Source organism: Tachyglossus aculeatus, unplaced genomic scaffold (assembly GCF_015852505.1).
Source record: "Tachyglossus aculeatus isolate mTacAcu1 unplaced genomic scaffold, mTacAcu1.pri scaffold_282_arrow_ctg1, whole genome shotgun sequence".
NCBI classification, from domain to species: Eukaryota; Metazoa; Chordata; class Mammalia; order Monotremata; family Tachyglossidae; genus Tachyglossus; species Tachyglossus aculeatus.
This window is the reverse complement of record NW_024044997.1, coordinates 1-54877: the sequence shown is the minus strand read 5'-3', so window position 1 is coordinate 54877 and position 54877 is coordinate 1. Positions and strand designations below refer to the sequence as shown.

General features: G+C 47.5%; 1 protein-coding gene across 1 annotated transcript; it reads right to left on the bottom strand.

Annotated features, from left to right (window-relative positions):
• Nucleotides 1–16304: 16304 nt before the first annotated feature.
• LOC119923825 (serine/threonine-protein kinase Nek9-like) lies at nt 16305–50360 on the bottom strand (the record flags this gene model as incomplete). The annotated part of the gene is given in 21 exon segments (XM_038743045.1): nt 16305–16637; nt 17485–17694; nt 19531–19695; nt 20412–20611; nt 24048–24107; nt 24732–24902; nt 26524–26596; nt 26598–26686; nt 29219–29327; nt 30396–30551; nt 33406–33452; nt 33840–34040; nt 38447–38591; nt 40657–40849; nt 41853–41903; nt 42555–42619; nt 43662–43772; nt 44457–44588; nt 45939–46044; nt 48203–48273; nt 50305–50360. Coding segments are annotated over 21 exon segments (2534 nt in total), but the record flags the coding sequence as incomplete, so codon positions are not given.
• Between the last annotated feature and the right edge of the window lie 4517 nt (nt 50361–54877).

Sequence of the window (54877 nt, the reverse complement as noted above, 5' to 3'; positions counted from 1 at the left end):
TTTAAACTTCACAATGTCGATCCTTTCCTTTCCACTCATTCTTCAGTGTCATTATTTTACTCAAATTCACCCTTCATCTGTACTTCTCATTTTAGGGAGGTGGAATTTAGGGAAAATGGGGGAATTTTATGGTTCTTTTAAAGGCACGTCTCCTCCGAGAGGCCTTCCCTGATTAAATGCTCCTCAAACCTGGGGAAATGGAGGAATTTTATGGCTCATTTAAGGCACATCTTCTCCATAAGGCCTTCTTTGAGTGAGCCCCCATGTCCTTATCTTCCACTTCCTTCTGCGTTGCTCTGACTTGCTCCCTTTATTCACTCCCTTCCTCAGCCCCACAGCACTTTTGTCAAGCAGGATGGCTCCATGGAAAGAGCACGGGACTGGGAGTCAGAGGTCATGGGTTCTAATCCTGACTTCGCCACTTGTCAGCTGTGTGATTTAGGGCAAGTCACTTAACTTCTCTGAGCCTCATTTACCTCATCTGTAAAATGGGGGTTAAGACTGGGAGCCCCACGTAGGACAACCTGATCACCTTGTATCCCCCCAGTTCTTAAAACAGTGCTTTGCACACAGTAAGTGTTTAACAAGTGCCATCATCATCATTATTATATCTGTAATTTTTTTATATTAACGTTGGGCTCACCCTCTAGACTGGAAGCTCGATTTGGGAAGGGAATGTGTCTGCCAATTCTGCTGTATTGTACTATCCCAATGGATTAGTACAGTGCTCTGCATATAGTAGTCACTAAATAAATACCACTGATTGATTGGCTCTTAAATTGAAAGCCTGGAGCCTAGACAAAGTCCCATGATGCTTTCTCATGCTGCCACCAAACACCTCAGTGGTGGGGAACAGTTTCTGGACCCCAAGTGGGACAGAAACTTTGGTGAGGTGATTGTCTTCTGATCTAAAACCTTCATATATTAGAGGTCACCCCATTTATCTCATGCCTCATCAGGTTCACGAATGTTTGCAATTTGTGGTTAGGTTGCTATCACTCTGAGGTGGCTTAACTAATTCCACAGAAAGTAGTTTTTTTCAGCTGGGAGAATCTGGTCAACGAGCCAAGCTGAAAAATTGCCAAGGGCTCTTGGCACTAAGCTGAACCCAATCTGGAAATTGCAAAACTAATAATTGACCTTTGAAATGTCAGTCCCAGCTCAAGTCCATGATTATGACTCGCTTGTCACTCATCAGTCTATCAGTCAATGGTATTTACTGAGCCCTTACTATATGCAGAGCAGTGTACTAAGTATTTGGGAGACAACTATAGTTCAGAGCTGGTAATTCACTCAAATTGATCAATCAATGGTATTTATTGAGTGCTTACTGTGGGCAGAGAACTGTACTAAGTGTTTGGGAGAGGACAATAGAACAGAGTTGCTAGTCACATTCCCTGGCCACAAGGAGTTTACAGTGTAGAGGGGGAGACAAGGCATTAATATGTAAATGAATTCCGGATACATGCATAAGTGCTGTGGGACTGAGGGAGGGGTCAATAAAGGGTGCAAATCCAAGAGCAAGTGTGAAGCAGAAGGAAATCTTCTGCCTTGGTGCAGTTTTTAGGTGCAAAGAAAGTGCTTAATGAATACCATCATTATTATACATACCTTGCTTCTGCTGCAGGCACATTGGACAGTTGTGGGGAGTGGGAATAAACACAAAAACAAACACACACACACACACACACACACACACACACATGCGCGCTTCTGCCCCTCTTACCCTGTAGCTCATCCTTAAACTCCATTTCTTCCCTCTGCTATAAGGTATTGTAGTGTACATCTCTCTAACTTGATTTTAATCTCAGAAGGTATTGTGTCTTAATGTTTCAGTAATCATTGCTTCCGCCTTGTGCTCTTAGATTGTGAGTCCCCCAAGTTTAATTCTCACTTGTGTCTTCTCTCCCCTCAATTGGTATAGTGTTCTGCACCCAATAAGAACGTAATACCATTACAAAAAGTGTTATTGCTACTCTGGCACTACTGTTTCTGGCCCTTAGATAGACAAACAAAAGCAAGAGATGGTTTGCAGGAAGGAAACGTGTACCTTTTGGACACAGATAGTCTCTTTTTGGGTCAAGAAGACCTTTGGTAGAGAAATCAAAGGGGAAGGTGGCTTACATGAAGCAAATGTCTCCTTTTCAACCTCAAATACCCTCTTTTCAGGTCTCAAAGACATTAGGTAGAGAAATAAGAGTATGAGATTGTTTGCATGGAGCAAATTTCTCCTCTTCCACCGCAAATATTCTCTTTTCAGGTCTTAGGGAGATAAATGAAAGCAGGAACTGGTTTTCATGACACAAATTTCACCTTTTAGGCCTTAAATACTTTCTTTTGAGGCCTTGAAGACCTGAGGTAGAGAAATAAAAGGAGGAGATTGTTTGCATGAAGCAAATTTCTCCTCTTCCACCTCAGATATTTTCTTTTCAGGGCTTTGTGTTCCTAAATGAAAGCAAAAGACTGCTTAACCTGGCCGGCATGGTTAAGGCTCCTGGTTTCGTTGGTGCAGGGATGGGCTGGATGTGAGTCTCCTCCTTCCTCCTGTGGTGCTTTCTCCTCATCTCCAGGAGCCTTGGGGTGAAACGGGCACTTGAAATTTCTGAAAGAGAGGCCAAACTTTTGTTTGAACACAAAGTGACAACAGGGCTTTCCTAAGGAACAGAAGGAATTCCTTTTTGAAAGTCAGTATCCATTCTAAACGACTTACCTGTGTCTTGTAGCAGGCTGAATGAATACTGACTTTCAAAAAGGAATGCCCGCTGTTCCCTAGGAAAGCCCTGTTGTCGCTCTGTGCTCAAACCGAGGTTTGGCCTCCCTTTCGGAAATTTCAAGTGCTCACTTCACCCCAAGGCTCTAGGAGATGAGGAGAAAGCACCAGAGGAGGAAGGAGGAGACTCGAGTGTCCCGCCCACCCCTGCACCAACCAAACAGGCAGCCTTCACCATGCCGGCCAGGGAGATGAGGGCTGCAGCCAGGACAGGCCAAATGGTAGGAGAAATCCTTCCTTCTCTGTAGGGGCAATGATTATATACGGCCTCTCAGGGAGGCAGAAGGCATGGTATGTTTTGGGTGGGGGGGATTGCCTGTCTACTTGGGTATCTGGGAAATCTGATGGACTAAGCAGATATTCAGATTTTACTTTTTCTGGGAGAAGAAATTAAGAAAGAATTGGAATATCGGTAAGGAATCCCAAACGAAAGCGAGAAGCCTTTGCCCATTATGGCTCGTACTCTTCCGTGACATCGAGTTGCCTTTCCGGTACCTCAGATACCAGATACCTTTCAGGACCGAGAGCTGCTCCCAAGGGGACGAGGACAGGGGAGGAGTGATTGGGGATCCCAGCCAACATGTGGAGACCAGGACTCCCGGAGAGAGGATGGGAGTCATCCTGTCCACCCGGGGGAAAAAAAACAACAAGTATCTCCTCATATCCTAACCAACACAAGCTTGGAAACATGTACTGTTCATATCAAATGACCTGAACTCAGAGAAGCCTCTCTCACTTTTTTATATTCAAGATGAAAAAGTATTTGGACTTTTCCTCACAGAATATCTCCTCAATGCATTTTCAGGGGAAAGAACTCTGCTGGCTAGGATGTTGCTTTTGCTCCTTAAAATTCAGTCAGAGGATGGCTAGGAGAGACTGGGAGCCTTTACTTAGGAAGAAATCATAAGGAAAATAAAAGAGAGATTAAATACATAGTACTGTTAGGCTACTTAAAAGTAGGTGCAAAAACTGAACCATACTGTAAATTTCCATGGGAAATTTACCTCACGTCTCCTTAAAAAGAAAGAATAAAATGTCTTAGGATAAGGCTTCCTGATTTACAGAAGTTCACTCTCCTGACTACCGTGATTGGGTTTATAGTCCATATGAGGTTTGGCTTTAGTTGAAGAAGAGAGACAAGAAAATTCTTGTACATCCTCGAGCAGTGTGATTCTGAAGGAGATCTGGAAAAGAACTGCTGCTGCACCTTGTGAAAACAATGGAGTAGTCTGTGCTCATGGGCTCAAATCCAGGTTGATATTTTTCAGAGACTTAACCTGCTTACTTCTGGGAGCACCCCATCCGGCAAGCATCCAGCCGGCAGCGTTGCAGTCTCAGACATCAGCAGAAGCCGAGTCGACGGGAGGGTGAGGAGGGCAGCATGGCTCAGTGGAAAGGGCCCGGGCTTGGGAGTCAGAGGTCAAGTGTTCTAGTCCTGGCTCTGCCACTTGTCAGCTGTGTGACTTTGGGCAAGTCACTTCACTTCTCTGAGCCTCAGTTACCTCATCTGTAAAATGGGGGTTAAGACTGTGAGCCCTACGTGGGCCAACCTGATCACCTTGTATCCCCCACAGCACTTAGAACAGTGCATCACACATAGGAAGTGCTTAACAAATGCCATCATTATTATTTTCTAGACTGTGAGACCGTAGTTGGGTACGGACCGTCTCTACGTGTTGCCGACCTGTACTTCCCAAGTGCTTAGTACAGTGCTCTGCACACAGTAAGTGCTCAATAAATACGAGTGAATGAATGAATGAATGAATGAGTGAGTGAATGAATGAAAAGATGCTGGCAGCAGCAAAGTTGGAAACGAGAAGAGTGAAGGGTTTGGGGGTGGGCTGACTGAGGTCTAGAGCAATTTCGAGGCCTGCCAAAGGGAAAAGCAATCTCAGCAACTGTCTGAAGTGAGAAGGGGAATGCTCACAATCACACGCCGCAGGTTGGAATCCTTGCCTGTGGAGCAGCATTTTATTTCTGGGCTCGCTAATCCAGAAAAATGAAAGGCCAGAAAGTCTAATGTGCCCCACCCATTCAGGGCAGTGAGAGATTCCTTGACTCGCCTTGGGGAATATTTGACAAAGAATGCCAGCCTACTTGTGGATCGCTCTACCTCTACAGAAAACACTAATGGAGGGATTTTCTTTCTCCACCAAAGGACTGCAGCCTGGATTTGAAACCTCCAATTGGCTCGGCTTCTCCCAGAATATCAGAGGAGTGAAGACAGCAGTGAGAGAAGACCTTTGCTCCAGCTCATGCGGCAAGGGATGGATAAAGGCAAAACCCTTTAAGGCTCTGAACTGATCCCCAGCACTGTAAGCTAAGTCTTTGTGGCCAGGAAGACAGAGGTAAAACGCAAATAGTTTTCATTATGCAAACAATCTCCTGCTTGGATTTATCTTCCCAAGGTCTTCAGGCCTGAAAAGATACTATAGGGTTAAAAAAGGAGGATTTTGCTCTATGCATAACCTCTCCTGCTTATTTGTTTATGTAAGGATTTAAAGGCCTTCAAAGAAAATAGATGAAGAGGGAAAGGAGAGATTTGCTGGATGCCAAGACACCTCCTGTGCCTGAGCCCTCACCTCGTGTCTCCGAGGCCTTGTATTGCAGAACAGACAGAGAGTAGTTGAGGTGCCAGAGGAGAAATATGCTTCATGCCAAAATTCTCCAGATTTCATTTCCCTACCAAATATGGTCTTCAAGACTTCATGATGATGTTTGAGTGGAAAGGGAGAAATTGGCTTCATGCAAACAGCCTCCAGGTTTAATTTCTCTAACGAATGTCTTCTATGCTTGAAGGGAGAACATAAGCTGTTCCAAAGGAGAAATTTATTTCAAGGAAATGATCTCCAGTTTTATTTCTCTAAGGTCTTCAAGGCCACCAAAGAGAATACTGGAGGTGAAAAAGAGGAACTTTGCTTTATACAAAAAGTCTCCTACCTCATTTTCTCTTCCTAAAGTCTTTCAAAGCCTGAGAAGGCAATATGTGGGTTGAAAATGAGGAGAATTTTGCTTCATGCAAAACCTCTCCTGCTTATTTGAGGTCTGCAAGGCTTCAAAAGAGAACACTTGAAGGTCCTAAAGGAGAAATTAGCTTCTTGCAGATACATCGCTGGTTCATAACTCCACCTCAAGCCTCCAAGGCCTTTGAACTGAGCATGAATGAGGGAACGTTTGAGGTGTAAAAGGGGAAATTTGCTTCATGCAAACATTTCCAGCTTGGATTTCTCTACCTAAGGTCTTCAAGGCAAGAAAAGAGAATACTTAAGGTCAAAAAGGAGAAAATTGCTTCTGGAAACCATCTCCAGCTTTTCCTTCTCTACCTAAGGTCTTGGAGGCCTCAAAAGAGGGTACTTGAGGTGAAAAAAGAGGAAGTTAGTTTCCTGGACGCAACCTCCAGTTTAGGTTTCTCTGAGGTCTTCAAGGCCTCCAAGGAGACTGTTTCAAGTGAAAAAGGAGAAATTTGGTTTATGCAAACCATTTCCTGCGTTCAGTTTCCTAACTAAGAGCCTTCAAGGCCTGAAAATATATGGCATCTGAAAAGGAGAATTTTGCTTCCTGCCCAAACCGCCCAGCTTATTTGTCCACCTTAAGGCTACAAGGCCTTCAGAGGTAACCATGGAGGTGAAAAATGATCAGTCGGCTTCATGCCACCCATTATCCAGCTTTTATTTCTGGAAGGTCTTCAAGGCCTTGCAAGAGAATGATTTAGATGAAAAGGGAGAAATTTGCTTCACGGCCTAGGTACATCTCCCGTTCGTTTCTCCACTTGAGGCCCTCAAGACTTTTGAACGGAGAATGAATAGAGAATAGTTGAGGGTCATAAGGAGAAATTTGCTTCATGCAAACCATCTTCAACTTGTATTTCTCTGGCTATGGTCTTCAAGGCCACAAAAGAGAACATCTCTGCCCCTGCTCTCTCTCCCTCTCTTCAGGCTCGGGTCTTCTCCTGCCTTCAGGACATCTCCATTTGGATGTCTGCCCGCCATCTAAAACTCAATATGTCCAAGACTGAACTCCTTATCTTCCCTCCCAAACCCTGACCTCTCCCTGACTTTCCTGTCACTGTTGACGGCACTACCATCCTTCCCGTCTCACAAGCCCGCAACCTTGGTGTCATCCTTTACTCCGCTCTCTCGTTCACCCCTCACATCCAGTCCGTCACCAAAACCTGCCAGTCTCACCTCCGCAACATCGCCAAGATCTGCCCTTTCCTCTCCATCCAAACCGCTAACCTGCTGGTTCAATCTCTCATCCTATCCCGACTGGATTACTGCATCAGCCTCCTCTCTGATCTCCCATCCTCCTGTCTCTCCCCACTTCAATCTATACTTCATGCTGCTGCCTGGATCATCTTTGTGCATAAATGCTCTGGGCATGTTACTCCCCTCCTCAAAAATCTCCAGTGGCTAACAAGCAACCTACGCATCAGGCAAAAACTCCTCACCCTGGGCTTCAAGGTTCTCCATCACCTCGCCCCCTCCTACCTCACCTCCCTTCTCTCCTTCTACAGCCCAGCCAGCACCCTCCGCTCCTCCCTGGCTAATCTCCTCACCGTGCCTCTTTCTCGCCTGTCCCACCGTCGACCTCCGGCCCACGTCATCCCCCTGGCCTGGAATGCCTCCCTCCACACATCCGCCAAGCTAGCTCTCTTCCTCCCTTCAAAGCCCTACTGAGAGCTCACCTCCTTCAGGAGGTCTTCCCAGATTGAGCCCCCTTTTTCCTCTCCTCCTCCCCTTCCCCTTTGCCCTACCTCCTTACCCTCCCCACAGCACCTATATACGTTTGCACAGATTTATTACTCTATTTTACTTGTACATATTTACTGTTCTATTTATTTTGTTAATGATGTGCATCTAGCTTTATTTCTATTTATTCTGATGACTTGACACCTGTCCACATACTTTGTTTTGTTGTTTGTCTCCCCCTTCTAGACTGTGAGCCCGCTGTTGGGTAGGGACCATCTCTATATGTTGCCAACTTGTATTTCCCAAACGCTTAGTACAGTGCTCTGCACACAGTAAGTGCTCAATAAATACGATTGAATGAACGAATGAATGACAGGGACTGTGTCCCACCCAATTTGCTTATATCCACCCCAGCAGTTAGTACAGTGCCTGGCACATAGTAAGCGCTTAATAAATATAATCGAGATGCTTATTATTATTATTTATAATCATCCCCCTTTTCCAGATGAGGTAACAAAGGCCTAGGGAACTTCAGTGACTTGCCTAAGGTCACACAGGAGATACATGGCAGAGTCGGAATTAGAACTCAGGTCCTCTGATTCCCAGGCCCGTGCTTTTTCCACTCAGCTCCAGTTCATTCTTCACTCTGCTGCCTGGATCATTTTTCTGAAGAGGGTTCAGTCCATGTTTCCCCACTCATCGATCATTTCCAGCCGTCGCCCTTCCATCGTCACATCAAACAGCGACTCTTTAGCGTCCGCTTTAAGGCACTCAGTCAGCTTGCCTTTTCCTACCTCAATTATCTCCTACTGCCATCCAGCCCCACAAACTTCACGAGTCCAATCTTCGGTTCATGGTATGAAGCCAGCTTCTCTTTGATCAGGACAAATACTTTCATTCCTTCATATTTATTGAGCGCTTACTGTGTGCAGAACACTGTACTAAGCGCTTGGGAAGGACAAGTTGGCAACATATAGAGACGGTCCCTACCCAACAGCGGGCTCACAGTCTAGAAGGGGGAGACAGACAACAAAACGAAACATACTAACCAAATAAAATAAATAGAATAAATATGTACAAATTAAATAGAGTAATAAATACGGACAAACATATATACAGGTGCTGTGGGGAGGGGAAGGAGGTAAGGCGGGGGGGATGGGGAGGGGGAGGGGGGGAGAGGAAGGAGGGGGCTCAGTCTGGGAAGGCCTCCTGAATTCATTCATGTGTATTTATTGAGCACTTACTGTGTGCAGAGCACTTCACTAAGCGCTTGGGAAGTACAAGTTGGCAACACACAGAGACGGTCCCTACCCAACAGTGGGCTCACAGTCTAGAAGGGGGAGACAGACAACGAAACAAAACATACTAACCAAATAAAATAGAATAAATATGTACAAATAAATAAATAGAGTAATAAATACGGACAAACATATATACAGGTGCTGTGGGGAGGGGAAGAAGTAAGGCGGGGGGATGGGGAGGAGGGGGCTCAGTCTGGGAAGGCCTCCTAAGCACTCCTCTGTCGGGCGCTTACGGTGGTGCTCAATAAATAGAGTCAGATTCATTCGATCGTATTTGTTGAGCGCTTACTGAGGGGAGAGCACTGGACAAAGCGGTTGGAGGGGCGGGTCGGGGGGCAGTTTGTTGCCCAGCAGCCGGGCCGCCCCCTTACCTTGCCCCGCCCTGGTACTTTTCGTTACTCTCCCCAGGAGCTGGGCCCTGAGGACCCAAATGGGAAGACTCAGATCTAGTGTTCATAGTTTGAAGCCAGTCTCCCCTTTTGCTGGCACCCATACTTTTGCTGGGTAATTTTCTTCCCGGCACATGGGCTATGAAGACCCAGATAGGAAGATTAAAATCTGAGGTTCATGGCATGAAGCCAGCCCTGTTTCAGCCAGTACCTATATTATCATCTCTCCCCCTGGCACCTGGGCCATGAAGACCCAAATGGGAAGACTCAAATCTGAGGTTCATGACACGAAGACTGTCTCCATTTGCCAGCACCCGTGTTATTCTTCTTCTTCCCGGCACCCGAGCCAGGAAGATCCAAATGGGAAGACTCAAATCTGGGATTCATGGGTTGAACCCAGCTCCTCTATTTTTAACTCTGTCCTTGATACCTGAGCCAGAAAGCCCTAAAAGCAAACTCAAATCTGCAGTTCCTGGCATGAAGTCAGTCCCCCTTTTGCCGGAACCCATATTTTTCTCTCTCCCTAGTACTTGGGCCCTGAAGACCCTAATGGGGAGTCAGGGCTGGAGATCATGGCATGAAGCCAGGCCCCCTTTTGCCAGCCCGCACACTTGGATTGTTCTTCTTGGCACCTGGGCCTTGAAAACCTAAATGGGAAGACTCAAATCGAGGGCTCATGGCACAAAACCAGGCGCGCTTTCCCCATCACCCAGGTTATTGTTCTTCTTCTCGGTGTGTAAGCCATGAAGAGCCAAGTGGGAAGACTCCAATCTGGGGTTCATGGCACGAAGCCAGGCCCCCTTTTGCCAGCACCCATGTTTCTTTCACTCCCTCGGCTGGTACCTGGGCCAGGAAGACCCAAAAGGAGAGTCAAATCTAGTATTCATAGCTTGAAGCCATTCTCCCATTTTGCTGGCACCTATACGTTTAGTGTTGTTCCTGGCACCTGGGCCATGAAGACCCAAATAGGAAGACTCCTATCTGGGATTCAGGACACGAAGCCAGTTAGTCCCCTTTTGCCAACATTCACTCAAAAGGAGTTTTTCTTCTTTCTGGCATCTGAGCAGTGAAGACCCAAATGGGAAGACTCAAATCTTTGGTTCCTAACATGGAGCCAGCAACCCTTTTGACAGAATAAATATTTTTCATGCACTCCTCAGGGCCTGGCCGATGAAGACCCAAATGGGAAGATTAAATCTGGAGCTCTTGGCATGAATCCATCCCTCCTTTTGCCCACACCTATCCTTTTATTTTTCTTCCTGGTGCCTGGGCCATGAAGATCTCAATGGGAAGATTCAAATTTGGGGTTTATGGCATGAAGCCGGTCTCTCCTTTTGAAGCACCCATGCTTTTATGGTTCTTCCCAGTGCCAGGGCCAAGAGTATCCAAAAAGGAAGACTCAGATTTGGGGTTCATGGCATGAAGCAGCATGGCCTGGTGGCCTGGGAGTCAGAAGGGCTTGAGATCTAATCCTGGCTCCACCCCTTGACTTGCCCAAGGTCACACAGCAGACATTTAACTTCTCTTTGCTTCAGTCACCTCATCTGTAAAATGGGGATTAAGACCGTGAGCCCCATAGGAGACAGGGACTTTCTTTGTCCAAACTGATTAGGTTGTATCCATCTACCTCAGTACTTAGAACAGTGGTTGGCACATAGGAAGTGCTTAACAAGTGCCATCATGATTATTGTATGCAGAGCTCTATACTAAGCACTTGGGTGTGGACAATACAACAGAATTGGTAGAGATGTTCCCGGCCCCAGGATCCCATGGCTCGAGGGGTCCCTCTCCCCTAGGGCATCCCACCATTCAAGGTAACTGGGACTCTGAGCAACCACTGCTGTGTGGGGAACAGCTTCCGCCCTTTATGCTCTTCCTTCTCCGCTCCTTGCTCCAGATCAAAAGCCTCAGTCTCAGGGCGACCGGAATTATGACTCTCCTCCTCTGCCTGCAAGAATTGACATGCCTTCTAGTCACTGGCACTCCCTGGCTCCCATGTGTCCCCACACTCTGCCTTTCCATCCCCTACTGATGGGGGCGAGGGAAGAGGACATTTTCCTTGGGTGGAGGTGGGGGGGAGGATGAAGCTGATCCTCTCATTTCTGCGCAAGGCTTAGAGAGAGCTGGAGGAGGCAGCACGGCCTAGCGGGTAGAGCTTGGGCCTGGAAGTTGGAAAAACTGGGATTCTAATCCCGACTTGGCCACATAAGGGACCTTGGGCAAGTCACAAAACGACAACAAAAAAACCCCTCAACTGCTGTGTGGCCTTGGGCAATTCTCTTAACTTCTTTGTGCCTTGGTTAGTTACCTCACTTGTAAAATGGGGATGAAGACTGTGTCCCCTTTGTGGGGCATGGATTGAGTCCAACTTGATTGTCTTGTATCTACCCCAGCACTTAGTATAGTGCCTAGCTCATATCACACACTTAATGAATACCATCAGAAAAAAGAGACCATTTTCCCAATTGGTTTCAGTCCCTTGGAATTCCACTCCTCTTCCAAAGGATCAGTGATTTCACCCTATTTAGTACCATCTAAAAATTGGATGAGCATTCTCTTGAATCCTTAAAGTGAACAATAAAAATCAATGAATAAATTTGGTTCCAGGATTGATTCCTGTGGAAAAAACAGAAAATCACTCAACATCTATTCCCTATTCTGTTACTGAAGATTGGTTTCTACTAACGGTAGTCTGCCACTTTGCTGTGTGACCTTGGGCAAGCCACTTAACTTCTCTGTGCCTCAGTTGCCTCATCTGTAAAATGGGGAGTAGGACTCTGAGCCTCACGTGGGACAACTTGATTACCTTGTATTTACCCCCAGTGCTTAGAACAGTGCTCGGCACATAGTAAGCGCTTAACAAATACCATAATTACTAGTAGTAGTAGTATGATCAAGACTGTATTTTCTCCATGTCTTTAAAAGGATGTTACACAAGATGGAATTAAGAGACTACTAAAGTCCCTAAGGAATATATCTAACCTTGCCAAACAGCTGATAGCTACAATGGGCTATTTCTGGCATGATTTGATCTACACAAGTCACGTTCATGGCTTCCTACAATCTTAATGTTCTCCTGGGTGGTTGCAAATTAATGATTTGATCATTGATCATTAATGATTTTGATCATACTATCTTTCAAAGTACCGATGCAAAAATGACTTATTGGTAATTACGAGATCTCCCCTTTTCCCCTTTATGAAGAAGGACACAATGCTGACTTTGTTCGATTCTTATGGACTTTGCCTGGCTCCCCTGTTCAAAAAAAAAAATATAAGTCAACAACTCTGCAGAAACACCTGCCAATACCAGATGTAGGACACAGGACATCAGGCTCTGTTGAATTAAATACGTTCAGCCACCTCTTCCTAGTTTGGCTTTCCCAGCTTCCATGCTAAGTGAAATTTATCCTGGACAGCTGTTCCCTTTTGATCTTTTTTTTAAATAAGGACAGAAGTGAGCAGGAAAAAAAAAGTCTCTACTTCAGACATTTTTATCAGCTTTCCCTTCTTGTCTACTGGGGGGAGGGTTGGTATTTCCTGTTCCCTTATGCCTAACAGTGCTTAGCACACAGTAAGCACTTAGCAAATACCATAATTATTATTGTCACTTTTTTAATTCTCTTGAATGACTTGTGCAATTTGCACTTCCTTTCCAGACTTTGCTTTTCTAGCCATGTTCTCACACACCCAGTTTTTTTTTGTAGACTTTTCAAGTAATCTGGTGAAGATTCCATGTTGTAAGCTTCCTGTGTCAAGGACCTGTGAGAGTTACCAGTTTAACTAACTTGACATCTTGGTACCTTTCTTGTCCTCTTGTTGCCTTGCTGTAGTTTTTGATTTGGCAGAATTTTCTTAAGTCAACTTTCCCAAACACATGCTGAGGGCCCTAAAAGAGACTATGTGTCTAGATGATGTGGCTAGCGATGCCCATTCCTGCCAGTAACAGTACTTTGTGCTTCCACTTAACTTCATTTTGCACGTAACCCTGTGAGAACACTTTCCAATGGCACTCACTGTTTCTTACAGCTCCCTAAGCCAAGGTAGAGATGAGGCACAAATGAAGTTTTACCTCTCTCGCTTTAATTTCTACAATTCCAATAAGTCTAACGATCAGCACGTTTTTCTGATGAAAGAGCCCCAAGGCATCTCTGACTTTCCTTTCATTCATTCATTCAATTAATCGTATTTATTGAGTGTTGTGTGCGGAGCACTGTACTAAGTGCTTGGGAGAGTATGATACAACAACAGACACAATCCCTGCCCACAACGAGCTTACAGACATTAATATAAATACATTACATATGTACATTACATATAGATATGAACATAAGTGCTTTGGGGTTGAGAGGGGGGATGAATAAAAGAAGCAAGTCAGGGTGACGCAGAAGGGAGTGGAAGAAGAGGAAAGAAGGGCCTAGTCAGGGAAGGCTTCTTGGAGGAGGCCTTTGAAAGGAGGGAGAGTAATTGTCTGGTGGATATGAGGGAGGGCGTTGCAAGGGATGCGAGAGGTCGGCAGCGAGACAGAGGAGATCGAAGTACAGTGAGAAGGTTGGTATTAGAGGAGCGAAGTGTGCAGGCTGGGTTGTAGTAGGAGAGTAGTGAAGTGAGGTAGGAGGGGGTGAGGTGATTGAGTGCTTCCGTAGATTACAGTGCAAATGTTGGGTCAAGAAAAGCTGACCCTCATTCAGCCCTGCTTTCCCTGAGGTCACTGAGCTCTTCGGAAGAAATAAGTTCTACATAAATCCAAGGCATTATTCCCTGGGATACACTATTAAGACCAGGAGTGTGGGTACAGGAAACATCCCTTTTTCTCTGTAAAAGGGTGGCAAAATAAGAAGCTGCAAGAATGATTATGCCGACAGACTTAAGAGGGAGAAAAGATCCCTGTTCTCACACTGTGTACACGCTGAGGAACAATACCGACCAGGAGTTTAAATGTTTATTTAACAGAAACGCCAAACCACTCCACCCAGACCCTTCAAACAAAGGAACAAACAAGAAGTATACTGCCAATTCTTTAGCAAAAGTGTCAAAGCAGAGGTTTACTTATCATTCCAAAGCAATCCTACTGGGAGAATTACAAATACACTACTAGCACTGGAGGCAGGAGAGGAGGGGGAAATAAAAAGAAGGACAAAATAATAATGGGATTGGCTGCAAAAGACCATCCAAAGGCACTTCTGCCTGTTCACACTTTGCTCTTCATCCAGCACTTGGCTGCCAAGTTTGAACAGATTTTGGTTTGCATAGCAGGCTGATGCTCAAGTCATCAGCTTCTCCCAGGCACGATTTGGGTAAGTACAAACTCTTTTAAGGCATACATCAGGCAGGGAAGCACAGGACATCCTCTTCCTGTTGCATCCAAGGGCTTGCGTGCTCAGCCAGATGCAAAGGACTGGCTTCTCCACCAAGCAGGCAGCCTGCTGGACGAGAACGACCATCGTGATGGCTGCCAAGAAAACCGTTTCGGGACCCAACGTGACTCCTAAACTCTTCCACGTTCACTTCTCAGTCTCAGCAACGTGACCAATTCCTTCATTCCCGTGGAGGGTGCAATGCTCACGTTTCCTGCCGACGTGGTCCCGACGTCCCGGGCCCACCCATGCGGTGCCTAGGAGAGCGACAGGGATGGGGGCAGGCAAATCAGCCCCCAAATCAAAGCTGCACTGAGGCAGCTGGCCAAATCCCGCCGAGGGCAGCATCATCACCAGAACCGTTCCAAGCAGCGACCACGCACCCAACTCACCCTAAACAAACCCCTCGGGCTATTTGGGGAGATGTGAGGCGAGAGCCCCCTTGGCATCTCCCTCTCACCCACCGCTCTTTAAGGAGAACCGGTCACCTCCTTTAACATAGCTTCTGGGTTCGGGCTGCCTTCAAGTTTCTGGGTGCAAAAATTGAGACGACGTGGGCCGTCATCAGGACTGGCAGCCCGGACCCAAAGCCAGCTGAACAGCGGGATAGGGGAAGGCTTTTCTGGGTCCCAGGCAGTCGCTGGTTCATCTCCTTCCACTTGGCAAGCTTCACTCAGCCTGGGTCGCACTCCTGGTGCCTCAGGAAGTGGCAGATTTGGCGTTGGACAGGGAAGGAAAGCTGCAGACTCGCTAGGTGGGACTTGGCTTTGTAAAAGCCCAAAGGAAAAGAAAATACTGACAAGACACACTGAGGCAGAGTGTCAGGCCCGGAACAGAAGCAGCCATGGTGGCAGACCCCGGGAAGGGCCTCCCTTTAGGAGCAAGTCTGGGGAGGATCCAGGCACCCTCAAAAAAGCCCCAATCTTGGACAGCCAGGACAATTCGCATACCCAAATGCCACCTTATCTTGGGGGTGCTACAGGGACCACCTCAGTCTTGAGGCCTTCCTCCCCAGCCATCCCGGCTCAGCTCCTGAAACGGGAGACATCGCCTCAGAGAGCTCGGCCATCTTCTGATACTGTAAAAGTCCCTTCCATGCCAACTGATGCCTGAAACTGGCCAAATTCATTCATTCATTCATTCATTCAATCATATTTATTGAGTGCTTACTGTGTGCAGAGCACTGTACTAAGCGTGCCCCAGGGGTGCAACTGCCAATCAAGGAGGAACCTGTCCTCCCACTCCGACTCCACCAGAGGTGCCTCAACTGAATTCCAGAGGAACAGCGCTCTAAGTCCCTTTTCTTCCCCTTCCCGTCCAGCACTCAGGGTGCCCGGGGGATTTTGGGCTTCAGACAATAACCCCTAGGGTGGCTCTCGAGAATCGTTTCCCAAGTCTCAGTGCTCCTGTCAACGGCCACAATGCCTGGAGATGGAAGAGTATCCTTCCCTGCTCTTTGGTCGGCCAGGGGAGGCCTGGAGCCCAGCCCCGGCCCCACCCCCAGTTCCTGACAAGTTACTTCAGGCTTTTCACTTTCCCCTCCCCTACCAAGAGGTACAAGTGACTGCCGTGAAGTTCCCAAGGGCAGCTCCCAGGGAGCAGCAAAAACAAGCCGCGCGGTACGTTCGCCTCTTCGACGGCGGGATCGACAGTTGAGCTGCGGAGCCGCTGTTGCCAAGGGGAAGGGGACACTGGAGAAAAAGCCTGGACCTCACAGTCGTTCCCCTCTCAAAACGACCGTGAGAAGAAAAAAAAATACAAGACGAGAAACGATGCCCCCTCCCCGCCCCCACCCCCCAACAAGTAAACCCGCCAAAACCAACACCCACTCCTAATCCTTCTCCGAAAGGAGTCGTTTCCCTCCAAACGTTCCCGGAGGCCTTTGGGAGCCTCCTGCCTTGCTCCCTTTCTGCCGGTGAACAGAAGCAACAAAGCCGCTCTCTGCGTTCAGTTAGCGTGCTGTGAAGTAGTATGGATCCCGAGTTATTGGAAGTGCACAAGCTCAAGAGACTAGAGGCCGGATCGAAAGGAGTCTGTTCCCAGGAGGCACCAGGAATCTGAATCCAAGTCGGGCTTTGTATCTGTTTCCATCTCTTCCTTTGCCGTCTGGGTTCCTCTGGAATGAGTCTCCAGCTGTCCAAACAAAAAAGAATTCACACACGCATGCATGCACACTCCTGATTGTAATGGGCATGACTTAGAGGCTTCGAAAACTCAATCCCCCCAGTAAAGACTAGCTGCTTCCATGCTGGGAAGGTATTAGAGGGTAGCAGCAGGGGCTGGACGTCCAGACTCTGGGAATTCCCAACACTCCCTCCCTGCTGTCTCAGTTTTACGAGCTGCGCCACAGCCCCCTTACGATGGCTTCACCACAACCCTTCAAAAATACTGCCAAGTGAGGACGGAGACCCCAGCCCAATCCAACTGTCTTTACCCAGTTTCTGGGGGAGCCATTGCAGAGACTGCCCCACTCAGACTGCCTTTCGGGTAAGCCAATGAGAGGGCACATGACGAGAGCTATCAGCTGGCCCAGCATCCAGAGAAACAGCATAGCCTAGTGGATAGAGCAAGGGCCTGGGTTCTAATCCTGGCTCTGCCACTTTGCTGCATGAGCTTGGGCAAGTCACCTCACTCCTCTGGGCTTCAGTTACCTCATCAGTAAAATGGGGATTAAGACTGTGAGCCCCATACGGAACAGGGACTGTGTCCACCCTGAATAGCTTGTCTCTACCCCAGCGCTTAAAACAGTACTCGACCCATAGTATTCGCTTAACAAATACCATTAGTATTGTTATTATTCTTTCTCCTGCTGTGGTTGAAGTAACCAGTGCATGTGTCAGTCAGGGCCCTTTCCTCGCCAGAAAGGACGAAACCTGAGCCGCCGATCCACCCACAGAGCAATCTGAGGGTGCCGCGGGTCCCTTGAAAAGTTGTGTTTCTTAACGGGGGGCGGGGGGGGGGGGGGGGGGGGAGGTTCCACCTGCTGCATTCCTTCCATCCCCTTTTGGAGCCTCTGGAGCTGGGAGCAGATTCGAAGGTTTTCCTCCTGCAGCAGCTGCTGTTCGGCCAGGCATTTCAACACCAGTCCCCTTAGCCGCTCCACTTCCACTTGCAGAGAGCTGCACAGGCAGGCTGCAGCCGGAGGCGCTCCTTTCCCTACACACCCCGGAGCTGGGGGCAGCCGGGGGGGCTGCAGACACAAGAAACCCAGAAGCCAACACGTTAAGGAAGCGGCTCCCTGCCACGCCCACTGCGACACCCCCATCTATTCGTTAAATCATATTTATTGAGCACTTGAGAATGTGTCTCCCTACTCTGTTGTATTGCACTCTCCCAAGCTTAGTACAGTGCTCTGCACACAATAAGCGCTCAATAAATACCACTGACTGACTGACAGCTACCCTCCCAGGCCCTATGAAGGGAACCTAATCGTTCCAGGTAACCCGTCAGACTCACCACTCTCACCAAAAGAAGGGCAGCAGGCAGGCAATGGGGCACTGTGGCTTGCAAATGGCACAGGTGACTAGGAGCAGGACAGAGAATCACTGGGACATCTGGGCAAAGGCTGGGCACTGACTCCCTCCAACTGCTAGCGCTTCAGGTCCTTGATGGCAAAGGGGGAAGCAGGGCTATTGAGCTGAGGATATTACCCTGTCCGCTCGGGGGCTTTGCGGGGCTCCATTAAGGTTTTAAAAGAGCATTGAGGGCAATTGGAGGGGACACTCCTTTCGATCTAGCAAGTCAGGACAGATCCTTTTAGTCATGCGCTGATGCACGGCTTCTGGAGCCCAAATGGCTGCTGTCCAAGGAGCAGGATGTCATGGAGTTCAGCATGCCAATGTGCCCAGCAGAAGGGCTGCCAAGTCAATCGGGCACCAAAACACCCTTTATAACATTATAAATGGAAACTTGGGGGGTCACTTGATAAAGATCAATATTAATATCAATTATCAATAACACTCACAGCCTAGTGGATAGAGCATGGACCTGGGAGTTCAGAAGGACCTGGGTTCTAATCCCGGCTCCAGCACATGTCTGCTATATGATAGAGAAACAGCATGGCTCAGTGGAAAGAGCACGGGCTTTGGAGTCAGTGGTTCATGGGTTCAAATCCCGGGTCCCCCAAGTGTCAGCTGTGTGACTTTGGGCAAGTCACTTAACTTTTCTGTGCCTCAGTTACCTCATCTGTAAAATGGGGATTGACTGTGAGCCCCCCGTGGGACAACCTGATCACCTTGTAGCCTCCCCAGCGCTTAGAACAGTACTTTGCACATAGTAAGCGCTTAATGAATACCATCGTTATTATTATTATTATTAGGCAAGTCATTTCACTTCTCTGTGCCTTAGTTACTTCATCTATAGAATGGGGATTAAGACTGGGAGGCCCACAGGGGTCAGGGACTGTGTCCAACCCGATTTGCTTGTTCCACACCAGCACTTAGTATAGTGTCTGGCACATAGTAGGCGCTTAACAAGTACTAATTACTATTAGTAATTGATGATGACAAAGAGACTCATTTAGACACCATTAAGTAAGTAAAGGAAGCAGCAAGACCTGCTGGATGGAGAACGGGCCTTGCCTGCTGGGCAACTCTGGGCAGGTAAGTCATTTTAACTTCACTGTGCCTTGGTTTCCTCACCTGAAAAAATGTGGATTTGATACCTGTGCCCCCTCCTCAGACTGTGAGCCCCGTGTGGGGCAGAGACTGAGGCCGACCTGATACATCTGAACCTACCCCAGCGCCTAGAACAGTCCTTGACACATAGTAAAGCACTTAACAAGTACCATAATCGTCACCAGCATCGTATCCGATCAGTCCCTACACCACCTGGCTCATCACGCAAGTCTAAATGCACTATTCCCCACTGGCCCTGAAAACTAGCCAAAGGCTCCGTAGAAGCAGCTGAACACCTGCCAGTAATGTTACAAGCGTCAGAGAAGTCACAGCCCCAGCGGGATGTGTGGAGATGTTGCCGTTGCTTGCCACTGAACTTAGAAACTTAAACCCCAGAACCTAAACGTTACCCAGGCTTCTGTGGTGGGCTTGTTGCATTCTGCAGGAGCTTCTGAGGCAACTTTGAGCCCTTGTAACTCCTCGTAAGGGAGGGTCTCTTTCTCAGGCTCGGAAAAAGCTGCACTCAGGGGAGAAGGACTGTCAGGCATGGGGATGAACTCGGCATTTTCCAGCTCCTGGAGACAAAGAAAAACAGCAGCGTGTAACATCATCTCTTCACAGCGTATTCCCCTCCTGGCTATGGCCAACCCCACTGGCAACATGACAGTACCCTCTGGCAGTAGCTGTGGTTAATGGCTTTCTTCTACCTCCCGTCCTTCTATCCTCAAAGCGGGTGGAAAATAGGTTCAAAATTGAAAGCACTCTTGCAGGAAGGTTGCCGGGGCTGTTCTTTCCTACACGGGATCTCTGAGTACGAGTGACACCTCACAACTTGATCATGGGGCCGTAGAAAGGCAAGCTGCCTGGAGGACAGTCCTCTAGACTGTTCGCTCCTTCTGGGCAGGGAACATATCCGCCAATTCTCCCAAGTGTTTAGTGCAGTGCTCTGCACACAGTAGGTGCTCAACAGATACCACTGACTGATGGAGGACGCGGGATGAGTCGGCAGGTGTATGTAGCTCCTGCTTCCTCCTTTCGCTTCAGAGAGCACTTAAGATTAGATTTCAGGGCAGGATAACTGTGGACACCGGCTGGTGAGGGAAATGGGAGGAGGAAAAAATCTCTTTGATGGCAATTGAATCGGAAACCGGGGTTGTGGCCGAAAGGTCAACTGGCCGTGCCCAAGTTTGGAACAGCTGGCTGAAGATGTTCCGACGTATCTGCCTTTCATTTTGCAGCAGGGGATTTTGACCTCAACCCGAGGAGCTCACCCTTCTCCCAGAGCCATTACCTTCCGCAGCCAGCCCGGGCAGGAGCTGCTACCCACGCTGCTGACCCCCATGGCCTCAGGGGGGCTCATCAAGCCCCCAATGCCCCGGTCCGCCTCCATGGTTCCCCGGAAACCACCACTTGGGTCAGGGGTCTCGGATGCCCGTTGGGTTTCCTCCTCTTCGCCACCACCGTTGCCACCTTGAGTGGAGCTCTGTGCCCCTGACACATACAAGAAGAGAAGTACAGTGTTTCAACTGGCCATAAGAACTGCCATGCCGGGGGACACATTTTCCCCTGCAAAATAAGTGGCAAGATGTCTGGGGCACACTGCTGTGGAAAGGGCAAGAACTGGCCCGGACCTATGGCAGAGTACGCATTTTGTCCGATGCTAACCTTTAAATGAGGTTCTAACACTCACGATCCACGTAATGCTTATTCTCCTCCCCTCTCTTGACTTCCAAACCTACCTCACTGGCTTAATCTAATGAGCTGTAATTGACGCTTGGCTTTGGCAATCTACCTGACAACAGTTCATCCAACTCAACCCCATATGACTGCTCATCTAACTCATCTTAACAGCTCCAGAGAGCTAAGTTTTTCTGCTCTGCCAAACCTGCTCACATCCATAAGAAGTCCAAACTCTATCAAGAGCCAGCCACCCTACTGATGTCCACTATCCTCCTGTTGCTCCAAAAAGCAGCCCTGCTTCTTTCATGAGTTGCAGGGTTCCCATCACACTTCATGTCTCTCGGGGGCTTAAAATCCCAATGACCGCTTCATCTCCCCAACATCCGTCCAAGTCCTGACCCTTTCCCGACGTATGCTTGTTTGCCTAGCTATCAGAAAAAACCTCTCCTACTTCAATAAATTCTTTGATCTTCAAGTCCCTCTGAAACTTTAATTCTCCCTCCTTTCCAGTAAGCATCCTGTTACTACTCAGCGCTTAGAACAGTGCTTGACACACAGTAAGCACTTAACAAAGACCATTATTATTATTATCACTAACATGCAGAGAAACCCTTCCTGTCAGACCCTTGAGAAGCAGCATGGCCTCGTGGAAAGGCATAGGTGTCAGAGGACCTGGGTTCTGATCTTGACTCTGCCACCTGTCTGCTGTGTGATCTTCGGCAACTCAGTTAATGTGTGCCTCAGGAATCTCATCCATAAAATGGGTTTTAAGACTGTGAGCCCCCAAAATCTCCAGTGGCTACCAATCAACCTACGCATCAGGCAAAAACTCCTCACTCTCGGCTTTGGGGCTCTCCATCACCTCGCCCCCTCCTACCTCACCTCCCTTTCCTTCTCCAGCCCAGCCCACACCCTCCGCTCCTCTGCCACTAATCTCTTCACTGTGCCACGTTCTCACCTGTCCCGCCGTCGACCCCCGGCCCACGTCCTCCCCCTGGCCTGGAATGCCCTCCGTCCACACATCCGCCAAGCTAGCTCTCTTCCTCCCTTCAAAGCCCTACTGACAGCGCAACTCCTCCTCCTCCAGGAGGTCTTCCCAGACTGAGCCCCCTCCTTCCTCTCCCCTTCCCCATCACCCCCCCACCTCCTTCCCCTCCTCACAGCACCTGTATATATGTTTGTACAGACTTATTACTCCATTTATTTTACTTGTACATATTTACTATTCTATTTATTTTATTTTGTTAATATGCTTGGTTTTGTTCTCTGTCTCCCCCTTCTAGACTGTGAGCCCGCTGTTGGGTAGGGACTGCCTCTATATGTTGCCAACTTGTACTCCCCAAGCACTTAGTATAGTGCTCTGCACACAGTAAGCACTCAATAAATATGATTGAATGAATGAATGAATGAATGAATGACCACAGCTTTTCACCTTGAGCCTAGAACCTGCTTCAGCTATCAAAACTTCGCCAATATCCAGCTTTTCCATTCCACAAGTTTCCCATCTCTGAGTATGAGGACAAGTGTGCGTGTATCCTGCAGACGGGGGGCTAGGGGTGGTGATACAGGGTTTGCTGTTTTGGGGGTTACTCTAGCTGGGAGGGGGGTGCAAAGCCGGCACCTGCCCCGTTTTAGGGGGAGGGAAGTGGCCCGATGCCTGTCTACTTGTTTTATTGTGTTGTTTTGTTGTCTGTCTCCCCCCTTATATTCATTCATTCAATCGTATTTATTGAGCGCTTACTGTGTGCAAAGCACTGTACTAAGCGCTTGACTTCTAGACCGTGAGTCCATTGTTGGGTAGGGATTGTCTCTATTGCCGAATTTTATTCTCCAAGCGCTTAGTACAGTGCCTCTGCACACAGTAAGTGCTCACTAAATACGACTGATTGAATGAATGAATATTCAATAGAGAAGCACCATGGCTCAGTGGAAAGAGCCCGGGCTTGGGAGTCAGAGGTCATGGGTTCCAATCCCGGCTCCACCCCTTGTCAGCCTTATGTGACTTTGGGCCAGTCACTTCACTTCTCTGGGCCTCAGTTCCCTCATCTGGAAAATGGGGGATGAAGACTGTGAGCCCCACGTGGAACAATCTGATTACCTTGTATCCCCCCTCCAGTGCTTAGAACAGTGCTTGGCACATAGTAAGCACTTAACAAATGCCATTATTATTATTATTATAAAACAAGCTGGTGACAGAGCAAGTGACCTAGGCAGAAAGGGAAATTTGGTCAGCAGTGCAAGACACACCTGAGGGCTCCATTAACATGGAGTCACAGATGCCTTTAGCAACCAGCAGAATATCAACAAATCCAAAGTAAGATCTCTGCTGCTTCCTTACCTGAGGCCTAAACTGTAAACACAATTTTTGTTCTTGTCGAGTCTGTCCCGTCCACTAAGATATGACAGACCTCTAGGTCTGGTTACCACATCTCAAGGGGCTTCACCTGGAGGAACCAACCTAGATCCTTTTTCCTCAGTGGATACTAAGAAGTGATGGATACTAAGAAGTGACGACTGGAAGATGAAGCAGAATAGATAACTGGATGACTTGGGCCTGATTCTCTCAGGGACCTTTAATGCTGGGCTGCCTTTTCATTAGATATTTTGATTTTTGTTTTTTCCCCTAAGGACCTGCCCTTGCAGAATGAACTTTCCAGGATGTGCCCGTGTGGAGGGAGAGAAGATAGGTACGGAAGGAGAGCCTGCAGCACTGGGGGGCAGGAGAGTAGACTGAGTCATGACTCTCATTTCTCCGCATCTTCAAAGCCCTCCTAAAATCACACCTCATCCATGACACCTTCCCCGACTAAGCCATCCCTTCTGAATCACCTATGGACTTGGTTCCGTACCCTTTAAGCACTTGATATTAACCCCACAGCACTTATGATCTTCCATTACCCCTATCTGTAATTTATTTTGATGTCTGTCTCCTCCTGTACACTGAAAGTTCCTTATGGGCAGGCACCCTGTCCACTAACTCTTTTGAACTGTACTTTTCCAACCCTTGAGTATAAAGCTCTGTACCCACTAAACACTCAATAAATACCAGGGACTGATTACGGCTAGGAGGCTCTTAACTTGGCTATGAGAACCACTTGAACGACCTATGACTCTCTCTCTCCTAAAGACGGACATTTCCCATTTTCTTTTAGTATACCTGAGTCTGCCCCTCTTATTACACCTCCCCATAAGAGGTGTACCACCACCTCTACAAGAACCACTGGCTGCCTAAAATTTGGTTACTCACCAGTTCCAATGGACAAGCCACTGCTGTTGGAACGGATAGTCTTAGAGTTCAACACCTTCTCTGAGGAAAGAACAATTCTGTATTAGGGACGTGTGTGGGGTAGGAGGGGGGGAAAGACAGAGATGTCCCCTTCACCCAGAAACACTTCATTGTGCTTCATGAGGAGTCGTGCACAAGAACCCAGTTCCTAGCCCCCCTATAACTTTAGGAAGGGCCTGGTGGGCCCCAAACTGGTCCATGTAGTGTCTAAAGAGTTTTCCATACTCTTGAGATAAAGTGAGAGAGAGTGTGTGTGAGCGCGTGCGTGCGTGCGTGCCCGTGTGTGTGTAAACAGGCAGAATGCTTAGTGGTGACCTAGTTCTCTTAGGACAAGAGGAGAAAGGCTCATAAACAACACCAAAACCTTCACTGATCATGAGAAAGGCAGAAAAAACAGAGCTAAATTCCACAAATGGAATCTGCCCAAGACTGCCAGCAACAGAAGCCCTTGGAGTGTAAAATTACCACTCAGAAACAAAACTATGGGACTAAGTATGCCCCAACGATTCTCCCTCTCCCCTGGGACATCCCTGAACTGGGGACATGTGGCATTAGCACCTTGAGGGCTGATTTCTCCCACTCCCACCCACGGCCACCCCCATTTCAGTCACACAGTCACCAACGTTATGCGCCTGCTCCATTTACCAACAATGAGAATGGTGTGCCAGCCCCGGCAAGACAGATCCGGGACATGATGCAGGGATCCAAAAATGGGCCGAGGCCACGAGGTACAGATATCAGAACCGTGAGGTTTCTCCGTAGGGGTCATTGCGAGGCGGCCGTTCCCTCCGTTTCCCCAAGCAAAAATGTGATTATCTGGGAAAAGAGTGGAGGAACCAAAAGTTGGACACCCTGCTGTCCTCTTCCTTCTAATCAAGCTTCCCAGACCTCGCTCCACTAGCAACTATGGTCTCCCGGTTTGAGCTAGTTATGGGACAGTCTCTTTTCCAGACAGTGCCTTGTACACAATAGAGATTTCGTAGAAACTCTGCAATCTCCAAGGAGGCCAATCAAACAGAAGCATCCAGATTTCCATTTCCTCTACTGACCTCCGGTAACCCAAAGGATACGATCTGATCCGAAAAGACCAGATCAGGAACAAGGAAGCATTACTGAGTAGCTTTCGCCCACTTTGGGCTTTCCGTTGCTCTTGAGACTTTATCCCTCTCAGCACAGCTGTAGAAAATTTTCCCTCCCACTTTTGCTGTCACTTCCCTGTGAACAGTATGGGCGAGGAACAGCAGAGATGGGGAATCGCCACTGGTACCTCAAACTCAATATACCTAAATCTAACTGCCCCTCTTCCTCCATAAACCCACTCTTCCTCCTCCCTGTCCCATGTACATTGACAGGACGGCATCACCAACTTCCTCATCCCAGAAGTCTACAACCTCAGTGTTTCCCGGGACTTTTTGTTACCTTTCAATTCTCATGTTCAATCTAGTGACAAATCCACCCATTTTGTCTTGCACAGTGCCTGAAATGCCCCTTCTTCTTCAATGTGACAATGACCACTTGGTCCAAGGTCTTGTCATCTGGCAGCTAGACTCTCACATCAGCCTCCATGCTGGTCTCCCTGCCTCGAGCCTCTTCCCTCTCCCATTTGGACTACTATATGCTGCTGTGTGAACACCTCCTTGGGGAGTCGCTCAGCACTCATCTCCCCCTTGGCTTCCTGTGGCCCTCCGAATTCCTCACTCTCAGATGCAAAGTTCTCAATCAACTAGCCCCATCTCACATTTCTGCGCACTTCATCCACTACTCTCCCGCTGGCTCTCTTTGCTCCTCTCAACCTCTCGCCTTTTCCCTAAGCTATTCCTCTGGTCTGGAATTCCCTCCCCCAGCAAATCCAACAGATCGTAGCACTCCCCACAGCACCCTCCTAAAACAAAACTTCCCTGACTAGTTCACAACACCCTAAGTGCTGCAATCTCCAGTACTTATTTATTCCCATCCTGAACACTTTTGCACATATGCTATTCAACTGAACAGTTATTTCCTTTGATTACAGTGCTTGTAAACACGTCCACTGCTGTCATCCCCATTAGCGTGTAAGCTCCCTGTGGGTGGGGAATACGTCATTTTCTTGTTTTGAACTTCCGGAGGGCTTAGTACAGCACCCCACACTCAGTGGGTGCTCGATATATGTTAATACTCCCTCTACACTCCTTCTGAGTGCAAGGGCTTATTACGCAAAGGTTTCTCAGGCGATCCCCTGCGCTTATTCCTCACATCTGTCAAACCCTTCCTTCTTGGGACCTGCTCACATTTACCAACAATGTTACAAAATCTTCTACTCAAGGAGGCATTACTGCCTCAAAACGTAGGAAGAGTAAATGTGCAATTTAACCTCAAATAGCCACCCCCACCTCTCTCTCCAACAGCCAGCCCCAGAGGACTCTGGGAATGACAGGCACCCAACTCCCTCCAGACTTACCATCCGTAGCAGCTATGGTAAACTCATCACCACACGAAACCCTGATCACCTGCTTCCCACCAAGGGGCCCCCCCCAGAAGATTGATTCCCAGGCGCTTCTTATAGTCCCCGACTCCTAGCTGTCCACACTTGTTGGAACCAAAGGTCAGCAGACGGCCCCGTTCTAAAAGGGAAGAAATGACAGTAGTTATCTGGAGCCTGGAAAAGGCAGGCTGATGACGCCCTGGGGAGGCTGACAACAAAACAGCTCAGAGCAAAACTGAAAGCACTGGGGCAATTGCTGGGAGGCCTATAAGATAACATAACCTCAAAAAACGCCCCCCAATCTTGCCCTTGATCATCATCCTCTCTTGGCCCAATGCATCTTCTGTGTTGGACCCTCTCAAAATGCTCTGCTGGACTGTGGGTTCCAAGGCCTTAGCTAGAGGGATTATAATGTCTGGAAAGGGGTTTCAGCTGAGCCAGGAGTAGAAGGATGTAAAGATATGGGAAGGACTAACCACAAGCAGGCATCAGAAGCCTTCTGCCACTGCAACCTGGCAGTCTGCAATGCCAGCACCAGAGGGCCCATGGGCAAAAAGGCCATCTCCTGGTGCTACAAGCTTCCAAGAACCAGAGCTGCCTCATTCTACTGGTTGGCTCTGTCAGTCTCCTGGGATAGCAGGAGGAAAATGATATTCAAATAATGTTCTCTCCAACAGTTTACTTCCCCCTTGGGAGCCTGCTGCTGCTGCTTCCTCCTGCTGCCTTCCTGTCCCTGTAATTCAACCCATAATTGATAGAACTCTGAAGGTTTAACTTCAGGTGTGCCAGAAGGAAAATGAGAGAATCCCGTTCCGGGCCCCGGAGCTTATAGAGCACAGAAATCTAGAAGGCAGACGAGATATCTACCCGTTGCTACAAAAACAGATGGTACGAGGGGTGAAAGCAAAAGTTTTTTTGTAACTGGAATGGCGAGGCACTTCCAACTGCCACTGCCATCACTCGAGATTGTGGTGTTGCATGGGGTGGGAGGGCTGCCGCAGTCCGCTGAGCGCGATGGAAACCCCACTGGCCCAGACTGTGTCCAGACAACCCAAGAAGCACCACAGCATAGTGGCCAGAGCCCGGGCCCGGGAGCCAGAAGGACCTGGGTTCTAATCCCAGCTCCGCCACTTGTCTGCTGTGGGACCTTGGGCTTGCCACTTCACTTCCCTGTGCCTCGGTTATCTCATCAGTAAAATGGAGATTAATCTTGTGAGCCCCACATAAGACATGGACTCTGTCCAACCTGATTAGCTTGGGTCTACCCCAGCGCTTAGAATAGCGCCTGGCGCATACTAAGTGCATAATAAATGCCATTAAAAAAGAACTCAAGGAAGCCAGAGCAGGAGGGTGGGCCGCCCCGACCAGCCCCACCCTGGAATGGCCCCGGTGACCCCCACGCCTGCCAGGGGAGCACGTGGCGCTGTTGGTGACCTGACTGCCTAGCTCCGGGCAGGTTAGGCCCCATACCACAACCTCAGGGTGGCACCACACTGGGATCTAGTCTGCTCTTTCGCACACCTTACTACCAGAGCCCCCAGGCCAGTGATGGGAGGGGCAAGCATTATTATCGGAGCCCCAGGCCAGTGAGGGTGGCCCAGGCCATGACACTGCTGGGGATCCCCTTGTCCAGGCTTGTCAGCCTTGGCTCTATGCCACCGATGCAGGGAGGGGGAAAGCATCCACTTTGAACCAAGAAGCAGCCGTGGCCTGGTGGAAAGAGTATGGGTTTGAATCCGGCCTCCATCACTTGTCTGCTGTGGGACCTTGGGCAGGTCACTTTGCTTCTCTGGGTCTCTGTTATCTCATCTGGAAAATGGGGATTAAAACTGTGAGCCTTACGGGGGACAGGAGGTGTGTTCACCCTGATTATCTTGTATCTACCCCAGCATTCCGTACAGTGCCTGGCACATAGTAAGCACTTACCATACACACACACACACACACACACACACACACACACACACACACACACTCTCTCTCTCTCTCTCTCTCTCTCTCTCTCTCTCTCTCTCTCTCTCTCTCTCTCTCTCTCTCTCTCTCTCTTACTAATTTGTACTGGCGACTGCACTGGCACTTACTGTCTTACCAGTGACGCTTCCGGCCAACTGCCATCTCTGGACAGTAGCAACAAGTGAAAAAGGCCAGGGCAAATTTACCTGGTTTTCCCACGGTTCTCCCAGTTAATTCTTGGGGAGAAAAATGGAGTACCGGAGTGATCCTCGTGGAGGTTTAAGCCATCATTCATTCAATCGCATTTATTGAGCGCTTACTATGTGCAGAGCACCGTACTAATACTAAGTGCTTGGAAAGCACAATTTGGCAACAAATAGAGACATCCCTACCCAACAACTGGCTCATAGTCTAGAAGGCGTCCCAACCGCTCAAAACCATGCACCCCCCAGGAAGTGTAGCAGAGGCCGGAACAATTACAGACATAGCCTAGTCAATCGTCAGAGAGAGGGCAGGTAAGCATTCCTCCCTTAGGGATTTTATACATGGTGTGACAGGAGACGGCATTTCCTACATCATGGAAAACACTGATTAAAGTCTTTCAAGTGCATAGTATGTGCAGGAGACTGAGAAAATACATTCCCGGCCGCCGAGAAGCATCTCAGGGCGGGGAGCCCTGGGCTAGGAGCTGTGGTACGGGATCTGGAGATTATCTCACCATCAATAGCTGCAGTATGAGTCTTCCCAGGGGCAATGGTACGGATCTTGTAAAAAGACAACTGCTTAGCCAGAGTAAGTGAGGTTGTGTAGGGAACTTCACGGTAAGCCTAGAAGAAAAGATAAAACACAACCAAAGATCCTCGGATGAGGGAACAGTCCAAAGAGGCTGGAAAAATGGATCTATGAAAGTCAAAGCAACTGACATCATTTGGAGCGGGAAAAAGAAGGCGGGGTGGGTCAGGGATGACCCTGAGATGGTGACTTACTAACAGTCTTCGAGATGGGAAGGGCAAAGGTAACCAATCCGTTGGAAGGGGACAGTGAAAAGCTAACTATCCCAACTGGGACTATCAAAATGACCAATTATCAGACCCGAGGCTAGCTGGGATGACTGAGGAAAGTGCAGATATTCGAGCAAATCCGGGTCTAAGTATGACCAAGTATGCTCAGTTATCCTCAGGTTCCCTTCAATTTTTGAAGCCATCCAGCCTTGGTCCTAAAATAATCCATCGACTTCTGCTATGTTCTCTATCTCCAAAATACGAGTGGATACAGAGGCAAAAATCATTTCGGTGATAAAAAAAAGTCCCCCGGCCCTCATGTGTTTTTTGTGCTATTAGCTGTGGCGATTTTCTGTGACTCTTATGCTCAGCCCTTGGTGTTTGCTGCCTCTTTGCTCACAGCAGCCTCGGCTCTGTCTCTCTGGCAGCCGGCTGGCCCCGCCCAACCAGGAAGCCTAGTGAGTAAGCGGACGGGGGTGGGCGGGTTGTTGTAACGGACAGACATACAGATGGTCTCTAAGGTTTCACCTGATTAGAAGGGCTTTCTCTAACCAATCCCTTGTACGAGGGACCACTGTAGATAAAATAACCAATGTGAAAGGTTTTTCAGATGCCCAAACAGGTAAATTTTTCAATTCCTTTCTCCTTTTTAAGCTCCTTTAAAAGTTTAAGGGAGTTTAAGTGTCCCTCCTGCTCTTTCTCCTTCTTTTCCTTGTTCTCTGGCAGTTCTTCTTGGTTCCCTATTTAGGTAATCCATTGGTTTGTGACAGTCCTCTGAGGCAAGCTGGACTTCACCTGGGCTTCTTCACTGCCCTGTAGTTAACAATCTCTTCCCTTAGGAACGCTGATGGGGCCCCACAGAAATTCTAACCGGACAGAAGGCACAGCACTCACTTCATGGTTGATGATTCCGGACATGCATTGATTCAGGCCCAGTTTGTTGAATTCGTTGAGTCCGCAGGCTAACACTTTGCCAGACTGAGTCAACAGAAATGACCCATCACAACTGCACTGAACTGAGACAATTATCAAGGCCTTGGGAACATCCACCTAGGGAGAGGAATCAGAACAAGAGTCCAAATGGCATGCAAATTGATTCTGAGAGCTAGTGAACAGATTTCCAACTCTGGGATAACCTGGAACCCCAGGTGTAGAGATTAAGATCAAATGGCTGCTCCATTCCTCTCGCTTTACCAGATCATCTAGTAACGGCTGCCTTTCCAGAGAAAGCGCAAGGGCCCCCAAATGCAGAGCTGCGAGGCCTGACTGAAGGGAGAGAGAGGTACATAAATTGATTGATAAAGAAGAAAAATCTGAGCAGTGAGGTGGCTGGAAGGGATGACTTCTTTGCTCTCCTCCTCCTCTTTTTCTTAGATTGTGAGACCTCATTCCCCGCCCCCCCCAAGCCTAAGGGATAGGTAACATGCTTAATCCCCACTTGGGTATTCTCTCCCAGCACTTCGTACCAGACTCAGCCCGCAGTAAGTGTTAAACTACTACTATTACTCCTCCTCCCTTCTTCACCCTTTAATTCTTCTGTTCTGGGTTCTCTACTCTATTTACTCTACCCTCATTCTCTTGGGGATCTCATCTCTCAACAATGGTGTTATTCTCGACTCTTTTCTCTCATTCAACCCCCACAATTTGGTCATCAAATCCTGCTGGGTCTACCTTCAGGCGTCTTTAAAATCTGCCCTTTCCTCTTCATCCAAAGGGTTACCATGCTGATCCAAGCACTTATTATGTCCTGCCTGGAGTACTGTATCAGTCTCCTCGCTGACCTCGTCGCCTCCTGTCTCTCCCCTTCCAGTCCTTACTTCACTCTACTGCCTGGATCGTTTTTCTAAAAAAGTTCAGAAGTTCAGTTCATATCTTCCCACTCCTCAAAAGCTTCCAATGGTAGCCCGTCGACCTCTGCATCAAACAGAAACCCCTTACCTATGGCTTTAAAGACCACAATCAGTTCACCGTCTCCTATCTTACCTCACTGATTTCCTAATACAATCCAGCTGACACGCTTTGTTCCTTCAACACCAACCTATTCACTGCACCTTGATCTCTTCTACCTCACCAATGACCCTTTGCCCACATCCTCCCTATGAGCTGGAACTCCCTCCCTCTTCATAGATGAGAGGACCACTTTCTCCACCAGCTCACTGTGGGCAGGGAATGTGCCTCCCAAGCACTTAGGACAGTGCCCTGCACACAGCTAGTGCTTAATAAATATGGCTAAAACACAAGCTGTATTAAAATCACATCTCCTCCAAGAAGCCTTCCCCAATTTAGCCCCATTTCCCCTACTCCCTCTCCCTTTTATGTTGCCTATGCACTTGGATTTGTACCGTTTAAGCCCCTGATATTCATCCCATCCTCAGCTTCACAGCACTTATGAACATATTCATAATTTAATGTCTGCCCTGTCCTCCAAGCATGTCTGCCCTACTCTCCCAACCATTTAGTAGAGTGTTCTAGAGTTAGCATTCAATAAATATCACTAATCGACTGATCTCTCAGCTATTACCCCTATGGGGAGGATGCCCATATCTACCAGTCCTGAACTCTCACCTTTTTTTTTAAATGGTATTCGTTAAGCGCTTAGTATGTGCCAGGCACTTAATCGTTGGAGTAGATACAAGTTGATCAGGTTGGACACAGTCTCTTGTCCCACATGGGGCTCATAGTCTTAATCTCCATTTTACAGATGAGGTAACTGAGGCACAGAAGTTAAGTGACTTGTCCAAGGTCACACAACAGACAAGTGGCAGAGATGGGATCAGAATCCAATCCTTCTAACTTCCAGACCTGTGCTCTATCCATTATGCCACGCTGCTTATCACCTTGTGAAACAGGCTTGTGTTTCTCCATCCTCCAGAACATCTCCACATGGATAACTTACTGGCATCATAAACTTAATATGGAAACACTGAACTCACATTCCATCCTAAGACTCCTCCACTTCCTTCTCCCTTTCCCCTCAGAAACAGCATCTTAGATTCCACTCTGCTTCTCATTTCCCACATTTAGTCTGTCTCTAGTTTATCCTAGTTTTTCCTCTATGACATTTTCCTTCCTCAAGCCCTCCTTAAGGAGGCCACTCCGCTGATCTCCTGGCTAGATTGCTGCAACAGCCTCCGTGCTGATCTCCCTGTCTCCAGGCACCCACTTTAGGCGAACCTACACTCAGCTGTCCAGATCATTCCCCTCATCGAATACCTGCAGTGGCTACCCTACTTCCCTCTGAATCAAACCCAAACTCGTGAACATTGGTTTAAGGTTCTTCACCAGCTGCTCCTTCTTACATTCCCATACTTTTCTCCCAGAGTACCCCAGCTCATACTCTTCGCTCCTCCCAAACTAATCTCCTTATGTTACCTCACTCTCAACACTCCTAATCCTGACCTTCTGCACATGAATTTTCCCTTAGATGGCACTCTCTCCCGACTTAAATCTCCCAAACGACACAAATCCCTCCCACCTTCAAAGCTCTCCTCAAATGTCCACTCTCCCAGAGGCATTCTCCACCATTAGCACTCACGTTTTTGATTACACTGATGTGGACATTTATTTACTAATTTTCTGCTTCCATTTTTGCCAGTTTTTATCTTTTTACCTTTGTACACATGTTAACTGTGTCTGCCTCTCTCCCCCACTAAACTGCAGACCTTGATTGCATGCTCACGCTCCCAAGCTTCTGCAACCAGTACGGTCTCAATCCATACCGAAGATGACTTGAAGGGAGGGAGGGAGGGTGGTCTGGTGAAGCTGAGGGAGGAGCTTTTTCCCTGGGGGGAAAGTTTCAGGAAACAAAACCCTTCAAATAGAGGAGCCAGGGAAAAAGGTCTGATCACTGAGAAGCCTTTATAATCATGACAAATCCTGGGAGAAGTAGTTGATGCATTTTTACCTTCTGCGGAGTATAAAAATCCTCTTCCGAATCCAAGCCCAGTCGTCCTGGAATGTGTAAAAAATAGGACGGGGGAGGGAGAGAGAGAGCGCAAGAAAGACAGACAGACAAACACACACACAGAAATAAATTGGATACCACTCAGGCTTCTTTCGCCTAAGCTGATTTCCTGAGGAAATCTCCCTTTCTGAATGATCAATGACTCAAAAAAATTTGGATATAGTTGCTGGCCCCTTTGGCCCTGCACTGGGATAGGACCCCAGGAGGCTAATTTTCCCAATTTTTGCACTTCTGTTTCTCAAGAACTCACGCAGGACTCTTAAAGCAAACGGGCAATTAAATTAGGAAACACGTGTATGACTGAGTCTCAAACAGCATGCAGGTCAGGCTAGAGCCAGGTGGCATGCACATTACAAAGAGCAGGCCGCACCTACCATATTCCCCACAACCCCATGAATAGACTTCTTTGTTTCGGGTCAGAACCACCACATGATTATCGCCACAGGAGACCTGCTCCACTGGATTGTTAAGGAAGAAATTCAGCTGCATAGGCTCCAAGACCTCGGACCCAGCAACCTTGTCCATCCCCATGCAACCGTAGTAATCTGAGCCAAAGGCGTACAGCTGGCCCTCATCTGGACAAAAGAAAAGAATGAATCCGTCAGTGTTCGGAATAGCTAGCCTAAGAGGAGCCAGCTTTTTGCTTTGAGTGTGGGGGTGAACTTGGGAGCCGATTTTCAAGGGAACAGGTGAGGGAGGGGAGAGGAGGAAAGAAGAAAGGGAAAGAGGAAGGGGAGAGAAGGGGAGTGAAAGAGGGCGAGCAGGAGAAAACCAAAAACACTGACTCAGGCTGCTCCTCTTTGGCTGCCTTTCTAGTCCTCGTCAGACCCGGGGACTGGATGTGAGAAATTCCTCTCCACCGCCTTCCCCTCTAGACTGTAAGCTCCTTGTGGGCAGGGAATGTGTTTGTTTATCTGTTGTACTCTACTCTCCCACGCTCTTTGTACAGTGCTCTGCACACAGTAAGTGCTTAATTAAAATGACTGACTGAATGAATGAATGAAGCAGCCTGGGGGATGCTCCGGGGATGGGGATCGGAGAGCTAGCTGTGAGCTAGCTGCTGCAGTGGCAGCGCATGCCCCACGAGAAAGCACAAACGCTACGTGACTTGAGGATGAAGATCTGCTGCTAGAGTAGCAGAAGCAACCCAGTTCACACACCCTAGAGAGTTCACTTGCCTAACGACATTGGCCTTGGCTGGTGGAATTGGCTGACAGCAATCCGGGACCTGTGCGCCCACCCAGACTCCACAAATCCGAGTCCCACCCTTCCCAGGGGATCCTTAGCAGGCCCAAGGGGTGGGGCGGGCTCCTGCGGCTGCCCGTCCGGTCCACAAAGCCCCCCTCACCCCTGTGGAGTCAGAGCTTTACAGAATTTTTAACACAGCGAGTGCTCCATTAATGCTGGTGATCACCGCAATGTCCAGATCCACCCAGAGGGCCACTTCAAGGCAGGAAAAGGAGTCACTAGACAATTTATCAGGACAGACACTTAGATTAGATATGTCCAGGGGATACACTTGGAAATTGCAAAACCTAGCCTAAAGCCCAGACCATCTTTAACAAGGGGAACCATAAATACCAAGGTCCAATTTTTCGATTGGAGCTCCTAAAAGTGCACTATCTGGCTTTCGCCCTTTTCAAATCACTGAGACTCTTCCCTCCAAGGTCACCGCGACCTCTTTTTTGCCAAATCTCATGGATTCCCCACTGTCTCAACGCATCTCGACCTCTCGGCGGCCTCTGACAAAACAGACCACTTTCTTCTCCCGGAAAACCAATCTAACCCAGGTTTTACTGTCCCCTTCTCTTCTGGTTCTTCCCTGACCTTTCTGGCTGAGTCTTCTCCGTTTCGTTTGCCGGTTCTTCCTCTGTCTCCCATCCTCTAACTGTGGGAGGCACTCCCTTGGGAAGCTCGTCTGCTCTTACAGCTTCAACCACCACTTCCATCCAGAAGTGGTCTACCCAGTCTACCTTGCTAGCTCCAACCTCTCTTCACGGCAATCTCACATCTCCTCCCGTCTCAGGACACCTCAATCAATCAAAGGTAGATTCTGAGCGTTTAATGTGTTCAGAGCACTGAACTAAGTGCTTGGAAGAGAATACTATAACAGAGTTGGCAGACATGTTCCCTGCCCACAACGAGCTTACAGTGCAAAGCTCTACATGGATGTTCTGCTGGCACCTCAAGTTCTATGTGTCCAAAACTGAACGCCTCATCTTACCTCCCAAATTATCTCCTCCATCAAACTTTCCCATCGCAGTCAACGACACTTCCATCCTTCTATCTCTCAAGCTGGTACACACATCCTTGACTTCTCTCAATATCACTGATATTTCTCTCTCTCCCTCACTCTCTACCAATATTCAGTCTAACACCAAATCCTGCGAGTCCTTCCTCAGTAACATCTTCAGAATCCTCCTCTTCCTTCATCCAAACTGCCCCGTTGATGGTCCAAGCTTGGGGAAGCAGCGTGGCTCAGTGGAAAGAGCCCAGGCTTTGGAGTCAGAGTTCATGGGTTCGAATCCCGGCTCCGCCAATAGTCAGCTGTGTGACTTTGGGCAAGTCACTTAACTTCTCTGTGCCTCAGTTACCTCGTCTGTAAAATGGGGATTAAGACTGTGAGCCCCCCGTGGGACAACCTGATCACCTTGTAACCTCCCCGGCGCTTAGAACAGTGCTTTGCACATAGTAAGCGCTTAATGTCATTATTAATAAATGCCATTATTAATAATAGTAATAATAATAATGGTATTTGTTAAGCACGTACTATGTGCCAAACACTGTTCTAAGCACTGGGGTAGATACAAGGTAATCAGGTTGTCCCATGTGGGGCTCACAGTCTTCATCCCCATTTTCCAGAGGCACAGAGAAGCTAAGTGACTTGCCCAAAGTCACACGGCTGCTAAGTGGCTGAGCCGGGATTAGAACCCACGACCTCTGACTCCCAAGCCCATGCTCTTTCCACTAAGCCATGCTGCTTCTCCAAGTCACACTCTGTCCCGATTACTGAATAAACCTCCTCATGGACTCCCCTGCCTCCAGTCTTTCTCCTCTCGAGTCTATACTTGACTCTGTTGCCGGATAGATTTTTCTGAAACGACACTGTGCACAACTCCCCAAACCTCAGAAACCTCGATTGGTGACTCCTTTGGCTTTAAGGCACTCCATCAACTCTCCTCCCCCTACTTACCCTTGCTCTTCTTCCAGTCCACTCAAATTCATTCCTCTCAAATCAACCAACTCACCTGTCCTCATTCTCCTCTCTCTTGCCTCGACCCCTTGCTCACACTTCCCCTTTGACTTGGAATTTCCTCCTCATCCGTCACATCCAACAGACCACTGCTCTCCCCATCCTCAAAGCCCTTCTGCAATCACATCTGCTTTCCTGATTAATCCCCCTCAACACCCATCCAATATCCCCACCCCACCAACTGCTACTTCAGCAGTTCCTTGGGAACTTAGACCACTTGCTAAACTATAAACTCCTTCAAGGAAAGAGTGGGGGTCTACAACTTTCACTGCACTCTCCCAAAAGATTAAGGCACTCGATATATATACTATTGGGAGCTATGGAGGGAAAACAACCTCCCTCCTTTCACTCTTCTTCAACTGACAGCAAGGATGGGAGAAACTTCACTGTCCGCTCTGTTTCCTTCCATACTGGATGGCCTGCAAGCCCCGTGTGGGACACGGACCATGTCCCATCTGACCATCTTGGCTCTACCCCAGTGCTTGGCACTTAGTAAGTGCTTAATCAATATCATTATCATCGTTACTGAGGTGGTATCACTGGGGAGCCCCCTTGCGTGGACCTCACCATTGGCAGAATCTCTGGCAGCCGGCCTGCCGCCAGACACAACTCCAAATAGTGGTAGCCTGAAGCCTCCTTGGGTGACAGCCTTGAGTGAGGATTTGGGAATAATATCCTTGAGTTGCATGCAAGAGGATATACTCTCCTCTCCACAGCATGGATGGAATTACATGGCCTAGCTTTTGGAGGGCCATTTGAGGTCCTCCTTTAGTTCTTCTCATTCATTCAATTGTATTTGTTGAGAACTTACTGTGTGCAGAGCGCTGTACTAAGCCCTTGGGAGAGTACAATACAGCAATAAACAGTGAGCTTACAGTCCAGAGGGGGAGAGAGAACCAAATACACATCAATAAACTACAGATATGTACAAGTGCTGTGGGACTGGGAGGGAGGATGAACAAAGGGAGCAAGTCAGGGTGATGCAGAAGGGAGTGGGAGGAGAGGCAGTGCTTCTTAGTTCATCGGGGCCTCACGCACTAGTTCTGCAACCGGGCTCAAGGGCATCTATTTGGCTCACGCTCCCGAGGAGTTTCCATGCAAATGTAAAACAGCCTCTTCCCACCCTTGGAGAAACTGGGATTGATGGTAGCTACAACAATGACCTTGCTGACCACCGTACAGTCAACTAGAGTTTCTCTCCAAGAACCCACAGGCATAAATAGCCACTCCCTCATTCATCTCTATGGTATCCTTAAAAGGAGTGCGACAGATATAAGAATCCCTATTTTATACACATGGAAATTGACCCAACAGGTATAAAAGAGGGTCAAAACAAAGCAGCGGCAGAGTCAAACAGAAGTCACTTCTCCTGCCGCCCTGTTTGGTGCACTATTCACAAGGCATGTTGCTCTACCCCGGGCCCAAGAAAATGCCAGATGAAGGGTGCCATGGCCGAAGCAGGGCCAGGTTGGGATCCCCTCAAAGTCAGATTGAAAAGATCCGTGAAGGGACGGGTGTGCGGGAAGGGGGTCTGAGGAGCAGAAATTTCTTTTTTTCTGTCCTGCCCGCTTCTTTGGACTCTCCCTCGGTAAAGGCTTCTGTGAGCCACGCGGCCTGAAGCAATCAACCCGGTGTCCAGGAGCAACTGCCCACCAGGGTCCCTAAAAATGGAGGCCTGGCCCTGCAGGGGAAGAAGCAGCCTCTCCGTCCGACTCTGGGGTGCCTCACCGGTGATGCAGACTGTAAAGTCGTCTCCACAGGACACCTGATGAATGGCCTTGCCCTGCAACTTCTCCACGTGCTTTGGCTGCCGATAGGAGGCTCTGTCTCCGTGCCCCAACTGCCCGTGGAGTTTGGTGCCGCCTTGCATATTCTGTAAGGCAAGGAATGCTTGTGAGGATTAATTAACCATCGCGGCTCTCAACTCCAATCATCTTGCAAAAGCCGGCCTGAGGCTCAGGCCGAAGCTTGATAGAAGGCTGGCAGGAATAACCCCTAACACTTACGTTGGCGGACGCCACATTCAGCCCTCTTATATCAGCAAAACCTCCAGCCAACGGACACACAGACAGAACTTGAACCAGAATACACTGAGCCGCCTGAAGACGGCAAATCCCGAATGTCAAGAAGCAGTGTGGCCTAGTGGATAGAGCCTGGGCCTGGAAATCAGAAGGACCTGGGTTCTAATCCCGGCCCTGCCACTTGTCTGCTGTGGGACCTCGGGCAAGTCACTTCACTTCTTTGAGCCTCCGTTACCTCATCTGTAAAATGGGGATTAAGCCTGTGTGCACTACCTAATTAGGGAACGTCAAGAAGCAGCATGGCTCAGTGGAAAGAGCCAGAGCTTGGGAGTCGGAGGTCATGGGTTCAAATGTCGGCTCCGTCGTTTGTCAGCTGACTTCGGACAAGTCACTTCGCTTCTCTGTGCCTCAGTTACCTCATCTGTAAAATGGGGATTAAGACTGTGAGCCCCACGTGGGACAACCTGATCACCCTGTATCCTCCCCAGCACTTAGAACAGTGCTTTGCACATAGTAAGTGCTTAACAAATGCCATTATTATTATTATCATTAGCTTACAGCTATCCCAGTGCTTAGTGCAGTGCCTGGCACATAGTACTCACTTAACAAATGCCAATAAAAATCCCACCAAAAACAAAAAAACTATCACAACTTCCAGGGGGTGAGACCCTAAAATGGTGAAAAAGCTGACATTCCCCTGAAGGTAGTTGCGAACGAGCACCCGATTCTGGGTAAATAGATACGCCGTCTTTAAAAAAATCAACCTTCAGATGGTTTTTCAGAAACTCTGGTTTTCTTGGAAACCCTGACGTCTAGATACCTAACCCAGTCTTATCAACGCTGTCATGGGTCAGGGGCTAAATAGCTATTCTCTTCCCCGAACTGCTCATGATGCCCTGTGGAAGCCCTGTGGGAAAGCAGCACTGAAGCCTGGCTTAGATTAGGTAACTCTGCGTTAGCCCATTCTCGCCTCTGCCAAATTATTACCACTTCTACCTCCGCTGGCCTTCGAACACTCTCTGGGATGTGGTTTCTACCAAGCAGAGCAACAACCTCTCATTATGGTTCTTTTGGCATTTTTCTTTAGGGACTGAAGCCCCAGAGGAGACTAAGTTTTAGGGCTTGGGAACGCCTTGCCCATTCAGCCTGCTTAGGTACTGCGACGAACCCAGGTCCTTTATTTTTCTGGATTTCGGAGCAGCAAATATTGGCGCGCAAATTTAGATCTCTTCTTGCCCGATCCTGGTTAGTGGTGCCACCCTGAGACACATGAAATCTCAGAGCACTCCTTCATGAGCTCTTGTGACCCCTGGAGGGGCATGGGAGATGGAGAAGGGAGGAGGGGGCCAGTGGTCAGAACCGAACTATTTTGAGCAGCGATGACCTGGTCCGAGTGAGTCACCCCCGTCCTGTGACAATGAGTTCTGCACTTTATTCGAATTTTTAAAAAAGACCATAAGTTCAGGCCGGGAGGCAATGCAATGGAGCAGCGGGGGTGGTGGGTGACGGTTGAATAAAGAAGAAAACGACCTCAGTGGTGAGGTGCTAAAAGGTTTTGGAACTTCAGAAATCCAGATTCCTCATATTCTGGTTGTCTGGTAGGACACAAAGGCCCTAAGTGGTCCTCTTCAGCCCTCCTCGTTCACAGCCAGAACTTTCAAAGCTTTCTGGCTCTATCCTAGCAAGCTGCTGCATGACTCCTGCAGACAGAATGCTAGACTGTAAACTCCTTGAAGGCACGGACTGTATCTACCAACTCTATTGTGCTCTCCCAAGTGCTCAGAACAGTGCCCTGAGCACAGCAAATGCTCATTAAATAGCACTGATGGACTGTTTCCTGCCTAGCGTGGCCCCCGGGGCATCCAATTTGCCCAGGTCTGGCATGCCGAACCCAGAAGAGAAAGAAGGTTAACTTACCACCCAAGTGTACAGCTCTTTCTCCACTGTCACTACGGCAAAGTGGGTATTCCCTGCACATACTTGTCGGGCGCTGCAGCCACTCTTGATGACATCCAGCTTCTGAGGAGTGGATTTCCCACCTCCCCAAACATACACCTCACTCGTGCGAGAGGTCACCACAGCAATGGGTGTTTCATTCGCGGTACTGGACCTGCACAACCACCAAAGGAGACATATTTAGCCCAGGCACTCAAACGAAGAAAAGGGCTTTCTGCTTCTTCCTTCGAATAGGATCCTTGGGCTTGGGGCAAGCAAACAGATAGCAACGTCCTTCTTCGTCAAGCAAGAGGGCTGGCTTTGTTATTCCAACCTTGAAATCTCCACCACGCCGTGCCAGGGATCTTCCACTCTGGTTCACAGGCTGTGTCACCTGGCCCTTCTTCACCCTCTCTGGGGTCAAACCCATTTGGGGTTCGGCCAACACCCATGCTTCCTCCAACTTCTTCAAACCTCTTGCCCCCAATGTCTCAATTGTTTTAGCTGATGATGCCTCAGGTTGGGATTTCTGGCCATCGGCTCCATCCAAACAGAAAGAGCATGTTAGCTGACAGAGCAGATGGGGTCTTCTGTATAACACACATGTTCCCCGGCTGTATAGTTCTAGATTGTAAGCTCGACGTGGGCAGGGAATGTGTTTACAGTTACATTATATTTTCCCAAGAGCTTAGTGCAGTGCTCTGCACAGAGTAAGCGCTCAATAAATATGAATGAATGGATGAATATTGTCTAACGTTTAACATTATAGCATTGCTCTTCCCTCTTCTCCCTCTACTGGCAAATCACTTGTCCCTTTATGACTCCCCCCTTAGATGGTAACTTCCTTGAGGCCAGGGGTAATGTCTTCTACTTTTATTGAACGCTCCCTAAATAAGGGCTTATTTAGTACACGCTCTCTATTCAGCCTAATCAATCAGTGATAAAGCTTGAGGAGAGATTCTTGAGCAGGCTCTCTGATATTCTTCAACAAATCATAAATGTATGTCCCCCCCACTCTATTCTGTAAGCTCTTTGAGGGCAGGGATTGGGTCTATCTATTCTATTGCACCAAGCGCTCTGTACAGTGCTCTGCACATGGTAAGTGCTGAGTAAGCATCACTGATTAACTGACTGATTGACTGATTTCCCTAACACTCCCTTCTACAGTAGTAAGTTACCTTGGTCTTTTGGTTGGTCCATTAAGCAGTGCGACTTTTTCTTCCATCTCCCTGTAAGGAGAAAGGCAAAGGAACATGAGAGGATAAGTTCCTGGTGGACAGGGGAAGTGCTGCTTCTTTGATTCTGTACTTCCCAAATGCCCATTCCCAGTATGCTGCACCAAGAGGACCCTCAATAAATCTACTACTATATTATGTGAAACAGTAAAAGGCTCCTACAGGTCTTCTCTGTCTTACCCCAAGGCGCTTTACAGACCTTACCTTTCGAAACCTACTCCTCATCCCCATTAGGCAGATCCTCACGCCTGGAGGGAATGGACACAGGATAACCTAGGGAATCATTTTGCCTGGCCCTAGTGGAAAGGCAAGCCGAGATGTGACCAAACTGCACATTCCACATAGAATCTGGAGGAAAAAAGGCTCAGTTCCAACTCCCACCTCTGGACTAAAAACCTCGGGCCGCAGGCTCATCTGATTCGATAAGGGGAAGTGCAGAGAGTGACCACCCCGGGCCCCACCCCAACCCAGGCAGGATACCAGGAGTCAAAGAGGCCAAGAGCAGGAGGTTCCGCTTTCCTTCAACCAGAGAAGGCACTCTGATTGCAGATATACATTAGCCTCACTGAGCCCTTGCTCCGGATCCTATGAAGTCCATCCCAGCTCTATCCACGGGAGGAGAGTGGATTTACTTTCTGCATTTACCTCCTGTGTTTCCTGAGAAGAGGGCGGTTGAGAAGTTCATCAGCAGTGGGCCTTTTCTCTGGGTCCTGTCAAAGATAATCAGGAGATCAGTTCTGGTTGCAAGGGGATTCCAGCACAGACACCTGCCCACCCCTCAGAAGAGCCCTGGTCCAATAAGCCAAAGGTCACCTGACTATAAGGATGTAGACTGTAAACTCCTTGGGTGGCAGGGAATATGTCTACCTACTTTGTTATACTATACTCTCCCAGGTGCTTAATTCAGTACTCTGAACAAAATAAGTGCTCAATACCATTTATTGACATATTACCAGTCTTTGTTTTCAAAGAAGTCTCGGTAGCTGTATTATTTCCAGTACTAAATGGCTAGAAGTGACTGCACATGAATAGTAATGGTTTGTGTGGTACCCGCAACACTCTCCCTCTCCCTCTGAGAATCAACGGCAACTGCAGCAAAAGAACTGATAGCTTCTAAAGTAATATGCTTGGATAACTGAGAACTTAGTTCATCGGTATTTTGATTATCAATCAATCAATTATTATTTGCAAAAATATTAACTGACTCAGTTGGAAATTTCTATGGTAGCGTTTGGGGATGCAAAAAGGTGGTAAACAACACAATCCGGAACTCAAAGCATTTAAATGCCTTTTGTATGTTTCTGCTCCCTTCAGAGAGGTACAGAAGACAGTTGATTCAGATGATGAGGCTGTTTTCAGGACAGGACTCCAGTGCCATACTGTCTTATTTACATAAACTTCACTCACAACTAGCTTGACAATCAAGTACCATTAACTTAGCAAGCTCTCCCTCTCTTTCTCTCTGTTTTATTTATATAAACTTCAATCACAACTAGCGTGACAACAAAACACCATTTGTTTAGCAATCTCTCTCTCTCTCTCTCTCTCACCAGGATATAAGGAGTAATAAGTCCAGAAAAACCTCGGGAAATCTAAGCTTTCTGGGTGCATTCATGAATACGTCTCTGTCCAGAGATGAAGGGGTGTGTTTTTCATGTATGACTACATCAGACTTTCTCCCCAATTCCTTTAACTTGAAGGTTGACGGAGGGCAAGATAAAGAATGACACAGAAACTCTGCATCACACCCACCTGATCGAGACAGGTATGTACCATCTGGATCAGCTCTAGAGAGTACAGGCTGGAATCAACCTCCATGGCCCGGATCCCCTGAACAATCTTGACACACAGGTTCAGTGGGTTCTAAAAGAGAACAGTTTTGAGAGAGACAAATTTCTGGACGGAAGGAATGCTAGGAATTCACTGTACACTAGTTTGAGGTTTCAGCTCAGTTCTCATTACTCTCTGGCGAGGGAAAGAATGGGCAACCCGACATCCCTGTGCCTTTAAATCACTACTGCCCCACGTACTGCAGTGGGCAAAGGAATTGAATTCAGTGTACTGGATGGTACACTACAAAAACAAGTCACCCATCCCATTGGAAAAGAGAAGTGAGACAGGGGTTCGTGAACTATAACAAAGGAAAACTATTAAAAGGGTAAAGTTCTTCATCAAAACAATAAGAATCCCTGGTAGAAGGAACTGTCTCTGGTTGGGGGAATAAAAACGCCATGGGGCAGGGAGAAGGTCAGGAACTTGCACGGGGTTTCAGTCGGCTGTGAACTTTGCCAGATTTTCTAAATCTAGGGCTAGGCTACCCTGCTGTCATCAGAGGATCCAGGGCATCCAAAGCAAGGGGCCTGGAGCTCTGGGATAGTGCAGAAGAACACTGAGTTTATAATAAACCTGTAAATTCCCTGGCCACTAAGATGATCTCAAAATGAAAAATTTGGTGGTTAAAAGCAAATCAATTCCCCCCGTGAGCCCAACAGCAACAACGCGGAGGACAGTGGAGAACAACTAGCATCTCGGTCCGCATCACCTCACCGTAGCATCAAAGGTCCTCTTCAAGGTGAGCAGCTCAAAGATGACACAGCCCACTGCCCAGATGTCAGACTTGAAATTGTACTTCACCCCTTGGCAGAGTTCTGGAGACATGTAGTATGGGGTTCCCACAAGCTGAACACCACAAGAGAACACATAAACAAAATCATTCACCCGCTAACCAGTCTGATCTCCTGAGATGGCAGTATCACCACTTCGGCTGCTCCATCCTCCTGACCGGGAGCTGACTTTCAAAGCTCTCCAAATTCTCAGCTGCAGAAATGGAATCTGGGATACCGAATGTGCAGCACCATTTTCCCAGGGTGACATCAACCCATTTCGGCTCAAGTCAGCAGAGCCGGCTTGCCGGGAAACATCTGGAACGGGGAAGGTGGCGAGGCTACTTAGAAAAGACAGTGGACCACCTGACCCTCGGACTGCAGCAACCTTGGGTGGGTAGCTAGTCCAGGGACATTTCAGACTTCCGAAACCATTTCAATTGCCAAAAAATTCCCTAAGAAAAGAAGCTACAGTGTTTTGAGGAGCCCGGATTGGTGAAATGGCACACAACTGTTATCACAGAAGTGTCTAACAACCCCCAGTTTCAATCAGTTGTGTGGATGTGGATTTTCTTGGCTTTTACTCCCCTTACGAAAAATATTTTTAAACAGAGGGACGACCGATTTTGGAACTGCCTCCAGCCCATCATTTGGCCCTTCTTCCTAACTAAGGGGCTCAGAATGCCCAACGGGACTCTAGCCAAATAACGCTACTCAAATCCACCTCTGCCACTCAGCAGGGTCCCGGGCATTTTCCAGAGTGGCCAACCCAGCTGCTGCTTCTTCTTGACCCGGAAATCAAGGGCAGCGCCAAAGTCCATCCTCGCCCGAGGGGCTGACCGTCCCTGCAAGCCCCCAAACCGCCCTCACCTCTTAATGTTCTCCGACAATCCCCGAGAGAGGTCTTAGGTTGATTTTTAAGAGATGGTTTCTTGAGATTGGGGAAGAGAGGAGTTCTTTAGCTCATCCTGCCCCTGACGTTTCAGAACAAAATGTTCTGGGGCACTGATTCCTATTTGAAACTTATGACTCTCCCTGAACTAGGAGTTCTCAAAGAGGCACTTGGAGACATCGTGACCAAACATATGCCCTGACCATATACATCTAAAGACAGGGAAACAAGGAATATTTTGCAGATATTCTGACTGGGGGTAGAGGGATATTTGGTTGTTTTCTGAAAAGCCTATGACTGGTGGAAGGTGTAGAGGACTGCGAGGGGAGGATGATTGACAAGGCTTGTAAAAGCTTGTCTGTAATCCTACAAAAAGGCCTTTCAATTAATTGTTAACAACAGAACCAGCCTGAAGGTTGGGAGAAATGTACAAGAGTGGGAGGGAGAGCCTGAAAAAACAAGAGTGAGTTACTTCACAGAGGAAGGAGAAAAGAGAAAATCCACCCACTTAACCCAAGAAGGAGGAACCCTCACCGTTTCAGCCATGGAGTATTCAGAATTAAGTTTCTTTGCCAACCCATAGTCTCCCAGTTTGATCAGGTTTGCTTTGGTTAGGAAAATATTTAATGTCTTTATGTCTCTGAAAAAGAAAGGTAGATGTAGATCAGTCTTAAGCCCATGCATCCCAATTTCTTTTCCTAGCCACCTCATTCATTCATTCAATCGTATTTATTGAGCGCTTACTGTGTGCAGAACACTGTACTAAGCGCTTGGGAAGTACAAGTTGGCAACATATAGAGACGGTTCCTACCAAACAGTGGGCTCACAGTCTAGAAGAATTTAAATTCAAATGAATTTAAAGGGCTTGGTGCCAGGGCCTTCATTATCCTAGAATAAGTATGATGTTTTTGCTTAGAACTCCTCATCGAACCCTGACCAATGGAATAATCATCACTAATGTATTTTCATATCTAAAGCGGTGGGTGGGCGGGGGACGGTAAAAACCGCCCCACTGCATGAATGTCTCCCATCACTGAAGCCCTGGAGAAAGGAGGGTGATAAAAACAAGGTTCTTGGTAGTCGTGCCTCCTGGAGGGGACACTCCTTCTACCAAGCACAATCCACTGAGAGCCACCAGAGTGGCTTCATTTAACACATCTAATCACCAGATTATTAAAAAAAAATGAACAGAAATGGGGAAGACTCTATATGTTCCAGCGCATAAAGTGACAAGGCTGCTTGGACCAAACTGGAAGAGAGAGAGCACGGCATTATCTGTAATAATAATTACGAATATTGCTTGTGCTTTCTTTGTTTACTGGGGTAAGGTATAAGAATATTTACTCAGACAGGGGTCTCTGGCCCACAGAGGGGGCTCCCAATTGAAAAATCAAGGGATCGATCTTTTATCCAAGAAGGGTCTGAAGGCTGAAAACGGTCTTGGGGTGGTTAATCAATCCAGTGTATTTACTTGAGTGCCTACTATGTGCAGAGCATTGTTCTAAGAACTTGGGAGAGCACAAAAGAATCAGTAGAAATAATCCCTGCCCTCAAGGAGTTTCCTGTCTAGTGAGGATACACTCTCTTTGCTAAAAAACACACAGAGCTGGACCTTCTGATTCTGGCCCAGTTACATGTAGATTACCAGTGCCAACCCAAAATGCAGGTAAATGGCAAACTGACACAGAAACAAGAGCAGCTACAGTGTCATCAGGAGAACGAATGGTTTTTGGTAGGTCACAGAACATATTCGATTAAATGCTCCACCTAACCTGATACAACTGTACAAGCAATGTTTTCCATTAGGAATCTTGGGCATTTAATCTCCTGGGAAGAAGCTGTGTCTGGATTAAAAGTGTAATTTCTAATTCAAAATGCACAAACTAGGGTAGGGTTTAATCCCAAGAGCCAAAGCTGACATTAATCCAACTCCATTATACTGCACTCTCCCAAGAGCCTAGTTCAGTGCCCTGCACACAGTAAACTGCTCAATAAATATGGCTGATTGATCACTCATCTTTTTAAATGCAAACGACTCCTCCTGGAGAAGTGTCTTTCCCATTCCACCAGGCTAGCAGAGGACTGAGCAATTAGCAGGTTGAATCTGAGCCACCAGAGGGTCCATATTTAGTAAAACTGGAGTCCAGTGAAGATTCTGGGGACCTGAATTACTTAAATGACAAACAACAATGAAACAATCGATCGATGGCAGTTGAGCACTGGTAGCAGAACACTGTACTAAGCACCTGGGAGAGTATAACATAACAGAGTTAGCAGACACATTCCCTGCCCTCAACAAGCTGACAGTGGGTAACGGCTTAATCCTCTATTCCCCTTGGGCTAGACAGGAGCAAAGTGGGTGGGCGTGAAGCAGGAAACACGGCCCAAGCCCTCCACTGCAGAGCTTCAAGGTCAGCCCCATTTTCCCAGGAAGATATCCGCTACTACTGCAGCACCCCAGCCCTGCTCCTTTTACTGAGACAGAGGGCACCGACCTTTCTGAAAATTAAGAATGCTGGGGACGTTCCTAGTGTTGGAAAGTGAGAGGGGGAAAAAGGACCAAAGCTACTCCATGTAAGCTCTGATCTTTAATTGTTACTTGTTTCTCTGTCTGCCGCCTTCCTCCGGAGACTGTAATCTCTCTGTGGGCAGGGATGGATTCACCTCGCCTCTGTACCCTTCCAAGAGCACAATGCTGTGCCCAAAGTAGGAGCTCTACAAATGTCAGTAGAAAGAAAGGACTCAAAAGTGTGTCATTTGCTTACTGTAACTCACTGCATCTCCATGTCTGCCATTACCTGTGAAGGATCCCAGCTCTGTGGATGCAGCTCACTGCTGATACAATCTGAAACAGGTACCAAAGCACCATCTGCACAAAGAGAAATCCAAATGTATAAAAATGATAATAAAATTAAACCTAAACATGTTAGTTCAATTAACCTGGAGCAGGGAGGAAATATTTTTTACGGAACTTCTTCAGTGCTTACTAAACTCTGGAGTAGATACAGACCGATCAGGCTGGACACAGTCCATGTCCTACATGGGGCTCACAGTCTTAATCCCCACTTCACAGATGAGGTAACTCAAGTTACAGAGAAGTTAAGTGACTTCCCCAAGGTCACAGAGCAGACAGATGACCGAGCCAGGATTAGAACTCAGGTTCTTCTGATACCCAAGCCCATGCTCTATCCACTGGGCCAGACTACTTCTCTCTGGTACAGGATTAGAATGAGAGATGGTAAATACATATATTTAATGGGGTATTTTAAAAAAACAAACCCTTTAATGCTCTCAATTCCCACTCTTCACATGACCGAGACAAATCAGCAGAAATTTTTACTTGTAATCATCAGTCTGCAACAGGCATCTGAAACTCGAAACCACATATAATTCAGAGAAATGATGTGGCCTTAAAAGGCAGTAGTACTTTATAGGCTGAGTCCATTCTAGAGAAATAACGCCGGCATTAATCCAAAACATTTGAAAATGTTGTGAATTGACACTACTACCCGATACTTTGAATTGGTTTAATACCATTAGGTATTAGTAGTTGGGCATTTCTCAAAATTTACCTCAGTCTCCAGACGGCAGCCCCACGCAAGTACTTTCAAGGGCCTCAATAGCAACTTATCTGCTTACTGCCAGTAAGGTGAAAACTGAAGGGACTGGAGTAATAACAATAATAAGCAGAAATAATAATTGTGGCATTTAAGTGCTGTGTGCCAAGCACTGTACTAAGCGCTTGAGTAGATACAAGATAATCAGGTCCCACATGGGGCGCACAGTCTAAGTAGGAAAAACATTATTCCTTAAAATCAACAGCAGCATCTCAGGGAAAGAGCCCAAGCCTGGATGTCAGAGGATCTGGGCTTTAATCCTGGTTCTGTCACTTGTCTACTCTGTGTGACCTTGGGCAATTTTCAACTTATCTGTGCCTCAGTTACCTCACCTGTAAAATGGGGATTAAGACCTGTGAGCCCCAGGTGGGACACGGACTGTGTCCAACCTGGGAATTTATTTCTAACCGGCACTTAGAATAGTGCCTGGCTCACAGTAAGCTCTTAACAAATGCCATTAAAAAAAAAAAAAGCCGAAACCTTCTACTTACCTTGAGGGTCCCCAGGTTGAATGTTTTTTGAACAAGGATGGAATGACATGAGTCAGGTGAGGGGTTAAGGAGGTGGGGAAGTTATACCTCCTAGAGAATTAAGGATGGAACCTCCACTATGGAAGAATTTAAATGGTATAGCTCTAGGGCTGAGGCCACAGCAGTGCTTGGTGCTTTAAGGTTCAGGCAATGTGTTCTGTTATACTGTATGCTCCCAAGCACTTAGTACAGTGCTCTCTGCACACAGTAAGCGCTCAGTAAATAAAATTGATTTATTGATAGTCCTGGGACCCCAAGTTGTCAGCCAATCTCCGCAAACACGATGCGCTGGCTGGGACAAGGCAAGGTGATCATAAAGCTTATGTCAGGGACCATGGAAAACATTCTACCCCTGCCTTGGAGGTCATCTTTCTGGAAGCAGAACTTTGTAAATATGAGAGGAAAAAGGAGAACAAGGAAACATCACCCTAAGGTGTGCCAGATGTGCCATAGTGGTTCAAACTCTGGTGACTTTGTACAGAAGGAAGCCCAGGGAAAAACAGAACTAAAGATAATTAGGTACATCATTAACAAAAAAAGGGAATTTGAGAGATGGAGGGGGGGAGGGAAAGGAGGATGGCCAAACTTTGGGAAAAGGACTTCCCTCTAGACTACAGACGAGAAAGGGTACAAATAAAAGGAAAAGTCATCACACTCCATATGAGATATGTTAAGAAACGAGATTTATAAAATGGCATGAAGAACTATTAGGCAGAAGGCAATCTCAGCCCTTTCCACTGTAGTCCGAGTTACCTCTTCCTCAAACAACTTGTCCTTCTGACGCAGAATTTTGTCATAGAGGTTTCCTCCTGCAATTAAAGGTAACAAGGAAAAGTCAATTTATAATCAAATGCACCAGGGTTAATCGTGATCAAAGTTTAGAGCCAATAGCTATAAGTTATCAATCCACACCAGGAAATAAAACTGCTCCAAATCCTGCCCTCTCTTAAAATGAAACCCTTCCTTCCATCTTGGCTCTCCAGTGAGGTCTTCGACTTTTTCACTTCCAAAGCTCTCAACTGCTCTCATGGTTCTCCCTCTTTTTGCCCAACAGACAAAAAAACGATCACAGAACAAGCAAAACAAAACCCAGGCAGTGAGTTTATCTTAGCTCCCCTCCAACCTTTGCACAGTTCCTTTTCTCTAATTACCTGTATTTCACTGGAGAACAAACATCTCGTTCTGACTACGTTACTCTGATATCTCGCCATTTATGAGATCACCTCGCAGCCGCCGGTTCCCTTCGAACTCGGCCCCCACTAGCTCTCCCCACCCCAGTGTGGGGTGAGGACAAGAGGCAGCCTGGCACCTTCTGCAATTTTGTAATGTTGGGGTTATGACGACGATGATTATGGTATCTGTTAAGCACTTACTGTGTGCTAAGCACTGCTCTAAGCACTGGGGGAGATACAAGTTAATCGTGTTGGACACAGTCCCTATCCCACACGTGGCTCACAGCCTAAGTAGGAGAGTGAACAGGTACTGAATCCCCATTTTACAGCTGAGGAAACGGTTATTGGGGAGGTGATTCATAACACTGTTGGACTCTGAACCACCCTGTTTGGGTGCATGAAACTGTAACTGCAACGGTATTTATTCTTGTCTTTTTCTGTTATTTTCTGTTTTTTTGGTTTCTCTTTTCTTGGATGTCACCAGCCCTCCCCACACCGCTCTCACTGTTGGACTGTGAGACCCTTGAGACCCAGGGATCTTATTTATCAGTGTTATTTCTTCCCACAGCTCAGTGCAGCATGGCATAGTGGAAAGAGCATGGGCTTGGAAATGGGGTCATGGGTTCTAATCCTGGCTCTGCCACTGATCAGCTGTGTGACTTTGGGCAAGTCACTTGACTTCTTTGTGCCTCAGTTACCTCATCTGCAAAATGGGGATTAAGACTGTGAGCTCCTCGTGGGGCAAACTGATTACCTTGTAACGTAGAAAATGTGGAAGAGGCAGACCAGCAGCTAGATAGACAGAGACCATGACGTTGATTACAGAAGAACCATTAGAAAGGTTGTGGATTGTAGCAGGGGACAGGACATTCTGGAGAAAGTATATAACTGAGGTGCAGTCAATCTGAAGTCAAGTTCATTCATTCAATCGTATTTACTGAGCACTTACTGTGTGCAGAGCACTGTACTGTGACTTGCCCAACGTCACACAGCAGACAAGTGGCAGAGCTGGGTTTAGAACCCAGTCCCTCTGACTTCCGGGCCCATGGTCTATACACTAGGCTATGCTGCTTCTCTAGGCACATGTCTCTCACCCCTCGAAGACCTCCAATGGTTATCCGCTGCTCTCTGCATCAAACGAAAACCCCTAATTGTTGGCTTTTTGGCACGCCATCCGTTCTTTCTGTTTCCCATTCACCCCAGTTTGCACTCTCTGTTCCTCCCAAGCTCACTTTCTCACTGTGCCTTGCTCGCAACTCTGCCTTGCTCGCAACTCTGCCACCTCTGATCCCCGGCTCCTGTCTTTTCCCCTGTTAGGAACTTTCCTTCCCCTTCAAATCGGCCCAGACCTCAGCTGCTGCCCCATCTTCAAAGCCCTTCTGAAAGCCAACCCTCCTCCAGGAGGTTTTCCCTGAATTTTCTTCTCCTCAGGTCACAGCCTCCCAACCTGCATCTGAGCCCTTTGACACCAGCTCGGCACTTCTTCCCTCACAACCTCCTGTGACATTTTGGCAGGATATGATTTATATCTCTGCTTTTTAAATTGTTCTGCTGCTCTGGAACACCCTCTTCTCTAGTCTTACAGACCCTAGCAGTCCCCACATTCAAAACCCTCTAAAAATCCCACTCGTGGATACACATACAATCATATGACCCCTTGTTTATTTACTCTAACTTCCCTATTTGTTAATATTTTTATGACTGACTCCCCTATTAGTTAATATTTTTATGTCTGACTCCCCTATTAGAAGGGAAGCTCCTTGTGATCAGGGAATCTAGGACATCTATTGAGTGCTTCACCCCCTCTAGACTGTAAGTTTGCTATGGGAAGGGAACCTGTCTACAAACTCTGTTATATTGTACTCTCCCAAGCGCTTAGTACAGGGCTTTGCACACAGTAAGCGTTCGATAATACAACTGATTGATTACTGCGTACAGAGCACTGTACTAAGTGCTTCGGGGAGTTTAATAAAAATGAAATTGGTAGATCCACTCTCTGCCCACCAGCAGCTTACAATCTAGAGGAGACGGACATTGAAATGAATTACAGATGACATGTCCCATGCTTCTTCTGTATTTTCCCAATTACTTAGTAAAGTGTTTTGCAACCAGGGGGTGGTCAACGAATTCCAGTAACTACTACTACTATTACTATCGTTGTTCTTACTTAAACACATCTTCCTCCTGTTGGTAAATACGTTTACAGCTGTATTCCTTGCTAGACAGTAGACTTCTTAAATAGTGTGTGCACACACACATACATATACATGGTAAGGATGGGTATAAATAAATAATGCATGTGCTGGAAGAGGATGTAGGGTTGATACGCTTTGGGGTGTTGAGAATAAACTGGGGATGGCTAGAAGGAGACAAGATTTTGGATGCTGTATTAGTGTTTTGTTTCATTTACCCTTGCATATCTGTCACCAGTCCTCTTCCCTCTTGTTTATTTTTAGATTGTGAGCCCCTCAAGGGGCAGAGACCAGTCTGGCCCAGTGCTCTACACAGAGTAAGTGCTTATTAAATGCTATAACAACTAGGCTCAAAGGGAGAGATTTGGTCTGGCAGATTGGGAGCCAGAGGGAGGAGGAAACAGGGAGTCTTCCACCAGGGAACAACAGTGAGTGAGGGTAGGGACTGTATCTTCTACTTCTACTGTACATTCCCAAACATTTGGGAGAGAACTCTGCAACCAGTAAGCATTACCGACTGACCGACTAATAACATTGTCAAATTTCAGGTGATCTGTAGTCATCCCCTAAATCTTTTTCCAACCATGACTAGTTTGTATTTATTTCCTTCCCGTGGCATAACCCATCCATCATTAGCATTACTGAACAGCTCTTACAGCGCACTGTAATAAGGGTTGGGAGAGTGCAAAAGAATAAGTACACATGATCCCTGTCCTCAAGGAGTATACAATCTAGCAAGGAAGGTGGCCACTAACATGAGTTACACAGGAGGAAGGAAAAAAGGGGGGGATACATCCGACCCAATTTGCTTGCATCCACCCCAGTGCTTAGTTCAGTGCCTGGCACTTAGTAAAGCACTTAACAATACTATTATTATATGTAAATGATTTAGATTTAAAGTAAAAGGTTGGGTAGAGAAGTGCTACGGGAAGTTTAGAGTACTTAAGTGATGAGGTGGCAATGGGGGCTGAATATAACCACGTGAGACGGGAAATAAATCAGGGAGGCCCTCAGAGGGTGTGATCTCGAAAGGGCTCTGAAAATAGGGATTGATGATTTGAAGGGGGAAGGCAATCTTGGCAGGGATGGGGGGCGCGGGCGGCGGTGGGAAGTGAGATGAAAATGATGCGAAGTGAATACGGCAGCTTAAGAGGAATGAAGAGTGGGAGAAGACAGTGGATACATAGGGGACAGACAGCTGAGTTCCCTCGAAAAGCTGAGGGTCAGGAGTTTCCAACTGATGGGGGGAGGGATTGGGCAATCATTTGACCTAGTTGAGTAGTGGGGAGATGTGTGCAGGACAATGTTTTAGAAAGCACAGTGAAGTACGGATTGGAGAGGGGTGAGACTGAAGGAAAGGAGATCAGTGAAGAGGCTGATGCCATAGCAGCAAAGCAGTCAACAGTATTTATTGAGTGCTTACTGTGTGCAGAGCACTGCTGTACTAAGTGCTTAGACATTTTTTCTCCACCAAGGTGGTTCCACCTTTAAGCTCTTTGACGGCAGTGTACGTATCTACCAACAGTTATATTGTACTCTCCCAATATAACTGTTGGTAGATACGTAACACTGCCCTCGAAGAGCTTAAAGGTGGGACCACCTTGGGTGGAGAAAAAATGCTGGAAGCGCTGTGAAGGAAAAGCCGGCAGGCAATTTGGCAACCAGCTAAATATGGAGGTTGAAAGACAGGGAAGAGTCAAAGGTAACTATGTTTTGGATTATTCTTCCTTTGTCCCCAGCTAGTAATAGTAAATCATTTGCCCCTGCGCAATTTTACTTTCTGCCTGGGTTTCTACCTTGATCTCTGCCCTCTGATTAACTCTGAAATGCTCTCTTTCCCTGCAGTTTAGCACACAAATGCTTCATTAAATGTAACATTCCTATCTCATTTCTCCCAACCACAAATGAAAAAGTTAAACACCATGTGAACCTTCCATTAACTCAGGAAACTACTACTGTTAT